The 72,089-nt window shown below is 39.1% G+C and overlaps 1 protein-coding gene across 1 annotated transcript; it reads left to right on the plus strand.

The window, feature by feature from the left end:
- The first annotated feature begins 46,425 nt into the window (after positions 1-46,425).
- LOC147622061 (protein DETOXIFICATION 48-like) lies at positions 46,426-50,336 on the plus strand. Its single transcript, XM_086823135.1, has 2 exons — positions 46,426-47,227; positions 47,588-50,336. The coding sequence occupies exons 1-2, from the start codon at positions 47,054-47,056 to the stop codon at positions 49,043-49,045; spliced, it is 1,632 nt and encodes a 543-aa protein (XP_086679261.1). The 5' UTR covers positions 46,426-47,053; the 3' UTR covers positions 49,046-50,336.
- The last annotated feature ends 21,753 nt before the right edge of the window (positions 50,337-72,089 follow it).

Genomic DNA, 72,089 nt, shown 5'->3' on the forward strand with positions numbered 1-72,089 from the left:
TGGTATGCACAAAGTATATGAAGCATGCCAGCTTGGTAAGCAGACCAAACATGATTTTCCACATGAAAAGCATGTCAGTGCAAGGCCATTAGATGTCATACATTCAAATGTATGGAGACCAACCTAGACTATAACAATTGTAGGTTGCAGGTATTATGTTACATTCATTAATGACCACACTAGGAAAGTGCGGGTTTACTTCATGAAGGAGAAAAGTGAGGTGTTTGCTCGATTTAAAGCCTTGGTCGAGAAGGAAAATGGCATGCAAATAAAATGCCTAAGATCAGACGGTGGGGGAGAATATTTATCTAATGAGTTCAACGATTTTCTAAGGAAGCAGGAAATCAAGAGATAGTTTACATATAGGTACACTCCGCAACAGAACGGTGTTGGACAAAGAAAAAACATGCACATTGTAGAAGTGGCACGTGCCTTGATGGCTAAAAAGAACATGTCACATTATTTTTGGTGGGCAGAAGCAGTAGCAATTGCTGTGTACATGAACAGGACACCCACTGTGCAGTTGTTCATGGTATGACGCTTGAACAAAATTTTACAAGCATAAGACCGGATGTGTCTCACTAGAACGTTTTTTGGGTGTATTGCATATGTGCATGTTCCTAATGAAGTGAGAACAAAGTTAATGCAGTGAGAACAAAGTTAGATCCAAAGACAGACAAATGCATCTTTATTGGTTATGCTATGGAGAAGAAAGGTTATAGATGTCATAACCCTACCACTTGTGAGATGCGAGTAAGCAGAGATGTTTTCTTTAACGAGATGAGTAGCTAGTATGCACCAATAGTAAAGGAAACAAAAGATGTAGATGTAAGAAGTGATGATGTTGCACCACATGTAGAGTAACAATCACAGGTGCTTAGTGGACCTGGAGAGTTCTCTAGTAGTGGATCCAACATTAGCCCATAGTCAGCAAGTAGGTTGAGGATAGATATAAGTACACATGTATCACATAGAGGGAAGGAAAAGGTAGATCAATATTTTGTGCCTAATCTGTCAATGGGTGACTCATATGTGGATGGTGACTCTAGCGGATCTAAGCAGAGCCTTGATAAGTATCTTAGCATTCCATTTGTGGTTACTCTTGGTGTAAGGAGAACGAGAGCTGTTTTGAGGACACCTGGCAGTGATACACGTGTACGCAAGTCTATGAGGGTTAGGTACCTTATTGATAGGTTGAGGTATAATGGTGGATATATATCCCATTATTATGCTTACATGGTTAAAGTAAAACAAGAATTGGAGCCCACTTGTTTTGAGCAGGCACTTGGAAATAAGAAATGAGAAGATGCCATGAATAAGGAGATGGCAGGATTGGATACAAATGCAACATGGGAGTTAGTGCCTTTGCTTAAGGAAAAGAAGGCAATTAGATGTATAAAGTAAAGCATAACATTGATGGTTCAGTGAGAGTAGGTATAAGGAAAGATTGGTGGCCAAAGGCTATGCGCAGACTTATGGCATTAACTATGAAGAGACATTCAACCCGGTTGCAAGAATGGCAACCGTGAGAGCTGTCATTCTCTGGCTACAGCAAAGGGTTGGTCTTTACATCACATGGATGTAAAGAATGCCTTCTTGCATGGTGATTTACAAAAGAAGAAGTTTACATGATGCAGCTACCAGGTTATGAGAGTGATGTACACCCAAATTTCATGTGTAGGTTATGCAAAGCCTTGTATGACTTGAAGTAAGCACCCAGAGCATGGTCAAACAAGATCGGGGGGTATCTCGTTACCATTGGATTTCATATATCCAATGTAGATTTTTAACTTTATGTAAAAAAGACAGATAGAGGGATCATGCTATTAGTCATGTATGTGGAGGACTTGATTATCACTCATGATAGTGATATTGACATACATGATGTCAGGAAGCTTCTGAAGCCAAAGTTTGAGATGAAGGATTTAGGTGAGTTGCGATACTTTTTGGGCATAGAGGTGGTGAGATCTGTTAAGAGTCATGATATGTTGAGAGTCATGATATCCCAAGCTCATCTACATCTTCATCTATGGTAGTACATCATGAGCTTGAGAGGGGCTGTTGAGATTCAAGCTCGATGTCAGTGTGAGCCAGCTATGCTATGTGCTGGCATGTTAGGTAGGAACATGTGTGAGACATAAATGTTAGGCAAAAACAAAGCAAATTAGGGCAACCCAAAGCAAAGAAAAATTCTAGTTTTTTGGAAGCTTTCCATTAAAGTTTGGAAGCACTGATGTATGGTGAAATACATGCAAATCTGGCAAAGAAATATATATGTGACAAGCAAGAATGTGTTGGCAACTCATGTACAAGCCCTACACTGATTTTGGAGCATTTTTGATGCATTTGAATGTGTGAAATTTACTGGTTTTTGAGCTCTCACAAAACAGAGAAAAGGAACTCAATTTTTGATGCATTTGGAGGATGCATTTGGAGCATGTTTTTGGCAAAAATCAAAGCATTTATGGGTTACACACTTGCCTAGGTGTGTTGGGTACCTAATACCATCATCAATTAGCATCATAAAAACTCCCAAATCCTCCTACAGCAGGCGGCACATTCTGGACAGAGAAACAGGGCAGATTTTTGATCCTTTTGATACGAGGAGGTTGGGTGCTTGACATATTTCAAAATTGACTTAGAAATTGGTTGCTACACACACTTGAGAAGGAGGCTACATGATTGGATTGATCAATTATCATCAATTGAGCTGGAAATGAGCTGATTAAACAGGCTGTCCACACTGGTTTTTGCAGAGAAATAGAGTGAGTTTAATCGAATAATTACTCATTGGTCTTAAACAATTGGACTAATTCCTTTTACATGGAGTTAGTGGAAATCATTGCTAAGCTAATGAATGCCTGGTTGCTCAATTTGGACAAGGATTGAAGAAATTAGAGCAAAATTACTACTGGTTTTTCTGGTTTTTCTCAGAACAGAGAAAGGGGTTTGACAAAATTGATATGTATGCATGTTGGATGGTGTTGATATTCAACATTGAGGTTGTTTAGGTGTCAATGCAAGTTACCCATACTTGATTGCACCACTACATTGCAATTTAGAGCCTTGGAAAGCGCATCAAAACAGGGTATCTTGGACTGTGTGAGCCAGTTCATTTTGGATGCATACAGGTTGATTTTCTACATCAAATTTGAAGTTTGTTGACTACTTTGGAGCATCTGGAACACTCATTGGAGTGTGGTTGAGCTGAGGAAGGCTCGTTTACAGATTTGGAATTGTGCGGAAGGTGTATTTGCATTGAGCAAACATGTCGGATAATCCAGTACAGATTGTTGGTGAAAAGCTGGATAGGAAGAACTTCCAGGCATGGAAGTACAAGATCAAAAGTTTCTTGAAGGGAAAAGGTTTTTGGAATCTCATTACAGGTGCTGCGGAACTACCCCGACAACCTACACAGCAGCAGATTATAGCTCATAAGCAATGGTCAGAAAGAGCATTCAAAGTGTTGCATTATCTATCTATATGTATTTCGGATGCTATGCTCATACACATACATGATGCTAAGAATCCCAAGGATGCATGGGATACATTGGTAAAGTTATTTGATATAGACACGAGTGCTCGCAAGTCTCAGTTTTGCGACAACAGATACATAATGTGAAGCGGAATAGAAGGAGCATTCATGATTATGTTCAAGAAATAAAGAAGTTTGCAGATGCATTGGCAACAATCAATGCCCCCATGCTTGATGATGATTTGGTAGACATTACCTTGCGTGGTCTTGGCAAGGAGTATAAATCTTTTGATACATCTATCTCGGTTCGAAGTACAGGTTTACCAGATTTTGATGAGTTGGCTTCACTCTTACTTGTTGAGGAAATCAAACTCGGTGATTCCTTTCTGGATGCATCTACTAGCCATGATGATAATGGCAGAAATCGGGCTTTCTATTCTCAAAGAGGATTTAGAGGCAGGGGGAGATTCGCATCACGTGGCCGTAGTAATGGTCGTGGATGGCAGGCCAAGTCACCACAACAGAATTTTCAGCCTTCATATGGTGCTAGAGGTGGTCGTGGATATACACCTCAGAGAGGCAAAGGTAATCCTCATGGGTAGAGGATGTTGGCAAGGCCAACAGACATCTATGCAAGAGGTGGAATGCCATTACTGTGGGAAATTTGGTCATATGGCACGTGATTGTTTTTGCAAACAGAATGATTTGAGAGGGGGTAGAGCACAACATCTTGGAAATTATGCACAACATGGTGGTGGAAATTATGCATCAAGCAATAATGATGGCAGCGCAAATCACTTGTTTGCCATGAAACATGTTGTGGGATCTATGATGACAAATGCTGAAAATGTTGACACTTAGCATATGGACTCTGGAGCATCAAACCATATGACTTGTCATGGTGAATGGTTTGAGCATATGAAACCTATGGATGTGAAAGGCTATGTGGAAACAGGAGATGATACTCAGCATGCCATTACACATGTTGGAAGTGTACCATTGGTTATGAACAATGGTCAAACAAAGTCTATGTCAGATGTATTGTATGTGCCTTCTATCACAAAAAGCTTGGCCTCAGTTGCTCAAATGGTGGAACAGGGATTACAGGTTTGTTTCAACGAGCATGGTTGCTTTGTTGAGGATTTCAAACATGGATGTAGAGTCATTGCTAAAGGCAAGAAAGAAGGCAGGTTGTTTAAGCTGGATGCTGGAATTCCTGAGTTAAAATCAGCCATGTTCTCTAAAAGCAGAAATGTGGTACAGGACATTAATATGTGGCATAAGAGGATTGGACATGTCAATATATACAAAGGTTAAAGAACATGCAGACAAGAGGCATTGTTAGTGGGCTGCCTAGATTCAAGTATGATGGGAATATACATGTTTGTGAAGCCTGTCAGTTTGGAAAGCAGGCAAGGTTGCGGTTTCCTAGAGAAGGAAATATGAGTAGCAGGCCACTTGAGATAGTACATAGCGATGTATGGGGTCCTGCACAAAACCCATCTATCAAAGGCACTTTATATTATGTGACATTCATAGATGATTTCAACAGGATGACATGGATATACTTTCTCAGAGAGAAAAGTGAAGTGTTGGAAAAGTTTATGGATTTCAAAGTTTTTGCAGAAAAGCAATATGGTTCTTGGATTAAGTGTTTGAGGACAGATGGAGGTGGTGAATACAACTCAAATGCTTTTGAGCATTTCTTGCAAAAGCATGGCATAAGAAGGCAATTGACTTGCAGGTATACACCTCAGCAAAATGCTGTGGTGGCTGAGAGAAAGAATAGAGTCATTTGTGAAGTGGCTAGGGCGATGCTCAATGAAAAGAGCATGCAAGATTATTATTGGGCAAAATCTTGTGCTACCGCGGTGTATATACTGAATAAAACACCTACAGCAGCCATACATGGAAGCACACCAGAGATGTGGCTTACAGGTTTTAGGCCAGACATTGGACACCTCAAAGTTTTTGGATGCATAGCTTATGTACATGTGCCTGACGAGAGAAGGAGGAAGTTGGATACTAAGGCAAAAAAGTGTCTATTTATTGGATATGCACAAGATCGTAAGGCATACAAATGTTACAATCCACAAACTAGGCAAACTAGACGAGAGAAGGAGGAAGTTGGATCCTAAGGCAGAAAAGTGTCTATTTATTGGATATGCACAGGATCGTAAGGCATACAAATGTTACAATCCACAAACTAGGCAAGTTGTTATCTCATGAGATGTGGTGTTTGATGAGCTTGCTAGTTGGTACAAAGCAAAGGATGAGGGTGTCATTGAGTCACTTGAAGCTGATGTGCATGTGAACTTGCCACAAGCAAGTTCTAGTTCTACTTCTATGTCTAGGCCAGCAGCAGAGGCTGAGAGTAGTACTGTACGTCCATGGTCAGGATGTTTGAGGCATGAGAGTGTGAGCACTGGGAGTAGTGCGGTGGATAAAGGAAAGAAGAAGGTTGAAGGAATTGAAATAGGTTATGAGTCGTCTAGTTCAGAGAGTTTGGATGAGGAACTTGACATACCTGTTTTACGCACACCTGGTTCTAGGCAGGATAGATATGTGCCACCACATGCTAGAGTGACAGGTGTTCAGAGTGATCCACATGCATTGCGGAGATCACAAAGGGTCACATATCCAGTTGACAGGTTGACATATCGTGATTTTTCTATGCATTATGCATATATGACGTCTTTGGTGAAGCATGTGGAACCTACATGCTATACAGAAGCTATTGGAAAGCATGTATGGGAGAAAGCAATGTAAGCTTCCTAAGATTTCTTTTAGCCCCATCTCTTGAAGATGGCATCTTATTTCTCTATGGTAAAATAGTCTCCTTTAATAGCCTACAAAGACATTAAACATCATGGTAAGAACACACCATTGTTTCAAATTACTTAGATAGGAGTACGAAATACATACCTGAACAATTCAATAAGACTTTTATCACTCCACCCATAAATGGTAGATTCAATAATGCAAGGCTGGTTTTAAGCTTTGATATTCAGGATCCATCATACAATGGAGTGCTAGCCTCTGCTTTCAATGCTTCTTCCATTGGGTCAGGTTGTCCACCGTGGTCTTCAAATAGAGAGTCAATCATTTCATCCATTCCTAGTGCATTACATGCATATTGTGGTTCTTCTTCTATGTTGGCATCTGCGTCACTTCCCTCGTTATCTTGTTGATCTAGTATGTCAACATATTCATCAAGATGAGGTATATTTGTAGATGGTGTTGTTCTAGTGCGCCTTCAAGTTGTAGGCCATAAGATGTATTCCATATCATTACCAGAGTTCTATAAAAGTAAAATTGAGTCTTAAGCACACACACACGCATAGTATAATATGACCATACACACACACATAAAAAAGTACTATCATCAAATATGTAGAATATCATCAAAGATTCCTATCAAAGAGTTGTAAGCCATAAGATGTTTTACAAACACACGTACATACACACATAAACACACACACACACATACACATGTAAACACACACACACACACACGTGCATACACACACGCGCGTGCATAAACACACATAAACATGCACATAAACACACATACTTATGAAAAACTCATAGATGAGTTATGTCGCTCCATTATTTGATCTTTGAGTGCTGGATCAAATCATCCATGATCTCAAACATGTCATAGTGTCATTCGTCGCTCCCTTCTCATGGTCCACTTGCATTCATTACAAGGGCAAAGGATTCTTTGAGAAAGATAGGCATCATGCCCAACCCAACACTCTTCGTCTCGCTAGATGATGAGGATGTGGGCATGATGAATTTGAAGAGTGAGTGTGAAAAGGCCAAAGAGAGAGAGAGAGAGAGAGAGAGAGAGAGAGATTTGATGCTCAAAGTGTGCATTTTCACTTGAAATGTCATGTCAATATGTACCATGACTTGTACCAAGTTGGTTACATTATGTGAAATTATCGGGCATCGACATGGATGCCCATGGCTCTATGCATGGATAGAGGCATATGCATGCATGTATGCATACATGATTTCTCTATGCATGCATAGAGCCATATGTATGCATGATTTCTCTATGCATGCATAGAGCCTAAGAATGGAGGCATGGATGCCCATGCCTCTGTGCATGCATAGAGCCATGGATATCTTCTCGTCCATTCTTAGACTCTATGCCCATAGGCAAGCATGCATGCCCATGGCTCTATGCATGCATAGAGCCTAAGATGCATGCATGTCCATGGCTCTACACATGCATGCCTATGGCTATATGCATGCATAGAGCCATATGCATGCATGATTGGTCTATGCATGCATAGAGGCTAAGAATGGAGGCATGGACGCCCATGGCTCTATGCATGCATAGAGCCATGGATATCTTCTCATCCATTCTTAGACTCTATGCCCATAGGCATGCATGCATGCATGCATAGAGCCTAATCACGTATCTAAGCCACAAGCATGCCTACTAATCACGTGTGGTTTGGTCTAGATCATATGTTTGTCCCTCTCACGGCAGAGACGAGGAGTATCGGGCATGCATGGCCCTCATGACTCCTGTGAGCAATAGCATAGAGTAGCTTCTAAGCTCGGAGTCTCTCTATCCACATCCACTTTGCAAGCTTTGACCTCTAGGTCTTCAGTGTCCGTCTCTTCCTCCACGATGGAGAGATCTAGAGAAGAGGTCACAGGGATGTGGTGACACCGATGCCATCGACCCCCCCTCCCCTCACACAGTGACCTTCTCAGTATCGTGGATCCCATGTCTTCATAATCATACAAAATACACCTTCTCGTTGTAATTCTGCAGACCCATCTCCAGCTGCCCCATCTATTGAGGTTACACCCACTTGCACCCCTTCTCGCACCCCGTGTAGAGAGATCCCACAGGGCTACTCATATCTTGTGGATGATGAAGGGGCCATCATCCCTAGAATGAGCATGAGAAGAAGGTTTTGGGCCAGATGCATGATTTGACAACCTCGGCCTTTCGCCATAGTGTCATTCTCCCTTGGAGGAAGCAAGATAAGGGGAGCAAGCATTATGTGATCTGTACACTTCACCAAAAGTTTCCCGTACCGTCGGTGGATGATCGTTTCTCCACATCCTTCATGAACAAAAGAATGAAGGATTTCATGAGCCATCATTGATCCGAGGCTCGTGATGCTTATTATAGGGAGGGAAAAGGGAAGCTCAATTGGCTAGACAAAGAAGAGTCAAAGATTATCAAGAAGGGGTTTAGACATGAGCCCAAAAAATAGAAGCAATAATTTTATGTGGCAAAAGCGCACTTAGAGGCGGGCACTTCACCTTGTTAGTGCCGGTTGGGCAAGCTTTAATGAGGATTTCGTAGTATTTTCAACTTATATGCTAAGTTTTTTTACATGGCATAATAACATGTATTAATATCTTTCTTTGTGTATCTTTTAGTTTGAGTATATTGGTCGTGAGGCCACTCCTCATGAGAGAGAGGGTATGGTAGGAGGAAAGGCATAAAGTTCCTCGTCATCACCAAGCTCCTCAATCGTGATGAGGAGGTATGTAGTTTCTTTCTCTATCTCTTTCTCGTCATCGATATAGTCTCTTGTTCTTTCTCTCAAGTTTTGATTTTGTTTTGTAGGAGGATATTGTCGGGCCCTTAGAAGCTATTGTTGAAATAAATTCTGATGAATACAACCAAGAAGAAGATGCAGGGGAGTAAGGGCAAGATATGGGAGATCAGCAAGAGGAGGATGCTAGTGAATAAGGAAGATTAGTGTCAGTCGGGTCATCTATTTTTTCACTATTTTGTATGCCTAAGGGGATTAAACCCTTTGTTTTTGGTATCCCAAACTCAATGTAAATATTGATCAAGACAATGTTTTTGTGTTCGTCTCCAATAATTGTATTTTTAATATGTTCCAAATATTTACATGTCCTTAGATGGCTGCAGCCATTCTAGGGTAGTCTAGGCAGTGAGGGAGGATGGTCCCCCCTAGGGCCATCCTCCCTCCCTGCCCAAAAAATTTTGAGTTATCAGAGTTGGTATTTAGTTCGGTATCATTGTTGTGTTAGAGTTGGTTACAAACTTGGTATAAAAGTCGATATTAGAGTCGATAAAAGACTCAGTAATATCGTCAGTATCAGAGCCGACGTTAGAGTCGGTAGCCTCGGTATAAAAGTCAATATTCAAGTCGATAAAAACTTGGTATTAAAGTCAAAAATGCAATTTGAATACTAACTTGAATATCAACGCTATTACTGACCCAGATGATACTACCGACCCTATTACCGTACGGACACTATTACCGACTCTATTACCCGACGATACTACTGACCCTATTATCGATGCTATTACTCACTGTACATCATCGATGCCCATATCGAGGCTAGTATTGACTCCTAAAAATTGCTAAGTGTGATATCCTCGGTGCTGCAGTTGGTATCTCGCCGATATGTTGTAGTGTATGAAGCACTTTTGGATTTTCAAGTGATGCGTCTGTCAATTGTAGATGTAATCCTTGGGAATGGCTATTTTTCATTGGGGAAACACTTTTGAGAAGCTATTTGCATAATACAATAACATTTGAGCATAAATGAGAATTTATTACATTGCAAGGAGAGCACAATGTACCATCTTCCCCACATCGATATATAATATTGAGATACAAAAGCTTCATCAAGATAATGAAATAGAACAAATGTTTTTCTGTTATGTAATGCCTCAATTTAAAAACCATTATGAAATGCTTGATTCAAGTATTTGTGAAGTAGTTATTTCTTCTTTAAATAATCTATTAGAAGAATTTACGTCAGATGTTTTTTCAAAAACGTTGCCAAAACATTCACCTCCGGATAGAGGGATAGAGGGATAAATCATCCCATAGAAGTTTTAAAGGATTTAAATACAATTAGTAAGCCACCTTATAGAGTAAGTTTGATTGAAAGACAAGAAGTTGAAAAATAATTGGTTGAATATTTAGAACAAGGCTTTATTAGGCCAAGTACGTCTCCCTCGGCTTTATTAGGCCAAGTACGTCTCCCTAGGCTTCACCAATATTATTAGTGAAGAAAAAGATGGATCTATGTGCTTGTGCATAAATTATCGTGGATTGAATTTAATCACAAAAAAAAATATCCTATTCCCAGAAAAGATGAGTTGTTTGATCATCTCAAATGTGCTAAATATTTTAGTAAGATAGATTTAAGGTCTGGATGATATCATCAAGTAAGAATTAGGATTGCAGATGTTCCAAAAACAACATTTAGGACATCTTTTGTGGGCACTATGAGTTTTTAGTTATGCCTTTTGGTCTAAATAATTCTCCCGCTACTTTTTTGAACATGATGAACACTATACTTCATCCTTATTTAGTAAAATTTGTGGTTGTTTTTATTGATGATATACTAGTTTTTAGTCAAAAATGAACAAGAATATATTGAGCACCTTATGAAATTATTTCAATTATTGAGGGAAAAAAATTATTTGCTAAAAATTCTAAATGCAATTTATTCAAAAAATAAATGCACTATCCTTGACACATAGTATCCGAGTAAGGTATTTATATGGATCTTGATAAAGTTGAAGCTATGTTGAGATGGAAGGCCCCATCTAATATAGATGAGTTACAAACCTTTTTAGGACTTGTAAGGTTTTATCAAAAATTTATAAGAAATTATTCTAAGATAGCTTTTCCAATGGCAAATCAGCTTAAAGGAAAAAAAACAATTTAATTGGACTCATGATCAACAAGCTAGTTTTGAAAAATTGAAAGTAGCAATAGCTATTGCTCCTATTTTGAAAATAGTGGAACCAAAAAAACCATTTGTATTGGAAACGGATGCAAGTAATTTTTTTGTAGGAGCACTATTATTGTAAAAGGGAAGGCCGATTGCATTGAAAGTAAAAAGTTGGACAAAACTCAAAGTAACTATTGAACTTATGTAAAATAACTATTTACAATTGTACATGCTCTTAAAAAGTGGCGTCATTATTTGTATGGTGCCAATTTTGAAGTATTGTTTGACCATGAAAGTCTTAAATGGTTAAGTAATCAAAAAAGGAGTCAAAAGTTAGGAAGGCTAGATGGGATGAAATCCTACAAAAGTTTCATTTTCAAATCAGATATAGAAAAGGAAAATTTAATGTTGTGGCAGATGCTCTAAGTCAAACACCCATGATAAACGAGTTGAGTTTTACTCAACTAGAAACAACAAGATAAGCGTTGATACAAAGTAGACATAACATCAAATGAAACATACAAGATAAAGATTGATACTTACAAAGTAGACATGGAATGCGTCCCAACCGCCGCTTCCAAGGTGAGAGCTTCCTACGCTCTCCATTCACGAGTCGCATCCTCTTGTTGCTTGTAGCATTGGGGATTTCGAGCATGCTTTTGCCTCTCCTCATTCCAATCCTCATGCTCACGTACCAAGGCTTCTCACCCCCTGCCTTCACTCTCCTAGTCACATCTCCCCGCCAATGTTTCATGACGTCCACCATGTGGTTCTTTATCCACATTATGGGGACGACATCACTACCGCTGGTCGGCTTGTACTCATCCTTGATTTGATTTATGACTCTATCTTTCTTGTCTTTATCCAACTTTGGCCATAAAGTCATAAAGTCATTTGCAAAGACAATGTGGCAAAACTCACGGATGCGGCTCTTCATCTCTTGCCCTACATTATCCAAAACCACATTGCCATTGACAATTGTGTAAAATTTTTCTCCATTGGTGTGGGCTATGTGTCGAAACATCGCGTGATGATCGCGAGCGTGGAGTGCTTCTAGAGCTAGATGGAGAAGGACACTCACATGGGGGCGTAGACCCATCCATGCCCCTACTTGGACAACAACCTCCTCCACCTCCACTACTCAAGCGTTGTGCTTTGCGAGTGGACGAGCGACCTGAGGGAGGGATTCTAGTGGCTCTTTGTGGGGTTTCTACATGTGAACTAGGGTTAACAGTGGTGGTGCCCGATGGTGCAACCAAAGTGCTCGCCCCTCTCCCAAAATATTGTTATGCCATCGCTCTTTGCTTGGGCGTGGCTTGTGCTAAAAAACCAATGAACTGGTCAAGCGACATGGCATATGGAGAGAAGGATGGAGAGTAAGCTGGTCTCATCTGGAGTGTGAGACATGTTTCTACACACACATAACAAAGCCCACATGGACACTTTAATAAGAGCATACATATGAATTATCCCTCAACATTCATTATGCATAAAGCTTTTGCATAAAGCTCTGAATGAGGCTTATGCATAAAGCATTATGCATAAAGCACTATGCATAAAGCACTATGCATAAAGCTCTATGGATAAAGCACTATGCATAAAGCATTATGCATAAAGCTTATGCATGAGACCTTATGCATAAAGCTATGCATGAGGCTTCTCCATAAAGCATGAATGAGTGTAATGCATAAAGCATTATGCATAATGCTTATGCGCATATTTACAAAACAAATCCCCAGCACCCAAGGGTGCAATAATAATAGAGGAAAGATAGAAAAGCACTTACCTCTTTTTCGTGATGTTGAAAGAGAGGATTAGAGGACCTACAAAACCAACAAAAAGGTGAGGAAAGGATTAGTAATGCATGCATAGAAAAGCTTATGCATGAGGCCTTATACATAAAGCTTGTGCATAAAGCATTATACATAAAGCTTATGCATAAAGCATTATGCATGAGGCTTTTGCATAAAGCACTATGCAAGCCACGCTATCCTAAATTAGACCGTATCCCGGCACTATGCATTAAGCATGCATGCATAGAGCTTAATGCATGCATAGATTAAGCTCTATGCATAGAGCTTAATGCATGCATAGAAAGAGTTCAATGCATGCATAGAGCTTAATGTATGCATAGAGCTTAATGCATGCATAGATAGACTGAAGGCATGCATAGAGATCTATGCATGCACATAGATAGACTGAAGACATGCATAGAGCTCTAAGCATGCATTAAGCTCTCTATGCATAGAGCTTAATCTATGCATATATCTCTATGCATTATGAATGCATGCATGGAGATTAATCTATACATTACGCTATACGAATAGAGCTTAATGCATAGATTAAGCTCTATGATTAGAGCTCTATGCATGTGCATTAAGCTCTATGCATAGAGGAACTACAAAACAAAATCCCTTTTTTTGGTAGATAAAAATAGAGGAAAGAGAGAAAGGAATTTACCTCTTTTTGGTGAAGTTGAAAGAGAGGATTAGAAGACCTACAAAACAAAACAAAAAGTTGAGAAAAGAATTAGTGATACAAAACCCTAAAAGAGTGAATAGCATGGATACACAAGGAGGTTTATCCTTCAACACACACACACCAATTTAACAACCAAGAGGAGAGGGGAGGGGAGGGGAGGGAGGGCAAAGAAGGAGGTGGAGAAGAGCTTGGGAGAGAGAAAAAATCGGCAAAACAAATGAGAAAGCAAAAAACAAGAAAAATTCTCATAATTACACACACAAACATTTTACATCACATGTACATGTAGCCAAGAGGAGATGGGAGTGAGGGAAAAGGAGGTATACCTGGCGAGGAAGCAAAACACATGCACACGAAAAAAAATGCAGAAAAAAGAGAAGTTCTGTTTTACTCTAAAAACCTGTGCCGTCGATATATGCATCGACAAAAGCGTGGAAAAAAGCATCGAAATAAGCATGGAAAAGTGCATCAAAAAGCGCATGGAAAATAGCGTGGAAATAAGAGTCGAAAAAATAAAATTTCCACGTTCTTTTCGATGGTTATTTCGACGACCTTTTCGACGCTTATTTCGACGATCGCTACTTTTCATTCAAATTCAAAATCTTTCGAGATCTTTCTCAAAAAATAAGCATTTGTTCCCATTTTGCAAATCAATATGGAAACCATGGACAACGTCACACCCTCAAATTTTGTTGATTTAGAGGAGAAGACACTTTGCCCATGTACTCACTGCAAATACCAAGTGGCTCAATATTGACGAATTTGCAATGATCATACAAAAAAATGGAAAATATTTTCGGTGGAGCGATTGGAACATCTAATTAGTGGCAATGCGCACATCAACAATAACGAACCAGTGGATATCCGGCCTGAACGATGGAGACCAACAAGAGTAGCCACACACAAACGAGATGATCCAACAACTCGAGGAACTTGAGGCGGATTCGGAGAAAATACTAGAACGTGACATGGATGACATGATAAATGCCTTACATGATGGAACAAAAGATCGAGGTTTGGAACACGAAGACATAGAAGAAAACACACGACGTGTGGAATACGCTTCCCAAGAAGAGAAACAACTATGTAGGCTTGCTCGTCTTCCACTATATCATGGAGTACATGTGTTTGTTTTACACATTTGCCTATCCATATTGAACTTGCAATCGAGTTTTGGATGGTCTGGTACGAGCGTATCAAAACTTTTTGTGTAAGTGATGATATCATATGCAATTAGTGAGTTATGTACCTTTATATGCATTTTCTTAGCCTCACTATTTTGTGTAACAGCTTATTGAAACATCAAATATTGCTAGAAGATAATGAGATGCCAGTGGACCGTAGTCAAGCAAAAGCAATGTTGCACTCGATTGGCATGGACTACAACACACATGATGCTTGTCCAAATGATTGTATTCTTTTTATCGATAAGAATATAACAATGCAGTATAATGTTTGTATTGTGGTACATTGCGATATAAACAAGATGTGCAAGGAGAAAGGGTACCAGCAAAAGTTTTACGACACTTTTCCATCATCCCTCGGATTAAAACAATGTTCAAGTGCAAATCCATTGCAGGATTGATGACTTGGCACCATAACACTAGGTCCACGGATGGTGTTATGCATGTGCCCACAGCTTCCCCTACATGGAAGAACATTGAAGAGAAGTGGGTAGCCTTTCAGGAGGAGGCTCGCCATATTCGACTCGGACTAGCGATGGATGGAGTGAATTCATTTGGTCTACAAAGTTCATCATGGAGTACATGTCCTGTTTGTCTAGTTAACTATAATCTTCCACCATGGCTAGTGATGATAAAAAAGAACATCTTTTATTGTCTTGATAGTTCTTGGAAAGTACAAGGTGAAGAACATGGATGTGTATTTAGCCCCTTTAGTTGAGGAGCTTCGTGTTCTATGGGAGGGCATTGAAGTTCATGATATTTCCAAGAGGTTTGGACAATGTGCACTAACATTGAGAGGAATACTTATGTGGAGTATTGGCGTGGCTATGGAGAGTGCTCAGGTAATACTGTAACTTGTTAACGTATTATGTTAAGTCATGATTGTCATCCAAACTTACTTGCTACAATCTTTTTTGATGTTCTACAGGGCTTTGAGTGTTAGGGTACAATGGATGTCCATTATGTGGGCCGCAACTTGAGGCTCGATACTCAAAGTCTATGAAGAAGATAGTATACGAGGGCCACAAGAAGTATCTCGGAGTGGACCATCCTTTGCGTGAGGGATTTCTAGGGAGATCTCCTCGCATATGGAAGAGCAGTGATTGGAGGACCTTATGGGAGCTAGATCCAACTTGCAAATTTATCGGAGGTTGGTGCGTTAGAATCCTCTCATCAAGATCTTTCCAATGATATGTTACATGATATAGTTTTGAGGTACTATGGGTAGAGTTATTCACGATCCCCCTTTTCATAATAGAATGATGACTTGGCATTTCTTAGAGGGCCCAAAAATGAGTCCACATTTTTCCTAATGAGAGAGAAAATGTCTAGAGGGAGGTAATTCAAAATTGAGATATTTTTGGACATAAAAATCCTCCTAGTGTCTAAAATGGTTTCCCCTGAAACAGAAATTCAAAAAGAACTTTTCAATGTGCAATTGGAATTAATTGAAAATAGGTAAAAAGGATCTTAGCCTAAGGGTCCAGATTTTCAGAAATTTTTGGATTATGGTCCAATGATATGATGAGATGTGGATATGGGTAGATGCGGGTGATGAGAACTGATGCAGATAAATGAGAAAAGATGTGATGAGATTGAACAAGTGCAACACTTAAGGGGTTTGGTGGAAGAAACACAAAGAGAACTGGAGCCAAACCCAAGAAAAATCAAAATTCCAGACACAATGTTTCCTACGCAAGTTCAGCCTCACAGGATCTATAAACCGTTAGCGATACCTAGTATCATTCGGGAAGAAAGTGGGGATAGGACATCAGGAAGTGGGCAAACACCCTTTTTGCTTGAAAGAATGTTTAGTGAGGGAATGCCTGACCCCATCGAAGAGGAAGTGATTCCATCTTCACCAGTCCCTAGTCAAGGGGCGATGTCTCGAAAAGTACCGTTGAATGTGTCTAAGCTAATGGATTTCATGTCCTCTGAAATCAGAACCACGATCATATCCAAATTATACGGAGATCCTGAGCTATTCTTAGCTCTTCGGGCATTTCTCAATGGAGAACTAAAGGCGGGGTTACCACAATTTGCAAATATGGATAGACCCGACACGCTTCAAGATGAGGAGGAACATTGGGATCTACAACCCAACCTAGATGAAAACTCGGTCGTGGAAATACCTGTTAACAAGTTGGGACAGTACTTTGAAGGTGACGAATCTAATGCCACCCTCCCCATTACTACCAAGGGATTAACTCTAAAGAGAATCCTTGATGGTGGTGCTGGAGTGGTGGTGCTGGAGTGAGCATTGTGACTAAAAACTGTTGGGAATCTATGGGGAGACCTCACCTCGAAGTCACAAACATAGTGGTTAAGATAGCAAACGGAACCATAGCTAAACCTATTGGAATGTTAAGGGACCTTAAGATCAAGGTCCTGGGATACAAGGTAAAACATACCTTCATTGTAATGGATTTCTCTAAGCATCCTATGTCATATCAAATGATCTTAGGACGTCCTTTCATGAGGGAAGCACAAATGGTGCATGATTGGTCGAAAAACCATGTCTACCTACAATTCCAGGACTCTGTCATTCGAGTTGATCTTGAGAATGGTCGTGCACATCCTTTAGGAAGCAAGGTTATCATTGATAATCGATCGGATACCACTATTCACTCTGCCCCATTAAGGTATTGCTATACATGCAAAAAAGAGACTGATGATGGGAAAGATTCTCCTTATATGGATGTCCTACCAGGTATGACTGAGTCGGATAACGTGGATTGGGTACACCTAGCAGCAACCATAGACACATGGGAAAATAGAGGCACAAGTTGGGTAACACCTGAGGGGCAAGATATGCCACCGTTAGTGCCAATAAACATGATAGGTGTTATGCACTTGACTCCTGATGGCGAGAAAGCAGCAGACTCCACTGACACTGAAAGCAGCGAAGACTCTGACCAATGCAACTCTGAGTATGAATCTCAAGAAGAAACTGACCCTGAGCCTGATGGGGGGGATGAATCAAATACTCGCCCAAATGTGGAAGCAATGTGCTCAAGGCCTAGGACGGTGACCTCCTGCAGTTCATCCGAAAGTGAGGGGGACACAAGTGAAAATCGACCAAGTGATTTCGAATCTGACAGAAACAAAAATCAAAAACTTGGTAAGAAGAAAACGAGACATAAGCGCCAACGCTATCGAGCTAATGTATGCACTGCAATAAACAAGGAGAGATCCACCGCATAATGGCTTAGTTATGTAGGAGCTATTGACGCTCATCGGAAGTTAGCGGATAATTGGAGACAATACCTCCAAAGTGTCATGTGGTGTATTCCGCAACCTCATGACGTCGCCCAATTAGAAATCGAAGAGAAGCCAAAACTAAGTCGTACTGCAAGAAGGCGGTAAAACCAAGAGTTAGCTCAACAACAAAAGGAGGCGGAATTAAAAGAAAAAAACCTGGCACAACAAGAACCAGTGGACTTACACCCCGCACCCGAGCATTTCAAATCATTCACCACAGGGGAACGTAAAGTGGTCTACACAAAAGCCCAACGAACGCCTACCAATGGGAGTAGCGGTGTCTACGATGGCCCTATGGTAGTTAAGGAGATAGACTTAGCAGATCCGAGTGAGGAGTCTAAACCAGTTTTTATTGCTCAAGACCTCACCTAGTTAGAGGAAGCTGTACTTAAGAAGCTTCTTAAAGAATTCAAGGACATATTTGCTTGGACATATCATGATATGAAGGGTGTTCCACCCTCGGTGGTGCAACACACGATTCCAATGATTAGCACTGCTAAACCACAGTCCAGCAACGTCCCTACGCAATGAATCCTAAGTACGCAAAGATTGTACAAGAGGAAATTGAAAAGCTTATAAAATGTGGATTCATATACCCTATTGAGCACTCAGAATGGGTTTCTCCGATAGTCATCGTACCAAAGAAGAATGGGAAACTCAGAGTGTGCGTTGATCTCAAAAAGGTTAATGCAGCCACCAGAAGGGATCATTACCCCTTGCCATATTCTGAACATGTGCTTGAAAGAGTGGCAGGCAAGGAGGCATATAGCTTTTTAGATGGGTACTCGGGTTACAATCAGATCCTAATTGCAGTCGAGGACCAAGTTAAAACAGCATTTATCATATCACGGAGTTTGGAGTGTTTGCCTTTCGCGTCATGGCTTTTGGCTTGACCAATGCACCTGCAACATTCCAACGATTGATAAACACGGCCTTTAAGGAATATCTAAGGGACTTCTGTGAAGCTTTCTTAGATGATCTTTGTGTTCATTCCTCTTGGGATGAGCACTTGATGTGTTTACGAAAAATATTTGAAAGGTGTAGATTATATCGCATCTCATTGAATCCTTTCAAATGCCAATTCTGGGTTAAACATGGAGTTATCTTAGGGCATATAGTGTCCAAAAATGGGATTTCCACTGACGAGAGTAAAATCAAGGTCATTCTGGAATTACCCCCACCCACCAACTATAAGGGAGTCCAACGCTTTATGGGACACGTTGGTTATTATCGAAGATTTATTCTATTCTTCACCGAGATAGCTCGACCATTGTATAAGCTTCTCATCGAGTTTATTTAGACCGAAGAATGTGACTGTGCCTATGAGCTATTAAAGAAGGCCTTGGCAAGTGCTCCAATCTTGCGAATGCCTAACTGGGATTTACTCTTCCATGTGCATATCGATGCATCAAACTTTGCTATTGGGTGTGTGTTAACTCAACCTGGAGAACACAAGCTAGACTACCCCATTAGCTTTGCCAGTCGCCAGTTGAACGATGCTGAGATGAACTACACCACTACGGAGCGAGAAGGGTTGGCAATGATATATGCAGTAAGGAAATTTCGTTATTACCTCCTTGCCACACCAAGTTTGTTTTCTATGTGGATCATCAAGCATTGTTGTATCTGGTAAACAAACCATGCTCCACAGGAAGAATCACACGATGGCTATTGATTCTTCTTGAGTTTGATTTCACTGTTGTTGTGAGACCTGGCAAAAAACATGTTATGGCTGATCATTTGTCTCGCATACCTAATGGTGAGGCTCCTACAGGGGTTGATGATGACTTACTTGACACTTCCCTGTTTATGGTGGAGACAATGCCTGAATGGAGTGAGAAGATTGTTAACTTTTTGGTTAATGGCTTTCCACCCAAGGAGCTTCGTAAAGATCTAGCTCGAAAGCTGATCAAAGAATGCGAACCCTATTGCCTGATAGCTGGGACTCTTTATAAAAGAGGAAAGGATGACGTTCTTAGGCGTTGTGCCTGAGAGAATGAGTATCTATACATTTTGCAAGAGGCACATATGGGCGTAGCAGGTGGTCACTTCTTAGGAGACTTAACTGCGCGAAAGATCTTACAATCAGGGTATTGGTGGCCCACTATGTTCCAAGATGCATCACTCTTTGTGAAGGGTTGCGATGAATGCCAACAATACAAGAAACCCCAGCGAAAAGATCAGATGCCCCTACATCATCCGATCAAAGTAAACCAACCATTTGAAAAGTGGGGTTTAGACTTTGTAGGTCCAATTAGCCCAGCGGGCCCGAAACACACAATCTCGCTATATTATTGTGGCCACTGACTATATGACCAAATGGGCTGAAGCGAAAGCGACACGTAAGGCAGATGCAAGGACAACAGCCAAGTTCCTCTTTGAAAATATAATCACGCGCTTCAGTTGTCCTTTTGAACTTGTGAGCGACAATGGTACGCATTTTATAAATGAAGTGATTAAGGAGCTCACAACAAATTTCATGATATCCCATCAGAAATCTACTCCTTACTATCCGCAAGCGAATGGCCAAGCCGAGAGTACCAACAAGACCTTAATCTCTGTTTTGACAAAGATAGTTGAAGCTCATCGCACGGATTGGGATCTAAAGCTTACAACAGCTTTATGGGCCTATCGTACTGCGTACAAAGTGGCTATTAATTGCACACCATTCAAAATGGTATATGGCCAAGAAGCCGTCATGCCGTGGGAATTTGTCATTCCTAGTCTTCGTGTTGCTACTCAAGAGGGTTGGGATGGTAATCCATTAGTAGAGCGTCTATATATCCTTGAGCGGCTAAACAAAGAAAGACAATTGGCTGTGTACAATGCCCTTGTGGAGAAGGATAGAAGGAAAAAATGGTTTGATCGCCACCTAAAGGACAAGGACATCAAGGTTGGGGATAAAGTCCTGATGTATGGAGTGCGAAACGAAAAGAAGAAGCTCAAATATGCTGGTAAGGGACCGTATAGAGTATGTGAAATTACCCCGCAAGGTACCATCAGAGTGGACTCTCGACGGAGTTGAAACCATTGGATTCCTTAATGGGAGTAAATTCAAAAGATACTATGACCCCCTAAGCCAAGAGGAGTTATATGCAATCCATCAAAAGAAGGCAGCTAAAGAACAAGCTGAGCTTAAGAAAATACAAGCGAGAGTTGAAGCCAAAGAACGTCAACAGCGTGCTAGGCGCCAACGAGAAGCCAACTTGGGAATTATGCAAGTATTTTTCAAGGAGGCAGAGGAGGATTCACTGGAATCTGACCCACCTCTAAGATACCCAATTGAGTTACAGAGTCCTTACGGGGAGGTGCTGTATAATGCATTATTGGATACAGGATCTCAACACAATTTGCTATCATATGGCGTGTGGTGTCAACTTGGAAAACCACCTTTATCCAAGAGTGCTATCCAAGTTCAAGGTATCAACAAGAAGAAAACCCCTGTCTCAGGAATTCTGCACACTCCGGTTGCCTATGATAAGGGGACTGTAATTCAAAGCTTTTTGGTTATGCCTGCTGGTACCATGGACGGCACTGTAATTTAGGGCACAAATGGATGTTGGCCACTAAGTGCAATATCGATTGGGCAACCAGACGAGTCACAACGCAAGAACCAACACTCAGTATGACCGCTCAAAATCCCGCTCCTAAGCCACCGACTCTGGACAAAATGCTGGATAACGAAAAATCACAAAGTCCAGTGGCAAAACCATCTTTAATTGTTTGCCATCCCTCTAACGCTTCAATGCCAAGAGTGGAAACATGCAGGGTGGTATCTAAAGCTCCGCTTACTATGCCAAAGAGTACATACAAATGGGTCCCAAAAGCTTCGTTAACAGCTACTTCCCCTGCTCAATCTCGTTCAGACAAGAAGCCTCGTAGGAAGAAAACAGCTACCCACCCGAGAAAGGGCAATGTAACATCACGATGGATCCCTAAAAAATTATTAGTAGCCCAAGGGTACTACGAGGGGAATGACCATATTTGGGTCCCTAAACATAAGATGAATCCCTCTACATCACCTGTAAAACCTTGCAAACCAAATGTTGCCACCCCAACGACAATTCAAGACCGTGGTAAGGGAAAGGTAACAGAGTGCTCCGCACCACTTCTTCCAGAGTTAGTTTGGATTCCCAAACGATATCGATCATTACCACCTAGCTCAGGAAGGGGGGAGCCACATGAAGCTTCTAGCTCCTCATGCCAGGCACACGCTGATATAGAAGTTTCTACATGCTCTACACCTACTCTTGTCAACACCCAACAAAAGACCGATGAGTCTACGTCTCCCCTTGTAATAGTATCATCGGAAACCATTTCCTCCATTCGTCAATGGGAGCGTACACATCTCTGCAATTGGATGTGGCCACAAGGGTCATAAAAAGCTATCTACCCACATCACAACCTATGACCCGCTAGACAAATTGGTTCCAAGAGGCTGCAACATCATGGTAGAAAATATGATCTACTCAAGGAAAGGGAGAGCATGTACTCACGCTCGACATTCTATTGCTTCCTCCCTAACCTTCTCCCCTGACCATGTAATTGCCAAATTCAAGGGGATGTATATATATAGCTTCATACACAGAAGAGAAAAGAAAAGAAAAGCAAAAAATAGTAAAAAGAGCAAGAGCACGTTAAGAACAGAAATATCCGTATATACAATCAGGAACTAGATTGACCTGTCATAAACCTACTGATGCTATATCTGTGTTTGCAGATATGGCAAATGCAAGGGCATCACACACTTCATCCACCTTTGGTGAGAGGTATCATCTGTACCTTTCTCAAATATTTCACATGTGCTATCCTGTAATTGAAACTGAATGGGATCATATAGATGTACTAGCCAGAGAGGAAAATGTTGAGGAATTAGAATGGCTAATTCGCCTATTGACCATGACTGACCCCTACTCCGTAGAGGACATATCCTCGATAGCCCAATGCTTTCCTTTTCCACAAGATGACTATCCTCGCATGGTTACATTCTTGATGAGTTTATGTGGATGGGAAAATGAAAAGGTAATATCTGACAATGATGAATGGACGGATGAAACTCATGGCACTACTGAGGTTGACTTTATTCATTTGGATGATGCAGACAGAGGCTTAGCTTTAGGGCTAGAGCCAGGACTCTACAACATCCTCTTACCGTATCCTCAGTAGTAGTGTGGTGACTGGTAGGTAGGTTAGTGTTTTCAAGTTTTTTCTAGTTTGGATTCCTTAAACGAGTCTTTAATTTTTCACACTGATGTGCCTCTCGAGGTATAGTGCTTGTTAGTTGGTTGTACAAGTGGAAAAGTTTCAGGTGGGTTTGCTTTCAAGTCCTGAGATAGCTGCAACGCTCATACATAAATATCTCATCAAATTGCAGGCATTTTTCTCATCGAATCAAGGAGATCTCCAAAATACAGGTGTAATTCTTCCATACCCACTCTCTTTCGTTTTTATTGTTCAATTAATTGCATGAACTATAATGCATGACCACATGGAAATTGTCAATGTACTACTTAGTTTTTGAAGTTGCCTGACGTGCTAGTGTGAATCATTAATGAGTTTAACCTTATTGGATATATTCTTGAGAATGCATGCAGTCTTTAGTTAACCTTGGAATACGATTGTCTTAGGTCTAGGGTCAAACCATCTTAATGTTTGACACCTGGCCATGTGTGTGTTGACCTCTAGGACATAGCTTTTACCCCTTTGTCGAAAGGATGCAAGACAAATTATAGTCTAGAAGCGAAGATCAAAAGAAATAAATTTTAAAAAAAAACCTACAATAAATGGCAATACAAGTCTATGATGTGCTTTAATGTTGGCCTATCGCCTTATTGATACTTGGTAGGCGAGGAGTATTCTACTCCAGACCGATTGGTAGGGGGTAGCCTTGCCTAAGGTGAACTAATAGATTTCTGGATAATGCCTTGTGTTAAACATGGTACCAGGATCGATGTTAGTTTTGCCTTAGGAAGGTCGCCATTGTGTGTAAAAATTGTCACGTTGCATTAAAAAAAATAAAGGCAAAAGGCTCCTGTAACTCTAATGTTTCTTGTGTCCCTAGACTCGTGGTATTAACTTGTTCTTAGAGTAGACACAGTGTGGTCATCTGTTTATTTATTAAGCTTGGTTATTTTCCTTGACTTAGGCCAGTTATAAACCTTGATTAACCTTTGACACCTTGCTAACTCTTGATTTACTTTCAATAATTTTAAACTCCTGTTAATTTGCTACACTAGCTCATTCATGTGACCCCTTAAACTAAGTCTCATAGCAACATCCATTGGTCTAACATGCTTGAATTTATACACTTTATATCTTTTGAATTCCAGCATACTTTCACTCTACTTTCTTGTTTTGCAGACGGTCTACCACAACAAACCCTATCGAGCTTACCATACCATAGCTTCCGAGGACGGAATCTACATCAAGAAGGGGGGCATGTTAACCTATGACGGACATTGAGACGTACTATGTTTTACGTCATGTAATTAGTTTAACTATTCTAAGTCATGGGCCGGGCTTGTCGGCACCATGCAAAGGATAAAGGGATTGGGTGATCGCCGATGAGAGGCGCACCTTGAATATCAATAGGATAAGGGTTAGGATCGACCGGCCATGTATGGGCGCCCATGTGTGAACGGCCAAGTCACCTATAAGAGTCAAATGTAACCCTAAAACCCTCATTCTCATGTGTTGAATACAAGGGTGCTCTTGCCTTATCTCCTTGGTTTCCTTCTCCTGGGTGTGTGTGTGTGAGAGAGAGAGAGAGAGTGAGAGAGTGATCGAGCACTGTGTAGCGGCACGGCGGCGGCGAGGCAGTAGAGCGGCGACGGCGGCTTCTCCTTCACTGCTGCGACGCGAGAATCCTTCACAGAGGCGATTAAAGCGGTGAGTGACACACCCTTGCATTCTGTTTGAGCTTGCTTCCCTGGTTGTATGCTTGTAGCCATTCGTGGCTCGCATACGGTGTTCACCAAGTCCCCAGCTATGACATGTGCGGCAAAAGCGCACACTCGATCTTTTGTTCCATCATGTAAGGCATTTATTATGTCATCCATGTCATGTTCTAGTATTTTCTCTGAATCTGCCTCAAGTTCCTCGAGTTGTTGGATCACCTCGTTTGTGGCTACTCTTGTTGTGGTCTCCATCGTTCAGGCCGGATATCCACTAGTTTGTCATTGTTGATGTGCGCATTGCCACTAATTAGATGTTCCAATCGCTCCACCGAAAATATTTTCCATTTTTTTGTATGATCATTACAAATTCGTCGACGTTGAGCCACTTGGTATTTGTAGTGAGTAAATGGGCAAAGTGTCTTCTCCTCTAAATCAACAAAATTTGAGGGTGTGACGTTGTCCATGGTTTCCATATTGATTTGCAAAATGGGAACAAATGCTTATTTTTTGAGGGAAATTCTACCTTAAGTATTTGTGGAGGATGCCAATCAGTGATAGGTAATTTGAAATGTCGGGGGCGCGCAAGATCTCGAAAGATTTTGAATTTGAATGAAAAGTAGCGATCGTCGAAATAAGTGTCGAAAAGGTCGTCGAAATAACCATCGAAAAGAACGTGGGAATTTTATTTTTTTGACTCTTATTTCCACGCTATTTCTCATGCGCTTTTCGATGCACTTTCCCATGCTTATTTCGATGCTTTTTTCCATGCTTTTTTTGACACATATATCGATGGCACAGGTTTTTATAGTAAAACAGAACCTCACTTTTTTTTGCATTTTTTTCGTGTGCATGTGTTTTGCTTCCTCGCCGGGTATACCTCCTTTTCCCTCACTCCTATCTCCTCTTGGTTACATGTAGATGTGATGTAAAATGTCTGTGTGTGTAATTATGAGAATTTTTCTTATTTTTTTGCTTTCTCATTTGTTTTGTAGGTTTTTTCTCTCTCCCAAGCTCTTCTCCACCTCCTTCTTTTTGCTCTCCCTCCCCTCCCCTCCCCTCCCCTCCCCTCTCCTCTTTTCTCCTCTTGATGGTGTGTGTGTGTGTTGAAGAATAAACCTCCTTGTGTATCCATGCTATTCACACTTTTAAGAGTTTTGTATCACTAATTCTTTTCTCAACTTTTTCTTTTGTTTTGTAGGTCTTCTAATCCACTCTTTCAACTTCACCAAAAAGAGGTAAATTCCTTTCTCTCTTTCCTCTATTTTTATCTATACCAAAAAAAGGGGTTTTGTTTTGTAGGTCCTCTATGCATAGAGCTTAATGCACATGCATAGAGCTTAATCTATGCATTAAGCCATTAAGCTCTATTCATATAGCTTAATGCATAGATTAAGCTCCATGCATGCATTCATAATGCATAGAGATATATGCATAGATTAAGCTCTATGCACAGAGAGCTTAATGCATGCATAGAGCTCTATGCATGCCTTCAGTCTATCTATGCATGCATTAAGCTCTATGCATACATTAAGTTCTATGCATGCATTGAACTCTATCTATGCATGCATTAAGCTCTATGCATAGAGCTAAATGCATGCATGATTAATGCATAGTGCCGGGATACGGTTTATTTTAGGATAGCGTGGCTTGCATAGTGCTTTATGCAAAAGCCTCATGCATAATGCTTTATGCATAAGCTTTATGTATAAGCTTTATGTATAAGGCCTCATTCATAAGCTTTTGTATGTATGCATTACTAATCCTTTCTTCACCCTTTTGTTGGTTTTGTAGGTCCTCTAATCCTCTCTTTCTCAACATCACGAAAAAGAGGTAAGTTCTTTTCTATCTTTCCTCTATTATTATTGCACCCTTGGTTGCTGGGGATTTGTTTTGTAAATATGCACATAAGCATTATGCATAATGCTTTATGCATAATGCTTTATGCATAACGCTCATTCATGCTTTATGCATAATGCTTTATGCGCAGAAGCCTCATGCATAGCTTTATGCATAAGGTCTCATGCATAAGCTTTATGCATAAGGCCTTATGCATAGTGCTTTATGCATAAGCTTTATGCATAATGCTTTATGCATAAGCCTCATGCATAGCTTTATGCATAAGCTTTATGCATAATGATTGTTGAGGGATAATTCATGTGTATGCTCTTATTAAAGTGTCCATGTTGGCTTTGTTATATGTGTGTAGAAACATGTCTCGCACTCCAGATGAGACACTAGCTTACTCTCCATCCTTCTCTCCATATGCCATGTCGCTTGACTAGTTCATTGGTTTTTTAGCACAAGCCACGCCCGAGCAAAGAGCGATGGCACAACAATATTTTGGGAGAGGGGCGGGCACTTTGGCCGCACCATCGGGCACCACCACCGTTAACCCTAGTTCACATGTAGAAACCCCACAAAGAGCCACTAAAACCCCTCCCTCAGGTCACTCGTCCACTCGTAGAGAGCACAACGCTCGAGTAGTGGAGGTGGAGGCAGTTGTTGTTGTCCAAGTGGGGGCATGGATGGGTCTACGCCCCCACATGAGTGTCCTTCCCCATCTAGCTCCAGAAGCACTCCACGCTCGCGATCATCGCGTGATGTTTTGACACATAGCCCACACCCGCCAATGGAGAAAAATTTTGCACAATTGTCAATGACAATGTGGTTTTGGATAATGTAGGGCAAGAGATGACGAGCCGCATCCGCGAGTTTTGCCACATTGTCTTTGCAAATGACTTTATGACTTTATGGCCAAAACTGGCCCACGTGGAGAAGATAGGGCTTGATGGTTTGCCCACTCTTCTAAAACGATGTAGGGGAGAAGAGAGCTTGAGCTCTTGCAAGCACACTCACACAAACCCTAGAAGAGAACACACAATAAGGTGAGAGGCTAAAATTTTTTCTTCTTCTTCACACAACAAAAGAGGTCTACAAAGAAGATAAAGTGACTAACACATATAATAGAGTATATACAAGCAGTCCATAATGTGAACACACTAACTGGAGTGGATAGGGGTGAACTAAGATCTCCTTAAGGAAAACTCTGGCAACATCCACTGCAGAGTATGTTTCTTTCACTGGAATTAGACGGGCAACTTCGGTCAGCCTGTCAACAACTACCACAAAAATGGAGTTGTAACTTGATTGCACTGAAGGTAATCTAGTGGACAAAGTCCATACTGATGCATTCCCACTTCATCTGTGGAATGTCTAGAGGTTGCAGTTTCCCTAGCATCTTGACTCTCTCTGCCCTGACTCTTTGGCACATCAAGCATTTTCGCACATGATTTTCGTACATCCTTTTTGAGTCCTGGCCAGAAGATGCTTTTCTTCACACATAGGTTTTTATAAACCCTAGATGTCCAGCTATCAGGCTATCATGGGCTTCTCTCAGAATTCTTCCCTTTATTCCCTCATTATTGGGGATACATAGCCTATTATTATAATACATGCATCCTTTATCCAATTTGTACCCAAGAACTCGACTCATTTCCTAAGGAGTCTTGCTTTCCTGCATCAGAAGGATAGCAATAGGGGCAAAGAATTTGTCCTGCAAGATTTTCTCCTTTGCTTCATTGATGAATGGATTTGACACCACTGTTATTGCAAGAAAGGAGGCTTTTCTGTTGAGCACATCTGCAACCACATTTTCTTTCCCTGACCAATACTTTATTTCAAAATAAAATTCTTGTAGGGTCTGCATCCATCTCCTTTGACGCATGTTGAGGTCCCTTTGGGTGAAGATCCACTTTAGACTTTGATGATCTGTCATTAAGGTGAACCTTTGTTCCAAAAGATAATGTCTCCACAACTTCAAAGCATACACTACTGAGAGTAACTCCAAGTCATGGGGACGGCATAATTTCTCTCATGTGTTCTACGTTTTCGGGATTCATAGGCCACTCCATGACCTTCCTGCATTAGAGCACCGCCTAAGGTAAATCCACTTGCATCAGTAACTACCTCAAAGGGTTTGGTAAAGTCTGGCAATTCAAGAACAAGGTTGGTTACTAAGGCTGTCTTTAGCTCGTCACATGATCTTCATGGTCTACAGCATTCTTTGAGTATACCAAGATATCATCAAAGAAGACAAGCACAAAATCATCCAAGTATTCTTTGAGAATATCTTGCATAAAACGATTGAATGTCGCCAAGGCATTAGTCAATCCAAACGACAATAACTGTGAACTCATAATGCCTACGAATGCTATCTTATGGATGTCCTGCTCCTTGATTCTGATCTAGTAGTACCCGGATTTGAGATCTATTTTTGAACATTTGGGTCCCACTTAACCGATCCAAAAGTTCATCAATCCTAGGAATAGGATACTTATTCTTAATTGTTAATTGATTTAATCCTTTGTAGTCAATACAGAGTCTTAACGTTCCATCTTTCTTCTTTTAAAAGAGAATGGGCGCACCCCAAGGTAAGACACTGGGTCTCTGACGAATCCCTGCTCTAATAGTTGTCTTAACTATTCCTTAAGTTCTATGGCTTCAAGGACTGGCATTTTGTATGCACGCTGGGCTACTGGCTGAGCTCCGGGGATTAATTCAATCTCATGATCTACTTCATGAGACGGAGGCATCTCAGTCAGCTCTTCAAGAAATACATCTGCATACTCACTTAACCACTCTGGTTCTTTAGCCTTGCAATTTATGTCTACCGGATTCATTTTAACGACATACACAGCTTGCCTCTTTTTGAGCCCTTTTAATAATTTGAAAGCCTTGACTAATTGTAGCACTGGGGATCCGAAAATTCCAATTCTTTGAACTTTATTCCCGATAAGGTCAAGGAAAGAGATGGTTCCTTTGTGACAATGAATTTCAACCTGATCCTTTTGGAGCCAATCCATTCCAAGGATTCCATCATATATTCCCAGGCGTAGGACTCTGAACTGGCACTCTGTTACGTTTCCATCTAGGCTAAATTGAATAAGGTAAGTCTCAAGGTGAGTGAAAAGAATCTTCCCACTGGCTAATTCCACTTGCATAGGTTTCCCTGATTTTTTATTTAGGACTAATTTACATAGACATCCTAGGAAAATAAAAGAATCAGTACTACCTGAATCAATCAAAAGCTTGAATTGCTTACCCTGGTACTCAACTGAAGTCTGGAGGACTGAGAGTTGACGGTTATTCCCCTGATGCTCTATTGTTGCATAGATCTGTCCTTTCTCTTTCTCTACTTTCTTAGCTATGGTGACTGCTCTCTGTCTGATGCAGTCTGAGGCGGAACTCTCTCTCTTTGGTTATTCCAATTCTAGGAGGGAGTTCAGAAACTGCTTTGCATGGAGGCTGTAGGCTGAGCTGGCACTCTTCTTAGGTTACCCTGATTCTGGCGCGGGGGACCCTGATTGGTGGACTGATATGAAGGATTCTGTCTCAGAACTCTGGGACCCTGGCTTCCTTGGCCCACCACCGGAGGAGATGGGCAATCCTTGAGCTGGTGCCCAAATCCCTGACATCCGAAGCATTTGTTCTCGCTTCAAAGCTCTTCCCTTTGCATTCTTTGGAGAGAGCCGGAGTTCCTGAGAATGTACTTCGGGGGAAAGGTCTTCCTTCATTTCTGAAGCTTCCTATCTCCACATTCTGGTTAGGACCTTGGTGCCTCTTTGGAGGCAGAAAGTCGGAAGAACTTCCCGGAGTGTGAAATCTTTTAAAGGATGAGGGAGCTGGCTTTGGCGGCGGGACTTTTACGATGAACTTCGCCATTCTGAGAGCTTCATCCATGGACACTGGCTTGGCATTTTTGACCAGTGTGTCCAAGGGTTCGTTCATTCCCCGAATGAATCTGACCAGTTGCTCTTCAACTAGAGGTGGTGAATATTTGAGTAGAAGAGCAAAGGCTTGGTGATATTCCTCGATGGTTTTGCTCCCCTGCTTCAACTCTAAGAATTCGTTCATTTTGGTTTCCAAAAATCCAGGGGGACAAAATCTCTTCCTTAAATAGGTTTTAAGGTCGTTCCAAGACTGAGTATTCCTGTCCAGACAGTTGGTGTCACAACGAATCCTCCATGCTACCCTGGCTATTTCCACTATCTTCAGCCTGGCAAGAGCCATTTTGCTTCGCTCATTGTAGCCGGTGACGTCAAAATATTTTTCCATGGCCTCCACCCATTTCTCCACAGCCTCGCCCAGGTTCTCCCCTTCTCCTTTGAAGGGTCTTGTCTTGCAAACATCAGGGTCAAGCTCATCATCTTCAGAGAGAGGGTCTGGCTGATGGCCACGGTTTCCTCGTCTCATGATTGTGCCAAAAATGATATATTATTAATTTTTTTATTTTTGATATCGCCCATGAGATCCTAAGACTTAAGAGGTTTGGAAAACAATTTCTTAAACAAGACAATTGATCTTATTGGAGATCTATGAAATTTTTCTTTATCAAATCGTCCATAAACAATCACTTATACAGTAGGAAATTTTTCTCCATAAAACATTTCTTTATTTATATAAAAGTTTCAATATGTATATAGAGCAGCTCAGCTCCAAAAATCAAAATCTCCTCGGGAGACGCATAAGACGGCGGTACTGGGCCATAGCCATGCCCTAATACAAACATTCACTTATTGCCCAAGGGAGCTATTATCTTCTCCTTAGGAATAAAGTGACTAAGGAGTCTATAGAAATGGCATGAGAGTCTGAAATTTTGAGACGTTGAATGATATAGAATGACACCATGTACCACTTTCAACTTTATCAGAATCATGGCCAATGAGAGGTTTTGCCTCAGCATTGCACACCGGTCGCCGCAAGAGGCATGGACATAATGCCCTACAAACCACTTATGCTTTCGTCTCTCCGCTGGGTCAGGAAAATATAAATCCTCAAAATGGCGTGCAAGTCTGACTCGGCTTGTTCGAGTTGCAGTGGAAGAGATGAGATGCTCAAAGGCGAACGCAAGCATGTCTTGCGAACTGGGTGAGGTGGGGAATACCAGATTAGTACAGAACTTCCATCTACAAAAATAATTTCTTTGATTAAAAATTCTTCATTAAAGAAGCTTACGGAATGAAAATACATTATGAAAATACTTTTTTTTAAGTTTTTATTATCAATTTATGATAAGAATTCATTTATCCTTATTAGCTTTCAACAAAGCTTTGATACCAGCTGTAAGGTCCCCCGCCCGCCTCCGGGGCTCCTGCCAGACGACGGAAGCGGCGTCGGCCTCCCACGCGGGGCGGGGTCCACACACTCGGGGCCTCGCCGCGGACGTCCAGGACGAGAGGCTAGCCCGGGCGGCCCCTCCGAGACTGGGGCCCAGAAGACTCCCCTCGCCCGGAAGGTAAGGGCGATTCCGCCAATTGGGAAAAATCTTCTAACGGAGAAATTACTCTAACGAGTTAAGTCTTAACTAGATAAACTGATCTGACCAAACCTGAAGTCACATGGTCAGATCAAGAAGAGACTTGCACTTGGTCCTTTTCCTCATTTACGAGGCACAGCCGATGATCCCCTCCCCACAGAACAAAGTCTTCTCAGAATTTAAAACTAACTAACGTAACTAATCGTATCTAGTTGTTTCTCAAGAATCCTCCGATCCAGCCTAACCCCATCCGGCCCATGGGTTAGCCAACCACCACTGATGAATTGGTGGGATTCCTTTATAAAGATTTGGTTGGGTTTTTGCCCGGGTACCGAGGAAAAGAGTTCCCAGGCCCCCTAGGCCGGCGATTCATGCAAAAATCAAGGTAGGCATACCACGTACACACCCAATATGAAATTGCCATTTATAACAGATTCCACTGGCTTTAAAAACAATCCTTCAATAGAAATCATAATATTTCTGATCATCATTTTCCAAAATTCTGAGTCCATTGTATTACAAAAATATATCCTCTAAACTCTCCACTGAAGACCAGCTGGCCAACCAACGAGATCCAGTATCAAAATTTGGTGCTAAAAAATCTTTCCTTTTTGTCCATCTGAAATCTTCCTCGACGTACGCTTGGGTGTCCTAGCAACCGCGAGCCCGTGCATCGCCTAGTCAGAACCCTCTAGGATCCTCCTTAGGTGTCCTAGCACTTCACTCAAGGACCACTTCGTCAGTCCTCGGCCCATCGTACCGAAGCTAAGGGCTGAGCTGCAAGCAACAGAAGCACAGGAAGCGGTACAAGGGTAAGAGCTTCATCTACTCTTCCCTATTTGTGTTGGCGACTACACCCTTGTCGGCGGGAGCTCTACGGGAGGCACCGACAAATGATCTCTGATTGAGGAGCTTTCTTCGCGGGAGTAAAGCTATAGGGCAGCTATAATCGGATAACATTTTTCAGGCCGTAAATGCATTTTGGGCGCGTTAGGACCTCCGTTTTTCAGAAAGCAGGCGATTTCGAGCACTACGGCGGGTAAGTCATCGATTCTCTGCAAAGAACTCTTTTTTAAGAACTGTAGGAAGACAGATTGGTTGTGCAAACATTGTGTGTGCTGCTGCAAGGAGGTCAACAGTTGCCATTGGGTGTATGTTTACACATCAAGGTCACTGGTTGTGACATTTGAGTGTAGTACAGTACCGCTGCAGAAAATACAGCAGTTTGTGGAGGACAAACCAGAGTGCTGTTTCTGGTAAATTTGTGTGTCTGGCAAGATATCAAATGATATAAACTAGATTGTTGCCTGAGAAGCTTGATAAGAACAACTTCCATGCTTGGAGGTTCAGGTTGACGAATTTCCTGATGGGAAAGGGTTATTTTTGGGACTACATAGAAGGTGAGCATGAAGAGGCACTGGAGATACCAGAGATCAATCCGACTGCTGCAGATGTGAAAGACTTCAAGGATTGAAACCAAGGAGCTAGAAAAGTTATGTATTGGCTCTCTATCACTATACAAGACACCATGATTGGGCACATACAGGATGCCAAGTCTCCCAAGGAGGCGTGGGACATCTTGGTAAAACTCTATGAAACGAATACCAAGGCACGAAAGATACAGTTGAAAAATGAACTTCATACTGTGGAGAAAAAGAGTATGTCTGTGAAATGACTATGCATTGAAGATCAAGGGTATTGTGGAATCCCTTGCATCTATTGGTGTTTCAGTAGATGATGATGATAAGGTGGAAGTCTGTCTACGTGGTCTCGGGCCACAATACAAGGCGTTCAAGACGTCTATTCAGACTCGAAAAAACATTTCCAATTTCACAGATTTGGTGTCTATGTTGATTATAAAAGAGAAGAGCTTGGGTAAAGACCAACAGCCTTCACAAAACAAAAACAGTTCGGAGCAACATGCCTTCTACACAAGTTCAGGAAGAGGACGAGGTAGAGGAGGCCGTGGACGCGGCCAAGGAGGTGGCCGAACAGGTAATCAGAATTATGGCCAGCAGCAGCAGCGACAGTCCAAGAACTCACAACAACAACAACACGCAGGTGCAAGAGGCCAATTCAGAGGCAAGGAGAGTCAAAGAGGTCGTGGAAATTGGCAAAGGCAGTATAATGATACACGTGTGTGGTAAGCCTGGACATGTGCAGGCAAATTGTTATAAGAAGCAAGCTGACATGCAAAATGGGGAATTGCAACAAAACAACTATGCATCCTCGCGCAAAAACAATGAGGATAATGAAAGGTTGTTTGTTATGCAGCATGTCGTTAATGCCATGTCTAAAAATGTTGAAGCAGCACATAAAGATGATGTATGGTACGTTGATTCAGGTGCTTCGAACCACATGACAAGTCATGGGGAGTGGTTCAAGGAGATGAAAAACCTTGAAAGACCAGGTTTTGTGGAAACAGGGGATGACACTGCTCATCCAATTTCCCATGTTGGAGATGTGCCATTGTCTATGATGCAGGATGACAAAGTGAAGTACCTTGCAGATGTACTTCATGTTCCGAACATAACAAAGAATCTGGTTTCAGTTGGCCAGATGATTGAGCAAGGTTTGGGTGAGGATGAGGGGTTATTGCAGATCTTGAATCATTTCTTCAAAATACGTGTACTATTGCAACCAATATGTAGACCATTTTGCAACGTACTTACCAGTTTTACATAGACAATTGGATCATGTATGATAGACAAACGAAAAGGACACCGATAATTGGACCTTGCTAATTTCATACATCAGACATTTGGATTGTTTGTTGGACCATTTGAATTGAAGAATGGGCCTTTCCCTTATAATTTGTAGAGAGGATGGTGTTTTAACAATTTTGAGCAATATAAAATAACATTTATCACGAGGTCCATTGTGTAATCATTTGGATCAATCTACAATGATGCTTGAGTATAAGAGAAAAACTAGAAAAAAAAGAAGATTACTATAGTCAAGTTGCTTGTTGTGTGGACATGTTATTGTCAGCTCATTTATTGTTTTTAAACATAGCTTTGTTGAGATGGTACTTCTCTTATGTCTACACCAAGAAGAGGTTCAAGTTTTAGTATGTCCAACAATATTTTTTGTTTGCTAGTAATATTCTTACTCTTTTTGCATGATGACATTCAAGAATCTATTCATGTAGTTTTCTTGGAAAATATGTTTACAAATATCTTCATTTGCAATGCTTTCTTTGGATGAATTGACATGATGGTAAAAATAAAGAGCCTTTTATTATGGTATAAATATGAATGGTTTCTTTGGATGAATCAACATGATGGTAAAAATAAGGAGCCTTCTATTATGGTATAAATATAAATGCTTTGGTGAGATAAATATAAATATGAATGGTATCTTTGGATGAATTAACATGATGGTAAAAATAAGGAGCCTCCTATTATGGTATAAATATAAATGGTTTGGTGATAAATGTTCTCTATGTATATAAAATTATAGAAAACTTGGGTGAATATTTTGAAATTTATATTTTATGTGTTAACATGTTAACACATGATAACATATTTTGAAATTGATATTTTATGTGTTAACATGTAGCATAATTTTAGTATTTTTGTTAACATGTAGCATAATTTTAGTATTTTTGTTAATGTATTTGTTGACATGTAGCATACTTTTAGTAGTTTTGTCTTTATAATCAACTCAAAATTAGTGATTTTGGGTGACTTTAAAAATTTATTGCCACAAAATTAAATTTTCAGAGGGAACCTACACTTGTTGGGGCCTGGCCTTCAGCTCTGAAATGTGTTGTTCTAGTTCAGCGATGGTCAGGTCTTTTGCGTAATGACCCTTGAGAAATATTTATGGAACTCAAACATCTGGTGGTGGACCTCATCCATGAGCCGTTGCCTATTGGTGGATGATGACTCTTTAGAAGTCTTTGCGTTCCTCAGACATCTGGTGGTCCATGAGGTTATACCATGTGGTGACCTCAATGCCCAAGAAATATCTGAGCTCCCCCAGATCCTTCATCTCAAACTTCTATCTAAGCAAGATCTTTACGTCAAAGATCTCTACATCATGCTCCCCCGTGTTGAAATATACAAGTGAATAGGGTGTGTGTGGGAACAAGCTCTTGGATAGAGGCTGTAAAAGAGAAGATGTAATTGTGAAAGAACCTGTGAAAAGGTGAGAAGAATCTACTGGGAGAGAATAAAGGGTAGCATGAGAGAATTTAGGAGTGTGGAGTTATTCTGGGAGATATTCAGGGAAAAGAGAAGAGGTGGAGAGAATCAGGCAAAAGGTGGAGATATTCTGGGAGTGAATCATGGAGAAATCAATGGAATTTGATGCTTGATGTAAACTCTATAAATTGAGGCATAGCCCTAATGAGAATTTGCTGGTTTTTGAGTATCCATGCCTACATTAATCTATTTGCTAATTATTCACTAATTACATCTTAATCATTTGCTAATCACTTTGTTAATGATGTTGATTCTAGTGTTTGATCCACCATAGCTTATCATTATGCTCAAATTTCAACATGGTATCAGAGCCATGCCTAGAATCCATCAGATTTATGAGCCCATTATTTAATTAATCAAGATTAGTAGAAAATTATAATTTTTCCTCTTTTTTCAATTAGCCTCTATACCCCCGGCCAGTGGAGGAACTCCCTCTCCTTGCACACTCAACCATTGCCCAAACCCTTCTAGCCCAAGATAGCTAACCCATAGGAGCTCTAGCCCATCAAATCAGAAGCGCAAACCGCCCACGCAAGCTCCCGATTTTTGCTGATTAAAAAGCTACGTTTTTCTGCAGTAAATTAATGATTTCTACTTCATCAAATCAAATGGGTCTAATTCCTCTTAGCCCCGGGGGTTTTCAAGCATGCTCTACAAGTTGGTGAAGACAGAATTCAGTTTCATCAAGTCTACAGTGAGATCCAAGCTCTTCATCAAATCTGCAGGTGACTTTGGTAAAACAGAGATTAAGCTTTCAATATTTGGTCAAATCTTGTGTTTCTTGGCTTAATCCTCTACTAGACTCATTGCTATTGATGCCTTTGAAAGCATTTGAGCTCATTTGAAGTGTAAGGCACCAGATCTGGGCTCCCCGCATACTCTGTTTTCTGTACACGAACCAGAGCATTAATTTGCTAATCAGTGATTAATCAGTGCTAATCACTGTATTTTGGTACAATTGAGGGTTCAAATTAACCATTAGGTATCTGATACAGATCCCTATAACTTCAGATTGCAATTCGGAGTTGGTTTGATACTCCAACCATCCCGTACAAATTGGTTACCCTTGATTTAATGTAATTTCTGGGAAAATTGTGCTGATAAATTTGTGAAAATCATCATTTTGCATTTAACCCTTGGTTAATGCCTGCAAATTACACTCAAATTCAAGATTATTCACAGCCAGAGTTGCATTTGGGAATGTGCATGAGAATGAATGCTATACCCATTATGTATTGGGCACATTGCATCAGTGTAAAAATGGGAACAGACACTACCCTTGTCTAGAATAAGGCAAGAGGTAAGACCTCCCACATAAATTTGGGTTTGCATTGCATAATGATACAAAGATAAACATAAAAAGCCCAAAGGAACTGTCAACAAAACATTGAAACATGTTGCTCACATGGAGCAAAATGACCTGACGGACGAGCTCATGGCCCCAGCCATGAAAGAAGAAGAATATCTCTTTCCAAGAAGAGGATCCACATCGAGAAGAAGATCTGAAGGAAGACATGGACACGAGAAGGGAAGCTGCCACGAGAAGAGAAGCTGCCCTAAGAAGACTGAAAGAAGAGACGGACGCGTGGAGAGATGCTGCCACGAGAAGAAGACTGAAGAAAAGAGAAGATGTGAGGCTCTAAAGAGTGAGGAGCCATGTGAAAATCTCTGAGAGAGAGAGAGAGAGAGAGAGAGAGAGAGAGAGAGACCCCACAACCCAATGTAACCTGCCCCAACAAAGTAAAACCACCTCTGAGCCACCGATGATGTAGGCCACGTGGTAGATGTATGTGTGAGCACTTTAGTCAAGGTCGCGGGCACTTATAGTAGCCTTGGACACATAGAGAGAGAGAGAGTCAAGGACTATGGAGTTTAGGGACTTGAGGCACTGGTCATGGACTGTCAAGTAAGAAAGAAACTTGATACAGGGTCCAGGTGTGCTAAGATAACTTGAGGGGAGGTGTGCTAGGCACTAGTCGCAGACTATCAAGTAAGGGGAGGCAAACTTGGTATAGGGTCTAGGTGTACTAGGATTATTCACTTGAGGGGAGGTGTTGAAATATACAAGTGAATAGGGTGTGTGTGGGAACAAGCTCTTGGATAGAGGCTGTAAAAGAGAAGATGTAATTGTGAAAGAACCTGTGAAAAGGTGAGAAGAATCTACTGGGAGAGAATAAAGGGTAGCATGAGAGAATTTAGGAGTGTGGAGTTATTCTGGGAGATATTCAGGGAAAAGAGAAGAGGTGGAGAGAATCAGGCAAAAGGTGGAGATATTCTGGGAGTGAATCATGGAGAAATCAATGGGATTTGATGCTTGATGTAAACTCTATAAATTGAGGCATAGCCCTAATGAGAATTTGCTGGTTTTTGAGTATCCATGCCTACATTAATCTATTTGCTAATTATTCACTAATTACGTCTTAATCATTTGCTAATCACTTTGTTAATGATGTTGATTCTAGTGTTTGATCCACCATAGCTTATCATTATGCTCAAATTTCAACACCTCGTAATGATCAGGTCATCTACATAGATGACAACAACCACAACCCCTCTATCACTGTGTCTCACATACAGTGAGAAATCTGCATTGGCTACATGAAAGCCAATAGTGACAAGATATTCAGAAATCTTGTCAGACCATGCTCTTGGCTTTCTTCAACGTGCAAACATGCTCGGGGTGACTCACATTCTCATAACCAGGTGGCTGCAACATATACACCTCTTCCTGCAAATCCCCATGCAAGAATGCATTCTTTACATCCATCTGATGTAAAGACCATTTCTTTGACGCAGCCACTGCTATCACAACTCTCACTGTTGCCATCTTGGCAACTGAAAGTTTCCTCATAATCAATGCCATATGTCTGCGCATATCCTTTGGCTACTAATCTAGCCTTGTACCTGCTTATGCTTCCATCACTGTTATGTTTTACTTTGTACACCCACTTGCATCCAATGGCTTTCTTGCCTTCAGGCAATTGCACTAAATCCCAAGTCTCCTTTCCATACAGTGCATCCATCTCCTCATCCATAGCTTTCTCCCAACACACATTTCCAAGAGCCTCATCAATGCATGTGGGCTCTACAACCTGTACAACTTTTGCCATGTATGCATAGTGATGTGCCACATAACCATCATAGGTAAACCTCTGCACAGGATTCTTCACTCTGCGAGATCTTCGCAGCTTTGCATTCATGGCTTCCATAGCCTTCTTTACACCAGGTGTTCTCATAGCTGGTATCCCAAGCTCCTCATCAAGGCTCATCTCTGAGCCACTAGACTCTCCATCAACATGAGAATGCCCTGTCGAAATGTCAAGCATACTAAGGGCCTCAACCACTTTCTCTTTGCCTTTATGTGATGTCCTAATCACATTTGCAGGACTGGTATTATGACGCAACCTGCCACTCCATGGTCTATCAACTAAACCACTAGATGAGGACTCTCCTGGTCTACTCAAAGACTGTGATTGCTGACTTGTATTCTATGCAACCACATTTCCACTCACGTCAGCCCCAACAACTTCTTTTTCAGCAACATACCAGCTGCTCATCTCATAAAAAACAACATACCTGCTTACCCTCAACTCACGTGTAGCAGGGTTATAACACCTGTATCACTTTTGCTCAAGGGAATACCCAATAAACACACATTTTTTAGCTTCTGGATCCAGCTTAGTTCTCAGCTCATCTAGCACATGCACATATGCAATGCATCCAAAGTCTTTCAGATGAGACAAATCAGGTTTTCTGCCCGTAAACCTCTCCTCTAGGGTTACATCATGTATGGCTGCAGTTGGAGTCCTGTTCATAATGTAAATTGCTGTAGAAACAGCCTCAGCCCAATAGCTATGCGGCATATTCTTCTCTCCCATCAATGCTCGCGCATTCTCAGCAATGTGCCTGTTTTTTCGCTCAGCAACTCCATTTTGTTGCGGAGTGTATCTGCATGTAAATTGTCTCCAAATACCATTCTTCTTCAAAAATTCAGAGAACTCATTGGAGAAGTACTCTCTCCCTCCATTTGACCTTAGGCACTTTACATATTTCCCTGTTTGCTTTTTAACCATAACTCTAAAATTCTGAAAATGAGTGAACACCTCACCCTTCTCCTTCATGAAGTATACCCACACTTTCCTTGTGTGGTCATCAATAAATGTCACTTAATGCCTGTACCCTCCCATAGACATGGTCTTCGTAGGACCCCATACATCTGAATGCACAACATCTAGTGCATTTCTGCTCACATTTCTGTCACGTGGAAATACATGCTTTGTTTGCTTTCCAAATTGGCATGCTTCACATATTTTCTGCATACCTTCAACTTTAACTTTGGCAACCCTGTCACAATTCCTTTAGTCTGCATAGACTTCATTCTCTGCACATTCACATGTCCAATTCTTTTATGCCAAATGTCTGTGTCTGCAACAATTCCAAGACCATTTACAAACATCACAGCACTCACTTCAGGCATGTTTACATTCAATGTAACATTCTTCCCACTCTGTTACCTTTTGCAACCAACCTGCACTTGTCTTTAAAGTCTTCAACATAACAACCATCAGGGTCATTAAACACTAAACGGATCCCTGCTCTCTCTTCAAAACCCACAATGACACACCTATTCCAAGAAGTGTGCTTATTGCAATCTTGAATCACCTCCAATTTCACATTTCAAACTGCCTACAAGGATGTCTTGGTGACTCTATGATTTTGTTTGCTTCTTTATTGGTCATCGACCATTGACAATTAGATATTGCCTATTTATGACCCAATAAGAAGCATTAACTAGAAGGGTAGTCCAAAGGGAGCATTCTTAAATTTTATAAATTTTGGAGTTAAAGTGTTCCAACTCTCCACCCTTGCATATTGTTATTGATGGATTGACATTATTTGGAAGGGTGATCTTGGTACAGACTCCAGAGCCATGTTGATCTTCTCTATATCAAGCCACTTTATCAGACACTTTCTTTTGTATGATGTTGCTTCTTTTACTAGACATGTTTTTTTTCCTTCACCTCATGACATAAAGATATTTGGCAAAGAAGACTTTTATAAACACAAGGATTATGTTAACAAATATTTTTAACTTTTCGAATATTCTTAATCTATTGTACATGCATCCATTTCATGTTAGTGAATCTATAAGCAATGTGATAGCTTACTCATTTCAAATAAATCATGTCTCTCAAGATTCATATTCTTATTAATTTTGAATGTGTCAATCAACCCCTGTGATTTCTAGGGACAATATGGATCATGTTGACCCATTTGGTGGCACTCTCCTGATTGGGAATATTGAGCTTTGTGTTGTGCTCTTGTCATTGTGATTCTATTCAAAGTTGTATTGATGATTTAATGATACTTTGTAAAGTTTTTATGAGTTAATCACAGGTAAATAAATTTTTATTGTGAACTAGCCATTGTGATTTTTTTCAAAGTTGTATACATGGATTAATATGGCTCCTTTTTATACTACCATTTCATTTTTTTGACATGAAATTGATATCTAAGGGTAAATCTTAGTCAAGTTTCTTTCTTAGAAAGGGAGGGACTTGTCCTTCTTATAAGTGGTGAAAGTGAGATTTTGAATCCTCATCCAAGCAGTAAGCTCCATAAAACCCTCTTGTCTATGTTTGTGTATTGTAACATACATAAGCTTTGTTTTTGTTTTTTCTTATCATCTTTAGTAGTGCATGCCATGTTATCACAAGTTTAAAAGTGGTTTGTATATGGCAAATAGCTTTTTTAATCTTATCTCTTAACTTTGTCTTAAACAAGGTTCTTAATTAGTAATATTTGAACATAGAATTTAAATCATCGTACCACACATTATAATGTTGATTCCAATTTGTAAGTACCACACATTGTAATGTTGATTCCAATTTGTAAGTTTTTCGTGTAGGTTAAAATAATTTGTGTGCAATGAATAATTTGTGTGCAATGTTCTCGGAAAAAAAAAATTCTCAGAAAAAAAATAATTTGTGTGCAATGAATACAAAGCAATCCTGAGACACAGTAAAGGTCGGCAACGATGTGTGCAATAGTTTTGGATATGCACCTTTGTTTGTCGAATTTGACGGAAAGCATGAAAATGGTTAGGTTTGATGTACTTTTGAAGGCCAGAAATTATGTTTGCAAGTTTTTGACGGCCTATATCCCTCAAAAATCAAGCGGCCATGTGTGAATCTCCCCTTAGGATTTAGGATTGAGAATGGGCCCTTAGGGTTTTAAACAGGGTAGGGTATGAATCCCCCCTTAGGATTTCCACTAGTTTAGGATAGATAAGCATGATCAACGGAATAAGGGTATTTATAGGTCATGACGTCCTTGACAACGAGGCAATCATGGCCGTCTATTGCAGTGGTGTGTAAAGGCCCTGAGAAGTGAGCAAGCTAAGGTACCCTTGGCAATGTGCAACAAGGCCAAAAGCTGGCACAGGAGGACTAGGCTATTAAGAAGGCCGTGCCGCGCCCGTGCAGAGTACACTCTAAACCGGTTAATTCGGACGCAAAGATGCTTTTTACGGCGCTGGCAAAATTAACTGTTTCTTCGGGAGCGCGTGCAGATGCATGGAGTCTGGACAAGGAAGCCTGCTATGGCGATACGCCAAGATTTTTGCCCCGCAGTAAAAAGGTTAAAAGAGGCAAAGCTGCTGTCGCAATTTATGTAAAGGCAAATTTTAAGACGGGGTAGATTTAAATAGGAGAGAGAGAGAGAATGTTAAGAAAAAAAAAAAGCTGTGAAAAAGCGCCAGCGTGGAAACTCCGCTTTTTCTTTTGGCCAAAAATGCTTGAATTTCTTATTTTGGCTTTGCTTTTTTAAATTTGGAGGCGTTTTTTGTATTGGGCCCCAGGAACTTATTTTTGAAGAAAATAGCCAAATAATATTAATTGTTGTGTTTTTTCAACCTTTTAATATCTTAACCGGCTATTTTGGAACCCCTGCGAAATGGCACGTCAGCACCTGGGATGTTAATCGAGCAGGTCAACCGGTTTGTTTTTAGTGGCTGACATAAAAAACGATGAGCTTTTTTTGATGACCACTAAGTTACTAACGTGTAGTATTCTCTGTAAATTTTGTTTTTCCAGTTTTTTATATAATCTTCAAAATTGAACTAAAAAACCCTTCAAAATTTTGTGATTTTTCATCAATGACGTTCCGGCCGGCCAGTGGCCACACGAGCTTCAATGATCAATCTAGCGACGCATCACGCGCTGTAGCATGTGCTGTTTAGTACACCAACCTGCGCACGCGTGTGTACCGTTACTAACTTCAATGTGCATGTAAAAAAGTCCGAGGGAGCCTGGACTCTGGAGGCCGGCTACACGAGGCGAGCCGCCCCGCCGCCCATGGGCTGTCGGGAATGTGGTGTAAAACCTCTTACCTGGTCGCCGGCGAGGAAACCCATTATAACCAACCGCGCACTTGGGTAGTTTCAACGCACTTTCACACGCACCTCTTCCTTTTGGTCCCCCGGCCAGGAAACTCACTTGGGACTTTACTTTTTTTACATGCTTTTCACACCCGCTGCACCAGCAGTGAAGAGTCCAAATCCGGTTATTACTCTGGTCGGCTTCTAGGACACCAACGGACGGGTAGTTTTCACAGTTTTTGACAGCGATCCACATGTCACACCTGACACGTCATTAATACAAAGTCAATTTTATAAATTCACCGTTTTCCTAGAAAGTTTTCAGGAAAATGAACCTCAGATAATTCCCTTTCACCATTAAATGGTAAAGTAGAAAGAGCAGTTTCTTCTTACTACTATCAACCAAGCCTAACTATTTCTTCAAACTTTTAAAAAGGTCCCCCCTACCCAACTTAGATAGAATTGGACCAAGTTCTAGGTTAAAGCGAACCTATTTTTGCCGAACTTCATGAATCTACTTACATCTTACAAGTATACAATTTATGTACGAGTGTACAGTATTGTACACGAGACATATTTCAATTCATACAGGGGGTAGGCCTAAGGATATCACAAGCAGCCATATGAGATCATGTGGCTATCGCATCACGTTGCCTGGAAAGAGGAGTTAGTTCCAACCTCAACATAGGCCCAAAATTTGAAGGGTGGTTTATTCTTAGAAGGTGGAGATTTAAAAAAACCTTAAAAAAACAAGCAACACTTTGAAAATGATAGTATTATGCCCTTCCAATCTCTTTATAGATTTTATCTAAGCCCTTCAAATGAAATATTGGGGTCATTCTTCAAATTCAAGGGGACAAATGTAAAGATGTAATGTAAAACTCAATAAAGAGCTAAAAAAAGCTAGATACTTCATTTTTTAAAGTCTAGTTTAGGTCAAAGTTTGTATTCCTAATTGTCTAACTTTAAGCCACGTTATCAATCTCCTTGTCTGAGTGAATTTCACACCATATTTATTTGAGAACAAAGTAGGAAAAATGTCACCCTTGCGTAGTACACTCTACAATGAGTCCAAAATCATAGTCTATTCACGAACATTGTAAATACTTTAAATTTCAACTATGAATTTATTGGAGGCACAAGGTGGAAAGTTGGAAACATTCACGCGATAGGGAGCAAGCCATCCCCATCAACCTAGCTCGTTTCCACCTACATTGTGGAAAAAATTACACAATAAATGACAAACCATCCCATCAATTCAACCTAGCCTCCTCAAAACCATCACATCAAACTAGCTGATCTCCAGTGGTGGTAGTTCAATGTTCTTCTCCAAACCATGCATTCAAGTAGCTCTCATAGATGTGCACACGCGCACGCATGTGTGTGCATAGTAGTGCACATGAACATGCCATAGAGTAAGAAAAACTAGTGTGTAGCATGATCATGGGTTGTGAAGAATAATGAAAACACATCTCAAATGAGTGAAAATGGCACTCTATGAACTTTGCACATTGCAATTTTTTGATCACGCCATGCAAGACTTCACAGTGCTTTGGAGCTAATCCCATGCCTTAGCTACGATGGCCTAGTCAATGTGTTCCCATCCACCTAAGTGAACCAAGCAACCAGTTGCCATACATAATTGTTCATACTATAACCTAGTTCTCTAGAGCTTCAATTTAGATTACGAGAGAGTACATGTCTCAAGTTCGTGAGACAGCTAGTGTGGGGAGCCAGTTTTGAGATTGGCATCTTGATTGACCTCGTTCTACCTTTTACACTATGTGGGAGGATTGGGCAAAATTTGGGGTGGGTGCTTCTCAATTTTAGCTCTAGTTGGGTGTTGTGAAATGTGCCAAGATAATGGCGCATGTAAATAACCTCTTTGTCCTTGGTGTGAACAAGCTCTTTATCAATTACCTCTCATACCTTAAAGTGTAGAAAAAAGCATTCTCTTTCTTCTCTCTCTCTCTCTCTCTCTCTCTCTCTCTCTACCACTCTCTCCATCAATTATCCCTTCCCAAAGTCTAGAAAGCTTTGTGTGCTAGCTTGGCAAGCTTGTACTCTGTCATCACTATCGACAAACCACATCCATCCTTTAGTCGATTCAAACTTAGTTGTGGACACCTAGCTTCGAAAAGCAAAAGTCCACATAACGATTTCAAAGTGAAAGGTGAACAGAAATCAACACAAGTTCAAACCCACCTCCGTCTCTCTCTCTCTATAGAGAACATAATGTTCAAATATAACTTATCGTGGCCACTGCTTTTTTTAAAAAAAAATGTATATTCTTCTAATGCAAGGCGGCCTACACACCCCAATCATAAGAGAGCAAAAGAGGACACTATTTACACGGAGGGATACCCGTGGACACTAGTAAAAAATTGAGACTTGGTTGATGGGGCAGCCCGGGTGGGTAGGAAAGAGGAGGGAAGGAGGGTCCAAGTCTCAAGAGCCCCTCATTGGGACCCTTAATAAGGGTGTGGAGGCTCGAATTAGGTACTAAAACCATGTATAGGCCACGTGAGGCGGGGTGCATAAGAAGAGAGAGAGAGACACACACACACCCATTCCTCTCTCTCGTGCTGTCTTCATTGAGCCCATTCAGCTTCCGCTCTTCTCTTGACTTGCTATCCGCAACACCAACAATACACTACTAGCTTGCTTTCAACACGCGGATCGCCCATCTTGTACTCCCTTCAATTAATTATAGCCTGTTGTTCACCAGGTGGTAGCAAGTCGCTTCTAATTACTTCATTGATTTCATTACCTTCTTCTGCAGTTAAATCCCCCCTCCCCCCTTGCAATCCCCCGTGCTGTCTTACAATTAGAGATCATAAAGCACCCAAAACCACACCGGTGCAAACCTCATTCGCCTGTTTCTTTTACTGCAATCACTACGTCTACTACGCCTGCAAAGGCTTCTGGCGGAGCGAGTTTGCCTTCCCCTCCCCCCCCCAAAACACACACACACACACACAGACACACACACAGACACAGACACACACACCCAACACCTCCTTCTATCTATATATTTGTTTACAATTTCAACCCCGTTACCTGATCATTGTGTACCTGATCATACACCCACGGGCGCGCGCGCACATATAATACGTACACACACCCACCCACCTACCCACACCCACCCACCATGTGCCAAAAAACAAACTGTGTCTGCCCAGCAGTCTTGCAAGAACAGCCTTGTAAGCAGAATGGCCGCTCCTCTGTTATCCTGGCTTTCCTTCCAACCATTCAAAAGACTACCATTGACAAGGCACCCCCTCCTGATGAAAATGATCTCAGCCGCCTCCCAACCGCTTCAGAGGTGAGCCCCCATTGCTGATCTGCACTTGTATTTATCTAATAAGCCTTAATCGCATCATTGAGCTACTTCTTGATTGGTTGCTTTGTTGATTAATAATTCCTTAATTGTATTGCATTGCTCACTGTTCAACATCTTGCTTTTTTGGTAGACTTAACAGTATCCATTGTCATGCTTAATCTTCATTAAGAGAACTCAACTAGGCGGCCATAATTAGTCATAATCATGCTTCTTTGGTTTCCGTAAGCACCTGGAGTTTTTAGCACCCATTGTTTTCAATTATTAGATTCGTAATAAAGATGAGTTTTCCGTGTTCTTATCCATGGAGACCTAATTTGATCCTTTGCATGCTCTTTTAAGCAGGTTGTGGAGGAGTTGAAGCAAATTGGCAGCATAGCAGGCCCTATGGTTTGTTTGGGTTTGCTTCTATATGGCAGAATGGTGACCTCTATGTTTTTTCTCGGCCGCTTAGGTGAGTTAGAGCTCGCCGGAGGTTCGCTCGCCGTCGGATTGGCCAACATAACATGCTATTCTGTCCTCTCTGGATTGGCCCTTGGCATGGAACCCATATGTGGGCAAGCTTTTGGGGCCAAGAAATGGAACTTGATGGGCTTGGCACTGCAGAGAACCATTTTAGTTCTACTGTGTTTTTGCTTGCCCATTGGGTTTCTATGGCTCAACATGCACAGGATACTGTTGTGGTGTGGCCAAGACCAGAGCCTCAGTGCCATGGCTAGCACTTATCTTCTCTACTCTCTGCCTGATCTAGTAGCACAAGCCATCTTGAACCCCCTGAGAATCTATCTGAGAGCCCAAACCATCACCTCCCCCCTCACCGTCTGTACATTCTTTGCCCTCATCTTGCACTTGATCATCAACTATGTCCTTGTGTATGTGCTGGGCATGGGTATCAAAGGGGTTGCCCTTGCTGCATCTTGGACAGACTTCAACCTTGTTTTCTTTCTCTTGGGCTACCTTTCGTTCTCCGGCATACATAAAAAGACATGGGAAGGTTGGTCTGCAGAGTGTTTGAGGGACTGGAAACCCCTTCTCTACCTTGCCGTGCCAAGCTGCCTGTCGGTTTGCTTGGAATGGTGGTGGTATGAGCTCATGATTGTGTTTTCTAGCTTCTTGGTGGATGCCAAGGCCACAGTTGCAGCAATGGGAATTCTTATCCAGACCACATCTCTTGTTTACATTTTCCCATCATCTCTCAGCCTTGCAGTGTCCACAAGAGTGGGGAATGAGCTCGGAGCGAATCGGCCAGTGAAAGCGAGGTTTGCCACCCAAGTAGCACTTGCATGTGCCTCCGTTTTGGCCATAATGGCCATGACATTTACCACTACTATGAGGCATGTGTGGGGGTCAATTTTCACAACTGATAGCCACATTCTTTCTCTTGTTGCAGTAGCAATGCCTATTGTGGGTCTGTGTGAGCTGGGTAACTGTCCGCAAACAGCGGGTTGCGGCGTGCTGAGGGGAAGTGCAAGGCCTACCACAGGTGCCAATATCAACTTGGGGTCTTTTTACATAGTGGGATTGCCTGTCGCTCTAGTACTTGGACTCAAGGTGGGGTTTGTAGGCCTCTGGTGTGGTCTATTGGCAGCCCAAGCAACCTGTGCAATTCTCATGTTCTGTGTTTTGGGCAAGACGGACTGGAACCTTCAAGCTGTAAGGGCCAAACAGCTAACTGGCTCCTTTCCAACCGACAGTGACAACAATCTGGCAACTCTCTCATTTCAAAATGGTTACCAAGTAGACACTGAAGAGCTTGAACACTTGATTTCAATCAAAGTTGAATCCACCAGAGGAGTGTCATGATGAAATGCATGGGGTACTCCATTGCAAAGCCGCACATACCATGCATCTTATGGCAAGGCTATGTGGAAATGCATGCTGATTTATACCAGGACATGGTGTGGAGATTGTCAGTTTATGCAGGTGGTGGGTTGATTCTTTAGTTGACATGATTTGGTGCCCTTATATGTCTTGTATTAACAATCTTGCAGATGGTGGGCTAGAAATTGAACATTATCCTTCTGATAAACACCCATTGGGTTTACTATTTGCAGGGCTTGCAGTGTTTAAACCATGTGCTTAGGACCCTTTACCAACATCTTACTCAAAAGCCTGTACATGAAAGAGTGCTAAAAAGAGTGTAACTGAAAGAGGACTGAAATTGAGAAGTGCCAAACTTTGTCACCAAGCTCATATATATGAGCACTTGATTTTGTTTCATGTTGACAATATACTTAGAATTGGGTCAAAAACTGTATCATTTGGGCCAGTTATGTGCTTGCAATGCTCTTATCTAGGTTTGGTGTTTGAAACCAAAGCTTTGTGATCTTTTAATAGATGTGCTAAGTTAAGCTTACACTAGAACATTGTGATCTCAAAGGTACTAATGGAGTTCTCAAAGAGATTGAATGCATGCACAATGTTTAAGTGTGTTATAAAGATTGTTTCTGAATGTGAGCAATTGGACTTTGTACAGTCATTGATGCAGGCATGAAGTTTGATGCATTCTAAAGTTGATTGATGGTAAGGGTACATGATTTGCTTAAGCTGAAGCTTAATGCAACGCAATGCTATGGTCAACTATGATTGTAGACTTGATTAATGCTTGGCCAAGAAAGTGTTTGGGAAAAGATAGGTTCGCTTTAACCTAGAGCCTGCTCATTTTTGAGAAAGGATAGGTTCACTTCAACTTACAGCCCGCTCATTTTTTGAGAAAATCCTTCTCGATTTGATGGGAGAAAGAAAGACACCTTCTCAAGTCTTATTTCAGAAAGGGGGTGGAAAAATAGCTGGATGTTAAAGGCAGTGACCTCTCTCTACCCAGACGTGGGTTCGATTTTACGCCCTCCGCGCCTCCTCAATCCAAAAAAGAAAAAGAAAAAGAAAAGAAAAGGGGTGAAAAGAAACTGTGTGTGTGTCCTCCTTGAATAAAAATAATCTTATTTCAGATATGTGAGTAAATTCACCCCTCCCCCAACCTCCAATTTGCATCTCAAACCTCCAATTTCTTACCATGCTGCCATGTAGCACCCTCATGAAACTCTTCCTTTATATAATACAAGTCGGTTCTCACCCGTCTCTGATGGGGTTTACACCTCTCTCTCTCTCTTTTTGGCCCTCCCCCCCTCTCTCTTCCCTGCTCTTTGTCCACCCCCCCCCCTCTCTCTCTCCCGCACTTTGTCCACCCCCACAGTTGATAACACGTGTCAAAAGAGACCCCCACAGTTGATGACACGTGTCAAAAGAGACTTCAGTCTCCTTTAAATATAGTATAGATAAATACAAAGCTTCATATAGCAGCCTATACTTGAGAAGGTATAGCAGCCTATACCTTCTCAAGTTTCTCAAAAAAGAGCATGAAGAAATTGCTTGATTCAAATGACGCTTCCCCTTTGTTTAAGAAGGATTTGAGGTAAGATTAATTAGTAAAAAAGTATTGAGGTAAGGTTTAGTTAAAAATATTTCCCACACATAAAGGACCTTAACGGTTTAATTACTAGTAATTACAGCTTTTCCTTTAGCCTTAGCTTGCAAACGATTTTTTTTTGGATTAAGGTTTAACTTTAAAGTGCCCCCGTAAATGTCTTATTAAACACTTCAAATTTTTAGATTAAGCTCCTTCGCATGTGCCCCGTAAATGTCGTATTTAACACTTTAATTTTTTAGATTAAGCTCTTGCGAATGCTTTGCGTTAACCTTAGCATGCAGAATGCAACGGTTTAATTTTGGATTAAGGTCAGATACATGCGTTGTGTTAAAGCGAATGTTTTCAAATAAAGCTGTGATTAGCCGTAATCAGATGTTTCTAATACATTTTAATGTTTGATTAAGGTTTGTGCGTGTGCGTGTGCGTGTGCGTGTGCGTGTGAGAGAGATGCTAGCTAGCGTTACCTCACATGTGTCGAATCTCGATGTTAAGCTCGCCGTCCATGCGCGCGCTGCGTTGCGCGTGAAGCTACCACGCGGACACATGGCCTCCCTTTGTAGAAGTTCAGACTTTAGCATTTCACGCCTACCTACAAGCCGCCTACCTATTTTTAGCACTTTAATAGCCTAGATTGAGACAAGCAAGACTTGCTTTATTGATTTCTAGTAGTCAGCTATCGAGTCTCGGTTGCCGCCCTTTCGTTTCGAGCACTTCTCAAAACAAATGTTTTTTTTAGCCCTTAAAATTAAAGGCAATGCTAAAACCTAACTGGGATTTAGACCTAAAAATCTCTAAAAACAATACTTATTCTGGGATTTATAACTAAAATATGTAAATTTCATCCCTTAAAATTAAAGAATGCCGAATTCCAACTGGGATTTTTACACTACAAACCGGGTTATGTGAGTACTGGTTCCGAGGCTTCGATTGAGACAAGGTTAGTTATTGAAGGTTGCTTGATACCAAGTGTCACGAGACCGGCGGAAACGGTCCCGCGACGCCTTTGCCGCACGCGGCCTTCCACAGTCCATGCTTCATGAAACGGCTCCATCGGCCCGTCGAGCGCGTCTCCTCGCGTTTTCCTTGCGGGTCTCACCGATCACTTGCGTTCAAGCCCGCCTCGGCTCCCTCGGCCTCGTCTCGGGTCTTGCCTTCCATCCATGATCCGTCGGCCAGCCGGCCGCGTCTCTGCCCGTCGGCACGGCACGGCTCGCCGGTCAACCGTTTTTCCACCCTTTTCCACCCGATCACCGTTTTCGATCCGATCACCGTCAAGGCGGGGAGGGCAACCCCCGGGGCACTCGGCACCCAAGAGCAACTGTCAATGGGCCTATTTTTCAGACTCTTCTTGGATTCGAGGAGTGACTTTGCTTCACATGCTTTCAATGATATCTACATAGCGGTGATATCTACATAGCACTGATATCTGTTCGATGAGACAACCACTTTGATGGTCCTCTCAAGCCTCATAATACCCTCTATAATATTTTATGTGTCATGCTTTTGATTCAAGGAGAACATGAGAGATGTATTTTCGTGATTTTAGGAGATGAATCATTCACAAGTTTGATTAAAAATTATGGTAGTTTCTTTGTATTTTCGGCCCATGTTTCAACCCAGTTGAGGCTATTCTAACATGCTAGAGAAGGAGAATTAAAATCAAACTTGAAAAATCTCCCCTTCATAGTGAAGGGGAAAAATAAGCAAACCTTCTAGCTTTGCAACATTTTCTTTTTAAAATAATATGATTTGGTTTATTTTAAGATCTATGGATACTTCTTCTTCATGAATATCTTATTGTCAACTTTAAAAAGAGTTGTATGACTAGTTGTTGGAAAACTATAAGTAATTCATTTTTTGTAAATATTTTCCTCAAAAGCCCAATCTTTGTTTAGCCATGCTATTAAAGGGAAAACTTTAAAAAATAATGTTCTTCAAATTCCAAGAGACCGCCATACAAAACAATGGAGCCAATTTGCGAAATGAACACAGCCTAACTTGAAAAGGTAACTTTCACGTGGTCTATACTTATCAAGTCCCCACATTTATTGGCATCATGAGGGAGAACAATCTATCATAGCTAGAGGTTGTCAAGTTCTTGGCAACACCATTGTCCTTTTAAAAATGTCAGGAAACAGTAAAAACCATGCATTTTTAGTGTTCTTATGAACTTCCTGATGGTCACGTATATTAATTCTACAAATATTTGTTGATGGTCAAAATGCTGAAAAGTAAGCATGACAACCAATCAAGCATAGTAGGTTTGCTTTGTATTCCAACTCCTCTTGTCATTCGTGTGTGTATTATCATTGTGTATTCTAAAATGAATATGATTTAAGGGAGAAATGGTCCATGAAAGGGGAAATCATAAATGTTGAAAATCAAAGCCTTAGTTGGTACTATACCTCTCATTCTCCCATGAGAATGGATAACATAAGTTTAAGTGTCCCTTCTTTAACCTTTCTCAAGTTGTTGCACACATGGGCTTTGAACACCCTCTTAAAGTGTGAATAGATGTACACTTTGGTTGTACAATTGTATAATTGTTCGATCTTTGATGTCGATGTCTAATGTGTCTATGTGATCCCCTTACCTAAGCAAATAGGTGTGGCAATCTTTGATGATCTCACATAGTAATTAAATGAGAAAGAGTGGGTTTGTGAAGCATATATGCACGTACAATTGATTTGTTTAAGTTTGGCATTTACATTCTATTGTGGAAATAATTCAAAAGAATGCATGAAATATAGTTATTTTATTTTGATATGTTTGTACATAAGTTCGTCAAAAATGAAAGGAGTATACAAGTGTGTGGATCCTAAGAATTATTTTAAAAAATGAAAGGAGCCTATGGATTGTATGCATTATTTTCATATCAGTAAGAATTAATAAATCTTTAAGAGAGCTTTGAAATGGACTTGCTCACTTATGTTGTTAATTCCTAAATAAAGAGGTCTATGTGGATTATCGACCTTGAGCATTATAAAGATTTGTTCTTAGTCACAAAAAATAATGTAAGACCACATGTGGGTTTAATAGAAAGCGTTTTCTTTTGTTCTAGAGTTACAAAAAATCTACATAGAAAAGGGGATTTTTAAGTCAATGTTAGCCCGTGTGTGCATGCACTCCATGTGCACACACCTTTAGTAGGAGGGTAGCATCCACTTACATTAGCACTAAGATAGGGTGGGATTACTTCATTAGAATTAATTGTCCTTTCAAGAAAAGGGGGTTACAAGCATGAGTGGTTGGAGGTTACATAGGAGGGTGGGGAACACCCACATACTTGGGGGGGTTACACTAGAGGAGTCATTCATCCAATGCTATATAAAGCACCCCACCCCATTATATCTTTTATGGAGAGGAGACGATAATGTGATCCTCTGCTTATGCCGCCCCAATTATGTTTGTTCATTGATTCTTGTTATGCCTTAATTAATTAACTTCATTAAGTATTATGTTCATGAGAATGTAATCTCTCTCTCTCTCTTTATTTCTTTGCAATCCTCTGCTTATGCCCCAATTATGCGTGTTCATTAATTCTTTTTATGCCTTAATTAATTAACCTCATTAAGTATTATGTTTACGAGCATTACATGCTCTCTCCTTATGCCCCAATTACACGTGTTCATTAATTATTTTTATGCCTTAATTAATTAACTTCATTAAGTATTATGTTCGTGAACATAATACTTAATGAAGTTAATTAATTAAGGCATACACGAACATAATACTTAATGAAGTTAATTAATTAAGGCATAAAAAGAATTAATGAACACGCATAATTGGGTCATAAGTAGAGGATTACTTCATCATCTCCTCTCCATACAAGATACAATGGGGTGGGGTGCTTTATATAGCAATGGATGAGTGACTCTTGGGCTACCCCACTCTCTAGTGTAACCCCCCAAGCATGTGGGTGTTCCCCACTCTCCTATGTAACCTCCAACCACTCCTCATGCTTGTAACCCCCTTTTCTTAAATAGATAATTACTCGTAATGAAGTAATCCCACTCTACCTTAGTGCTAATGTAAGTGGATGCTACCCTCCTACTAAGGGTGTGTGCACATGGAGTGCATGCACACATGGGCTAACATCGAAAAGGAAAAAATCTATACAAAAAGACACTTTTATAAACTTAAAATTTACAAAAGGGATGTATTAAACGTATGAAAGTCTTGGGATTACCCTTTAAATGCATGTTTTAAATAATATTTCTAGATTATATCTATGTCCCCCAAGAATAGGAAGTGATTTACCTCTTATTCACAAACCATTTTTATAAAGATCAATGTTGTGTAGATTTTTTCTCTTGAATGTTGCCCAATTTTCATCATAGTCACACAATTGGAGGTGATGAGGAATAAAAGTTCACTTTTCATTTCATAAGATATCCTTTAAACCCCAAAGTAATGTTAAAATTATTGAGGATAAATATACCTTATAGTAGGAGATTGTGTATGCTACAAAGTGGAGATTGTAACATTCTAGTGAGAGCATATGTAATGAATACTTGTATTTTTTCCCTTTATTGATTAAAAAAACTCTTCACCCATAAAAAATATTATTTTAAAAAATATACACCTTGGGGTCTAGAGACAATATTGTATCCTCTTTCTTTTATGCCCATGAAAAAACTCTACTTGATATCCAAGCCTTGATTTGGTGCATGCTTTTACTATTCTTAAACTTTTGGATTTGCCAATATCACATTGAGTTATGTTTGTAATATATATGACTTGGTTAAATGCTAGCTCTTATTAAGGATAATCATCTATCCATTAAAATGTTATGGCCCATTTTCACCACTCACAGAAACACATTCCCACAAGCTTACCTTCGTGAGAGTTATAATTTTCATGGGGATCTTTTCGTTGGTTGAGATCGAGCACACTGCTGCAAGATCTCCACACCTCTCTGGTGGGTAGTAACTTCCATCGTTGTCTCCAATGAGCGTTATCACACCGTTGCATTAGGCTATAGGTCCTTGTCCCTCTTCTCACCTCCAATCACTCACACACACTCATTAGCATGAATAGAGAAGGTAATTAGCAAGAGAAAGACTTTATTACACAATGGGAGAGTATATTGCATTATGAGAGAAAGTGACTTATATACAGGGCCATAAGTGTGTTCACACACATACTATGGCCAATCAAGCACCTCAAACTCATAAGTGGCCTATTATACATAACTAAGTTAAGGGAACCCTACCCTAACGTGTCATGGGAAGTTGCCTATACGGAGAGCTCAAGCTAGGCTCAAGAGCTCCACCATAGCCGCTCGTCTCACCGACGCCGTCATCCCGTACTCATTGTCACACCGAGGCAGTTGCTCTAATCCAACGGGTGATGCAAGCTCTCTCACGAAGATCGTATGGGATCTCCGAAGAAGAGGATTGCATTGGTTAGACTAATCACGAGAGAGAGAGAGAGAGAGAGAGAGAGAGAGAGAGAGAGGAAGAAAGAGCGAACAAGTGATTAGCTGTAATCACTCCCAAACCCTAACCCTAAGCACACCACACATGCTAGATTAGAGTTGCAAGAGAGAGGGAGAGAGAGAACACTCACTTCTATTGCACAAATGGGAGAATGAGTTGCAAACAAGAGAAATTGGTTTTTATAGCTCCAAGCCTTTTCCCACTAGGCCACCCGGTGTGTAAGTGACCCGGGGCACCCAAAACATAGTTACAAGGCTTTTCTCTATGGTTTGGCCAACTGACCAAGATCCTCTTGTCTGTCCTTCAAAGCTCAATACTTGGGAGCATCTTTAGGGTGTTTCCATCATCAAATGATGTGATTTACAATATATAGTGCCGACGTCCATTACATAAGTGTGCGGACATAGTTGTCGTAAGAATGTGTTAACCAATGTGTGGTTAACAACATATCTAGTATACAATGCTTAAACTCATAATAAACTCATTGGGAATCCATTCTAGCTTCTTATCACATGCTCTTTGAGCAAGCATCACCATAAGGATTTCGTCAAACCATTTTAAGGCACCCATCCAAGTTGTAGTTTTAGACACCATTGCTTCATAGTTTGATCATACATTCTTTTGGTGTCTCTCTCTTTACTATTTAATGTAAAATTTAAAATATTTTATGTTTATGCATAAGCAGATACATGATCCTCTAATAAGTGGAAGGCACCATGGAGCGCTCCATTGACATGTTGGGCCAGTTTGGTATGTGTGGAGAAGAGCAACCAATATCACATATTGGCGGTTAGTGTGGAGCTTCTAGAAAAATTACCACCTTTTCAACACTACCTTTGAGGAGAATCACCATCTTGAAGAAGCTCGTCCACCGTCTTGTAACCAGGGTGAAGCCGTAATATATATATATATATATATATATATATATATATATATATATATATATATATAGAGAGAGAGAGAGAGAGAGAGAGAGAGAGAGAGAGAAAGAGAGAGGAGCATTAATGGTGATTTAAAAAAGGGGGATGGGAGGGTGTTCACTTTGTAGTTATGGGGGTTTTAAACTTTTTTTTTTTTTGCATATGCAAATGGGGTTTCTACATGATGACTCTCCCTATAATTGATAAAATCCAAAAGAACACATCAAACTCCTTAAGGATATGGGATAAGCACAAAACTACATATGATTGATTGTTTGATCAATCTCTTATTAAAAAAACAATTTTAAAGGTATAAAAGAATCCATCAAAGTGTCCTTATAATTATTTATTAAGTTCTTTAAATATATATATATATATATATTGTATCTCCCCTTTTTACAGGAAAGTCAATTTATAAGCGTGTAGCTCATTATTCTCATAGATCCGTTCCATTCAAGGAGCCTCCATCCCTCTTTCTGGCACTTCACTAGAGAAGATGGAAAATGGGGCATTGTACTAAATTTTATTTTAAGGTAAAATTTCAGATAAATATTATGTACTTGAGAAAATAAAATACTTATTCTATATACATATATGGAAGATGGTACCATCTTAATAAGTTTCTTCTATGTGTTAATAATTATTCCCTTAGGGTTTATGTTGAAGCCTCATGTAGTAGTCATAACAAAATACATATTTTAAAATATATATTAAAGAGCCATAAAAATGGTTATTTATTTACCAGAATATTGTGAAAATAAGAGACTAGTGTTAAAATACTAGTCTAGTGTCAAAATACGAAAAACTACGCACCGGGGCCATGTAAATTAGAGATACTAGTGTTAAAATAAGAGAAACAATGCATTGGGCCATGGAAAACTTTAACAAATGAGGCCTTCCTTTTCATTGAAATATATACACACGCATTCATAAATTAGCTATCCTCTTCAATAGAAATTACTCCCACATCATCATCTATGGCAATAAAAGGGGCACATCTTTTCTATTGGCATATAGTTGTTTTTGGCATATGTATGTTAAAGAGGTTATCGAGCAAGTTATGTGGAAAAGTACACTTGTAATTATGTTTTCACCTAAAATCAAAATAAATCTCCTCTTTTGATGTCTCTTACGGTAAGACTAATTAAATAAAAGTGAAAGAAAAGACATAAAAATGCTAGATTTGTTTTTATGATAATAATAATTCAATAAAAGAAAAGAAAATACATATAAATGCTAGATTCATTTTGATGAGTGAAGCATAAACATTGGATGATTACCTCATGTTAAATTTTGTAAGATTCTATAATTATGGCTTTTGAAGCACCATCTACATGTGGTGCTTTAGAGAAAATACATATATTTTCATGAATAAATTACCTTTTAATGCATACTTGTGCAACTTCTTTTCTTAAAGTTAATTCTTCATCACTATACTTGAAAGTTTAATTAAAAAAGTAAAGGTATGTTAGGATTGGACATAGTTTTTGTAATCAAACATACTTCGATAAGTAATATGCTAGTCTACGAATACCAAACTATGTCCCATTGCTTATTGTACAATAAACTACATGTAAAAGAATTTGTGGATTCTTTTACGTAAACGCTACACAAATGTTATAATCATGAATTGAATATTCTATATATTTCTTATGTGTTACTTTTGACATGGAAGCCTTTACTTATACCACAATATATAAATATGTATATAGCTATATGATAGTGTGGTAACCTTGTGTCAAACATTCAAACTTCAGCTTAAGTGTTTCTAGAAATATGGATTTCATAATGGTGTATAACTTTACAAAATTTTTCTTTTGATAAGGGTGTCCAAGTCTCATGAGAACTTGTAATATATAACCAAATAACAATTATCCTTGATATCCAATAACAACCAAGTAGAAGTATACTCCGACTTCTATGTTGAAATATAATTTCACGTTGAAATATAACACAAACCAAGTAGAATTTTACTATAACTTTTATGTTGAAATCTTCAACACACGTTTTCATAAATAATTCTCACATTCCCACTTAACATTTTATATTTTTACATATATTTAAACCATAAATGCTATTCTCCTTACAATCATTGATCATTGAAAATGGTGACAATGGGTTGTTTATACTTTAATCATTCACAATGGCGGCAATGAATTGTTTAAAATTCAATCATGAGCTACTAGGCATGTCATCACATACGAGTAAAAATAGTTATAGTAGTTAAGACCTATCTTCTATATTTACTACATACAATTCTTATATTCTATAAGGTAACTAGTTTTACTTTTATAAGTTAGGTGTATCATAAAGAATTTCAAATAAAAAGCTAAAATGATCATGTTTTCCTTCGGTTGCAAGAGGATCCAATTATTTTATATAGTGCATCACTACACTTTTGATAACACTTTAAGAGGAAAAGAAAGAGAAGATGAGAATTTTTATTTCTGATTCATAACTTCTGGAGAGTTTAATCTTGTGGATTAAGCTCTCCAAATTTATGGTTTTCCATTCTATATATGACTGTAGAGGATGAATTAATTTATGAAAATGTAGTCACGATGCTGGAGATAATTTGATTTATTGGTGCCTCATATAAGGTGTCATAATTAAAACATTGTATGGAACTTTTGGAAACACTTTATTTTCTACTTGAAACATTATACATATGTCATGGTGGAGGAAGCATCCAGAATATCACCTCATGGTAGGAATAACTAATGACTTACACTTATGAACTCAATGAAATTCTTAAATGAAGATCTCATCTAAGTAAAAACTCTCATGAAAGTTAATGTGTGAAATTAATTATACTCTCTTGAAGGATAATATTTCATTATTGGTTTTTTCTAGTGTAGCGTGAGCTATTTTGACCAAGTTTATGGACTTCAACTTATAATTTTTAACTAAAAAGAAAACACTCACAAGAAATTGCTAACTAGGGATCACTTTTAATTATGACTTGTGTTGTTCCCCACTATTTAAAAACTTGTTTCCATGCATTGTCACTTACTATCCTTTTCAAATAATATCTATTATAGAAGTAGTTGTTCTTCTAATTTCTAACTATGATGGAACTTGGGTAGCAAAACAATGTTAAATCATTTTCATAACATAGATTAAATTTAATGGAAATGTGAACTATATGTTACACTAAAAGCATGTTTCTTGATGGTTTAAAAACTAATTTAAAGATTCTGGCAAGGGGATTTTTTTCCTTGACATTCAATTATTTAATGCTTTATTCTTACAAAACTAAAATATTTTATTTTAGGAAAAGATAATTATGTACAAGTACTCTATCAATTCTATGGTCTCCTTTAAGGTATCACTAAATATGCATGCTATAATTAGTTTTATAATCATACTACTTTACTTGCACATCAACTTTCTAAGGAATCTTTATATTACAAAACAACCATTATTAGTTTTCACCTATGTCGAATGATTCATTTATAAACACATAACATACTTGAACATTATGAAAAGCTAGAGGCATGAAGAATAATGTTTTACGTGCTATATAATTTTCTTTGCAAAAGTGTGTAAGTCAATTGTTCTTAAGTATACTAGTACCTATTGAAAAATCCCTTCATTGATTATATAATATTTATTTTAAAAGGTCATGGAATAACCCACTCATAGTTCAACTATAAAAAAATCTAAAAGATTCTCCTTTATGGAATAAAAGCAAAAGAAACATTATTCATCTTGTCATTCCAACAAGGATTCTTTTAAACTTCTAATAATTATGGATAGAACAAGTGGCTATCTTTTCACTCCCTAAATTTTGGATTATTTTGTTGTGAGGACATTTGATTCAAAATTTATAGGTAGTATTTTTCACTTTAGAAAATAATTTAATATAAAGTTTCATTTTTTATACTTTTTTAAATCATTGTTAAAAAAACTTATCTTTCACCAATAAGTATCAAAAGATGTAGCAGTTAGAGAACAATAATCAAAATCGAAAAGGGTTTTTTTTCTCATGGAGTTTAATCTCTTAATTTTTTTGTTCATTTACTATTGCTTTGACATAATGGAATGAATGAATTTTCTTGCATAGACACAAAATATTTATTCTATATAATAAAAAACTATTACCATTTACCTTTTATTCGTCAAATATACACACTTCTCAATTCTTACACTATAACAGAATGAGGGTTTAGCAGCGAAAATAGCAGCGCTTTTATAACTAGAAGGCTAGGGAGATGTCGGGCCCATTTTGCTACTAAAAAAGATGCTATTTTCATTACAACGAGTTCACTGCTTAGCGCGAAAATAGCAGCGTAATTTTGCTCCAAAACAGCGAAATATCACTGCTATTTTTGCTGTTTTGCGGAGCAGCGAAAGTACTGCATAATAAAAAAAATTGGGGTAGACGGGGGAGTCTGCACAAGACTCCCCAGTGTCCCAGCTCTTTTTTTTCTAATGTAGACACAATAAAACTAACATAACTTCATGTTCTACTTTGACATTATCATGGATATTTGTAATGTAAAACTTGACAAATACAAAAAAAAGGACAATTGCAATTCATGGTTTTAAGAATGTCAAAATTCAATTACAACACTTGGCGGAATTACATAGGTGTATGATTCAAAAAAGCTCATATACAAAATAAAGCGTAATGAAAATCTATGGAGCTAGGGGGGGTCTACATCTCATGCAATTCGATTATGATTATTCCTTGCAGCTCTAACTCCTTCTCTTCTCACATTTCCATTAGTGAGATATTGCTGCTCACTAGCGATGTAGCAGCAAAAAAATGTTGCTATACTGTAAAAATATCTCGCTTTTTGCCACTTCTTTTATCGCCACATAGTTTTTATCTTTTGAATACAAGAAACTTGTACTTTGAGTTTTTTTACAGGTATATGTCTTATCTATCACTTCTACCTCTCCTACCCTATCCTCCTCAAGCTCAAGCAAGGACATGGTAAATTGTCATTTCTTACTTTACTTATAGAACTTTAACCATGTGTAAATGATAGTCACATACCTAATGTAGATTTAAGTATCCATTGAACGTGATTAAACTTTTGTTTCTTACTTTACTAAGAAATTTATATGCTTGGCCACATATCTAACGTAGGTTTAAGTATCCATTTACCTCTCTCATCCCTCATGCATTTTGTTTAATTGAGTGTTTTCTATACAACTAAAGGTAGCTAATCATATTTTAAATAACTCACTAATGATAATAATAAAATATTATTACATGGTAAAGTATTACAAAAATTTAAAATTTTAAAAAATAGAGTATGGTTAGAATACTTCAAAAACAACACACATATGTTTTGTCTAAGAAATTGATTTCTTTACCTAAGACACTAACATGAAAATCCAAAACTTAAATTACGAAAAACCTTTCTATTTCATATTAGATGCATTAAACATGAAAGCATGCTATTCATCAATGTTTCGATCATTAAAAAAATATATATAAAGTTTTATGGTTAATGTAAAAATTCAAGAATAAAATTTTTAGTTACAATAAGGTTATAATCTATTATTTTCACAACTTTTTTTTTGGGGGGGGGGGGAGAGGGTCACTCTTTACATATGTAATGTAGAAACACCTAAGTGCATGACAAAGAGGTTTTTCTTCAATTAGGGGACTTGCATATTTCCATCATGTACATGTAAGAGGGAATAGTTATTTCATGTTATTTATGTAGATTTATAGAGAGGGGTTTTTTATTCACATTCTAAACATGTGTACTTAATTATGTTACAAAATGTAAAAACTAAAACCTAGGGGAATGGTTCTATATGGGCTTTCATAAAGTGACCTCCCTGAGGTTCTGAATATATTAGTGTAACCTCATCATAAAAACCCACGTAGACCGTACGCATGTGCTATGTGGGTTTTTATAAAGTGACCACCCTAAGATTCAAAATATACTTGTGTAATTCATCATAAAATTTTAATGATACTATATGCTTTACTATGGAATATACTAGAGTACAAACTAATTTAAAATTTCAATAGATGTTCATAAACATGTCCAAAGTTTAACAATTACAAATAGTTTAAAATTTATATAGATTATTATGATAGAATAGTAGCATGACGTTGTAAATGAGCATGTAGAGGGCCATGTCAAGCATAGTGGATGCTGCTTACCCACTCTCTACTCACAAATAGAAAGGAAAACATGGCACGATCCTTACTAGCAACTTTCCCTCATAATGATAAATAGGGCCTTTAATGCAACACCTGCACACTAACATCCATCATGACCCTCTTGATCACACCATGACCTTGGATACATGAAGATGTGGAGCCTACTCATGCAATCACTATCTCAAGCACTCTATGAAGGATGATCATGTAAAATTGGTGATTGCTCATGTGACAAGGATAACATGTTAGATTGCATGAAACCTGCAGTCTCTTAGATTATACTAACCTATGTGTTCGATCTCTAGATGGATGCGTGTATCAGAATCTACCCCTCATGGCTCAATCACAAAAAAATTATATTGTATTTCCAAAAGCTTGTTCAAGTTTGTTATACAGATTTATTTATGATGGTGCACACACATGCATACATATACGTGCGTGCGCACGCACACACACACACACACGTACGTGCACGCTTACATGTGCATACACACACCCATGCACATACATGTGCATGCACGTGCACGTGCACACACACACACATCCATGCACCCATGCTTGTGTGCAGTAGGCACGTACACACACACGCACACACATACACATGTATATCCATGCACCCATGCTTGATGCGTGTGTGTGTGCAAGAACGAGGCAAGAACATCTCATATTCCCATGAAAAATAGGACATCAATGGAGATCCTTACGCTATAACCCTCACGTGCTTGTCATATGCAGATATGTATGTATGTATATGTATATGTGTGTGTGTATGTGTATATGTATGTATTTACATGCATACATACATATATGTATATATGTATTCATATATATATATATATATATATATATACATACATACATACATTCATAACATACATATATACATATATGTATGTATGTATGTATATGTGTGTGTGTGTGTGTGTGTGTGTGTGTGTGTGTGTACACAATATATACACACACACACACACACACACACACATGTATATATACATACATACATAAAATGTGTATGTATGTATGTATATACATATATGTATGTATGCATATATGTATATATATATGTGTGTATATGTATACATATACATACACATACACACATACACATGTATATCCATGCACCCATGCTTGATGTGTGCGTGCGTGCAAGAACGAGGCAAGAACATCTCATATTCCCATGAAAAATAGGACATCAATGGAGATCCTTACGCTATAACCCTCAGGTGCTTGTTGTATGCACATATGTATGTATGTATATGTAAGTGTACACACACATGTATATGTGTGTGTATGTATTTACATACATACATATATGTATTCATATATATATATATATATATATATATATGAATACATATATACATACATATATGTATGTATGTATGTATTTATATATGTGTGTGTGTGTGTGTGTGTATCACACACACACACACATACATATACATACATACATAAATATGTATGTATGTATGTATGTATGTATGCATGTATGTATATATATATATATATGTATACATATACATATACATATACATATACATACATACATACATACATATGTATATTTATGAGTGTGTGTGTAGTGTATGATGTATGCATGCATGTATGTATGTATATATATATACATACACATATCTCTCTCTCTCTATATATATATGTGTGTGTGTGTGTGTGTGCGTGTGTAAATACACACACACACACATGTACATATATATATATATATATATATATATATGTATATATACATCCGTAAATATATACATGCATGCGTACGTGTATACATACATACACATACACATACATATACATATACATATGCATATTCACATACATACATACATATATGATAATTTCTTATGTTGGGAAAACATTTTAGTCCTTGGAAGGCGGTCACATTGGTGATGTGAGGAGAAATATCACTCTTGGTATTTTGGATGTTTAATTTCCATCGGATACTCAACATAGTTTCGATAAGTTTTTCAATGTCTTTGTAGAGTCAACAAATATGGAAAGGTTTTTTTTGTTGGAATTTGTTCATGGGATAGAGGACCTACATTTGTGCATGGAAACTTTAAATTTAATTTATTTGAAGAAATTGATATAGGTTAGTGCTTACAAGTACCGTCAATTTAGATATTATGATTAAGCCACGATTTCATTATTTCTTGTTTTGTTTCAGCTCTACATCACAATTGATTGTATATGAATTCACTTAATTTTGTGGAGACTAAATGTTTTATCCCAATAGGACTCATTTCTTCGAACAAGACTCAAGAGGATGATGATGGAATACCCAAAAGTGTGAAGAAGAAAATAAAATATCAATTTTTGATGGAGCTACCAAAGTATGAGCTAATAAACATGAATAGAGGCCTCTTATATGCAAATGTTAAATGTGTTGTTGTGTATAAGAAATTAGTTGCATAATTTGAAAATTAAGTTTAGAGATCACTAAGGTGGATATAAGTGTATTAAGCTAATCATAATTTGAAAATTAAGTTTAGAGATCTCTAAGGTGGATATGTGTATTAAGCTAATCATACTTACACAATAATGAAAGTAGAGAAAGAATGATTTGGGTTATGGCAAGATAATAACAAGGCAAGAGGTTAAGGTGGATAGAAGTGAATTAAGCTAATCATACTTGCACACAATCAAAGTAGAGAAAAAGCAATTAAGCTAATGACAAGATAATAACAATGCAAGAGGTTAAATCCAACACACACATTTTTGCATTAGATTGGGTGCCTTTGAATAGGGTGGAGTACATCATGATAAGCACCTTCTTTGCTTAATCCATTACCTAATCTAGCCCTATTATGGATTCCTTGATTGTAGCTTCCACCTTTAATTATTATGGGCTCATTTTTTAATCTTGTACTCCTATTTGTTCTAGGCGCCTTCTTTTGATGCTCTCTTGGGCGGATTCTTACCCACATACATCATGGCCTACAAAACATTCACTCATGTGACATTTGATTTTACACACTTCACATTATTTCCCAAGGTTACATGCTCCCCCTTAATGCCCAAAAATGGTTGCACCCTTCATCACTTGTTTTTTAACAAGTTAGTCATAGACAACTTTGTAGATGAGTATTACAAAGAGGATGTCCCTATTTGATAGATTTTGAGATGGAGTAGTAGCTATCTCATAAAACTGAGTATTGAATGGATAATATTTGTAAATATTATTGTAAGAATTAGAAAAAATACTCTCGTGATGGATTTTAGGGTCAACCAACCAAGGTTTCGGTTTGAGTGTCAGTTCAATAGATAAGGTTTCCAAAGCAGACACACTGGAAAGGTAGTTTAAGAATAACAAGGTCATGCCTATGCCTATAAACCAAAGTAGATAAGAATGCTAAAGTCCTTGATATACAATGGATTTCATTGACTTGTAAGCTAAATGCCTTGATGACCTTCTATAATCATATAAGGATAATGTCTTAATGCAATTAGTGGTCTTTAAGATAATTGCACCTGGTATTGTTCCTTTAAGCATAATGGTGTTGGTGGTATTGTTTCTTAATACACTTCATAGTAGTATTATTTGCTACCAAATAATTCTCTTAATTAAATGTTAATGGTCTTATGGCCTTCAAACAATAAAAGTCATTGTTTCTAGAGAAGTATTCCTAGTTTTTATTTTTTGATATCTATTTTTAGTATCCTTTTGCATGGAGGAGGCAAAATGTAGGTTGGAAGAAGGGAATAATGTAAGGTCCAAAGAATGCCACCTTGCAAGATAAAGGGGTTTAAAAAAGAAAATGCACTCTTTGTTAAAGGATACAAAATCCTCATTACTAAGAGTCTAGCAAAAATTGAGGTAAGCATTAGCATTAGAGTTTGGTAACATACCATAAAAGTGTTATGTGACACTTTTATGTCCTATCAACTAACAAACTTTGTGAAAATATTTTGACACATTGGTGTTGTAATATGTACACTTTGTTTAACAAATAAACTTTATGAAATTCTTTTGACACATTTTTGTTATAATATGTATTTTTTTCTTTTGTCATTAAAGCATGCTCCCAGGGAGTTTACTTAAGGATATGTAAGATAGCACGTTCAATAGACGAGGTTTTATTCATTTGTGGAGTTATAGAAACTATACATATATAAGGGGTTTTTAAATAAAAATTCTTATAGAAAGGGTTAATATTACTAGAAAAACTTCTAATTTTTTAGGAGCATAGTTTACACCTTCAGGGTTAAACTTCAATAACAATATGAAGGTAAAATAATAATTTTAAAGCTAAAAAGTAATGACCAATTTTTTAGTCTATTTGGGATGCTTGGAGTCACAAGGTCCAAATTAGCCAATTGGCCATTGATTTTTGAAACTTTGGAGCCCTTAGATTTCACAATTTATATAGCATAATTTGGATTATCCAAAATCAAACTACCCTAAGTGGATAAAATTATGAACAAATCCCAAAGTGACACCAATTCTAGATAATGCATGGAGATTTTTATGTTGATATCCTGAAGGATTCACAAGCCATGTCTTATGGTATCACGTGAGTGTAAGGGTTTCATGCACACAGGTGACATCCCCTTTCTATAGAAAGTGAATTCCCCGGGGTAGATATATAATAGATTTAGAGAGTAAGTTGACCCTTGTTAGGGTATTTATCTTGATTCCATATAGAAAACCACGTTAGTGGTTTCAGATCACTCAAGCCTATAAAAAGAGTAATATTTTACATCTTGAGCACTCCTTGAGCGTTGCATTGATAGTTGGATTTGCTTAAAGTGGAGAAAAATGGAGTCTGGCTAATATATCTGAACAATATAAGCCAAATAAATAGCAATTTATGTAAGAGGATACACCATGTGGTGTATCAAAGAACACTCACAAGAAGTAGGATCTTTCACATCACACAACTTTAAAACTCAAATTGCATAATAACATAGATATAGAAAAATTATTGAAGCAATATAATACATGGAAAAGCCCCACACTTGTGTGCTCCTATGGAGGGAGCTTTCAATGGGTGATCTCGAATTGCTAAGGAATGGAGATTGTATGCTAGAAGAAGATAGGGACTAAACTCACAATGATGACTGTTGAACTATGTAGAGAAAGGGGTTGTTCATATATCTATATAGGCCTATACATGGGGTGGCCATGCCATGATAGCGTAGGTCCACGTTCATAATCGGTGTCACCGTCTAGAGTGTAGACTCAGCCCATTAAATGGAACAAGACATTACTCAGGATAGAGTGTCCAACCAAGAATAAATTGTACCTACTCCATGTGTGGTGATAAAAGAGAAGTGGTAAAAGAAAAGTGGTTGTAATGGTTCCCACAGTAAAGGCACTTCAGGATGTGGAAGTAAAATATTCATATTTTTCTACAGAGAATGTCAAAATTGGTGAATGAATGGGATCTATCCCAAACCTATGCTATTGAAAGCTGCACCTCAAGGGGATGAAAAGAAAAATGCCTTGGACATTGTTGTAGAGGGATTATCTTTGCCTTTTGTGGAGGCTAATTAAGTTTTGTTGGATTTCACATATAATTTTTCATAATCTAAGAATATCCACTTAGATTCATAAAAATATTAGTCCACTCACCACACACAGTCATCATGACTCTCTGATAAAAAAGTAATGTACTCATTTATTATTATTGTTGTTACACTCTTCTTCTCATCAGGTTGTTCAAGAGGGCAAACATTAATCCCAAGATAACTGCCACCAAATGTAAAGCTTTTATGTTTCCTTTAGCGTCTTCAATCTCTTCTAAGCCCCAAACTATCGCTTCCAATGCCAACCTCTCTGGAATGCCAATTTGATGACAATAAGCACTTGCAAATTGATCTGCTTGATGATTTTTCCCACGAGGAATATGATTGATGTGCACCACCTCAAACTGTTTGGTGAGCTTCGAAGTTTGTTGATGAAGTGATCCAAGAGATGAGCTAATTCTTACTTTTCCACTCCCCTTTTATTTGTTTGTAGATTAGTTTTGAGTCACCAAATCCATTTAATTTCTAATTTTTTAAATTCATAGTCTTCTCCAGACCAAAGATGAGAGCTTGGTATTTCTTTTGGTGATAAGTTGTAGAGGTATCTGAAACTTGAAAGTGAATATTTTACCTCGGTTTACCCTCTTGGAAGATATAAGAACTAACCTAACACCCCTCTTGTTGTTTGATCTAGAATAGGCCCCATCAAAGTGCAAGGACCATTCAATCACTATAGCAAAATGAGGATAGTGATATCTCAAGCGACACTATATTCTACTAAAATGGGGAGGATGAGTGGTCTTGGAGATTGCAGGGTGAAAGCATGATAAGGTGGACTGAAAACTTGTGTCCTGGACAATGGTTAACAGCTAGTTGTGAAACACTTTTGTGCAGACTTAGAGAATTAAAACATGGTTGTTTAATCTTGTTTCACATTTATTATATCTAAAAGGTACTAGATAAATTGTTAAATACATCTTATGATGATATTAAATCCACCAATATTGGTTGTCTTCAAGTGTGGTAGCAACGAATGCAACTGGTAAGATAGTGAATCGATGATAGTGAACTTTATGTTCCAAAATTATGTTGATTGAGAGAATGGTTGATTAGGTGGGAAGGGTTGTTGAGAACGAAACATTAGATGATGAATGACTAGAGCTTGTAATGCCAGTTTATGAAGGTACTCCCACATGAAGACTCTTTGTTGGAGTAAGGAAATTAAGACCATCAAGTGATGCCTTTGATGAAATTCCAAGAAATCTTTGAAATAGGCAATTTTGCCCAAAAACCTAACAAGGTCTCGACAGCTTTTTGGAGTAGCCATCCAGCAAAGTTGAGCTATTAAGTATTGTTAACCTTACTTCCAAGTTGTGTAACCTCATTGAAAGCTTCATTGAAATCTTAGTCAAAAAGCAATGTCAAATTTTTGAAAGAACTTCTTTCACGATGGTCCTCCCAAACCCGAGAATATTTTAGAAAGAAGTCCCCTCTCTTCCATGCATATGCTTAAAATTTTTAAAAGAATAGGTAATACTTGATCCATGCAACAAGACATATGATTCACTAATGCCAACCCTCTCTCTCTCTCTCTCTCTCTCTCTCTCTCTCTCTTTTGTTGAGCAAGATTTTGACAAATAGCAAGTTGATTATGAAGGATTTGTTTGTTTTTTTTTAATAAATGTGAAAGCTTTTCAAAATTAGATGACAGAAGGTGCCCCTCTTTCAGAGAAATGTTGGTGTAGTGAAGGAAAAAAGCACCTACATGTGAACAGCCTCTTATATGGGGCACTTCACACCTGCATGTGAACAGCCTCTTATACAACGCGCATCACGCAAAGTTGAAGATTAGATTAAGGTTTTAAAACTTTATCCCTTTCGGGCCCCCTTCTCTTCACTCTTTATAGCAAGACGCCGGCGAGGTACAGCTAACCGCCCTCTTTTCTACCCCCTGCACTCGCTCTTGGGGAAGGTTGCCATCTAGTTCTTCTCTCTCTACTCAGCTAGCCTAGAGCTACCGATTGGAGCCTTTCGATGCCACTGATTTCACGGTCTTGATCACCTGTAGATGTCGTTGAGCTATGGCGCTTACCTGTGTGGGCTCGTTTTCTCTTCTGGCTGTACAAAAGGAGCCGCCGTCTGTGGACTCTCCTTAGAGAGTTTGTTAACGGAGTTGAAGCACCTGCGAGCTACTGCGTGTGGAGATTGTAGCTATGGTGCTTGAGAAGCAGCCCCTGGTCTTGCAGCCCCTCTCTCTCTCTCTCTCTCTCTCTCTCTCTAGGTGGAAATCCCTACTTTCCATCTACTGCAAATTGCTTACTACTTAACGCAAACTGCTTACTATTTAATGCAAAAGAAACAAAAAGCATTCGTCAATCTCTTGATTTTCAACGTTGCCTATGGATTCAGCTTGATATGACTAAAACTTACCTTTCGACATCTAGATTTTGATGATGGGCAACTTGATTGTTGCTTCCATGATGGTGTTGACCGTGCCTTGATTCTGTCAGTTGCCACCTTGGGTTTACTTTCATGTCAGGAGCGCTTTCATGTCAGGAGTCAGGACCAGTTGAGAGAGTGGATCCAAAATCCCTCTTGGAATGGAATAAGAAATCACTCCAAACCTCTCAACAACCCCATAAATAAACACAATTATAAGTTGAAGTATACTACAAGCTAATACTTAACCTTCGAGAGAGATGATTGCACACCACTAACTAATGCTTAATTTTCAAGAGAGATGATTTCACACCACTGGACTTGATCATTTAGGGTAAAAAGAACGAATATCTTCCACTCTCACATCTACATAAGAGAACTAAAGACATGACTAAAGACGAGAATACCTAAAGTAAGAGCTTCACCTAAGAGAGGTTTGATGCTCCATTACAACGAACCCTCCTTATATATCAAATAGAGGCATCATAAGCCCATGGATACATGCAATGGCATCATATGCACACATAGGACAAGATGAAGCTAATCATACATGTGGCAGATAGAAGTGGGGTAGAGTGAGAATGGGACAGCTCCCAAATCAATAGCCACTCCACATCTATTTATTACAAGAAGAAACTCCACAATATTAAAATAAGATTCTTTTCAAATCCCACTTTAATAGTCAAAGATGTTTATGCTTAATCTACTGATATGCATCAATATAAGAAACCTCTGAGCTAAGGTTGGTTGCATGCTCAATACACATGCTCGTTATTGTCATATATATACATGGATGTGTTTTTGCTTATGACAGTACATAACTCATAAATGAAAAGAATTATATGTTACAAAGTAAAGTAAGGTAAACATCTAAATCTTAACGGTACACAACTCATAAATGAATAGAACCATATGTTACAAAATAAAGTAGGTAAACATCTAAATCTTAAGGGTACACAAGTCACTAAATGAATATAATCATATGTTACAAAACAAAGTGGATAAA

Source organism: Cibotium barometz, chromosome 29, assembly GCF_041138505.1.
Source record: "Cibotium barometz isolate CiBa-2024 chromosome 29, ASM4113850v1, whole genome shotgun sequence".
Lineage (NCBI taxonomy): Eukaryota > Viridiplantae > Streptophyta > Polypodiopsida > Cyatheales > Cibotiaceae > Cibotium > Cibotium barometz.

Bases quoted from the DNA above. Each gene is read 5' to 3' on its own strand.
- LOC147622061 (XM_086823135.1), top strand. From the start codon at position 47,054: ATGTGCCAAAAAACAAACTGTGTCTGCCCAGCAGTCTTGCAAGAACAG. The intron at 47,228-47,587 runs GTGAGCCCCCAT...TCTTTTAAGCAG, and splicing joins GCCTCCCAACCGCTTCAGAG to GTTGTGGAGGAGTTGAAGCA.